General features: G+C 38.1%; 5 protein-coding genes, 1 long non-coding RNA gene and 1 other non-coding gene across 14 annotated transcripts in view; 4 read left to right on the top strand and 3 right to left on the bottom strand.

Moving 5' to 3' along the window:
* The window catches only part of LOC122058353, a 1,089-nt gene extending 844 nt beyond the window's left edge, over nt 1-245 (bottom strand). The window contains exon 1 of the long non-coding RNA XR_006133732.1: nt 55-245. This is a non-coding gene — a long non-coding RNA (uncharacterized LOC122058353). The remainder of the gene's footprint in view (nt 1-54) is intronic.
* A 5,522-nt stretch (nt 246-5,767) lies between these two features.
* On the bottom strand, nt 5,768-9,511 carry LOC122057595 (protein RESISTANCE TO PHYTOPHTHORA 1, chloroplastic). The gene is made up of 4 exons (XM_042619751.1): nt 9,157-9,511; nt 8,433-8,643; nt 6,187-6,356; nt 5,768-6,103 (listed from the first exon to the last, which is right to left on the bottom strand). Exons 1-4 carry the CDS (start codon nt 9,385-9,387, stop codon nt 6,077-6,079), a joined length of 639 nt encoding a protein of 212 aa, XP_042475685.1. The 5' UTR covers nt 9,388-9,511; the 3' UTR covers nt 5,768-6,076.
* Nucleotides 9,512-13,444: 3,933 nt separating this feature from the next.
* LOC122057712 (piezo-type mechanosensitive ion channel homolog) lies at nt 13,445-53,861 on the top strand. Of its 6 annotated transcripts, none has more exons than XM_042619926.1 (21): nt 13,469-14,076; nt 21,457-21,537; nt 23,438-23,498; nt 23,617-23,774; nt 24,293-24,449; nt 24,561-24,747; nt 28,906-29,021; nt 29,886-29,970; nt 31,879-32,094; nt 32,196-32,373; nt 34,696-34,824; nt 35,028-35,201; nt 35,373-35,609; nt 36,594-38,132; nt 38,863-41,372; nt 41,803-42,198; nt 42,379-42,537; nt 51,959-52,459; nt 52,608-52,752; nt 52,848-52,992; nt 53,191-53,861. In XM_042619926.1, exons 1-21 carry the CDS (start codon nt 14,028-14,030, stop codon nt 53,324-53,326), a joined length of 7,359 nt encoding a protein of 2,452 aa, XP_042475860.1. In that variant the 5' UTR covers nt 13,469-14,027; the 3' UTR covers nt 53,327-53,861. The 6 variants fall into 6 exon arrangements, with proteins under 6 accessions (XP_042475864.1, XP_042475860.1, XP_042475858.1 ...); XM_042619924.1 differs by having other exon boundaries at nt 23,339-23,498; XM_042619925.1 differs by lacking the exon at nt 21,457-21,537 and having other exon boundaries at nt 23,339-23,498.
* Nucleotides 53,862-56,594: 2,733 nt separating this feature from the next.
* Nucleotides 56,595-56,676, top strand: TRNAS-UGA. The gene has a single exon. It is a non-coding gene; the product is annotated as a tRNA-Ser (tRNA).
* On the top strand, nt 56,610-59,357 carry LOC122056954. 3 transcript variants are annotated; one of them, XM_042618925.1, is made up of 6 exons: nt 56,615-56,958; nt 57,068-57,188; nt 57,257-57,355; nt 57,490-57,510; nt 57,599-57,649; nt 59,223-59,352. In XM_042618925.1, exons 1-6 carry the CDS (start codon nt 56,886-56,888, stop codon nt 59,239-59,241), a joined length of 384 nt encoding a protein of 127 aa, XP_042474859.1. In that variant the 5' UTR covers nt 56,615-56,885; the 3' UTR covers nt 59,242-59,352. The 3 variants fall into 3 exon arrangements, with proteins under 3 accessions (XP_042474858.1, XP_042474859.1, XP_042474860.1); XM_042618924.1 differs by having other exon boundaries at nt 56,610-56,958; nt 57,599-59,239; XM_042618926.1 differs by lacking the exons at nt 57,490-57,510; nt 57,599-57,649 and having other exon boundaries at nt 56,622-56,958; nt 59,223-59,357.
* A 142-nt stretch (nt 59,358-59,499) lies between these two features.
* Nucleotides 59,500-64,499, top strand: LOC122056953. The gene is made up of 4 exons (XM_042618922.1): nt 59,500-62,423; nt 63,572-63,779; nt 63,863-63,992; nt 64,086-64,499. Exons 1-4 carry the CDS (start codon nt 61,546-61,548, stop codon nt 64,346-64,348), a joined length of 1,479 nt encoding a protein of 492 aa, XP_042474856.1. The 5' UTR covers nt 59,500-61,545; the 3' UTR covers nt 64,349-64,499.
* A 1,195-nt stretch (nt 64,500-65,694) lies between these two features.
* On the bottom strand, nt 65,695-67,282 carry LOC122058312 (protein FANTASTIC FOUR 1-like). Its single transcript, XM_042620939.1, has one exon. The coding sequence runs from the start codon at nt 67,197-67,199 to the stop codon at nt 66,333-66,335; it is 867 nt and encodes a 288-aa protein (XP_042476873.1). The 5' UTR covers nt 67,200-67,282; the 3' UTR covers nt 65,695-66,332.
* Between the last annotated feature and the right edge of the window lie 3,069 nt (nt 67,283-70,351).

Raw genomic sequence — 70,351 nt, 5'->3', positions numbered from 1 at the left:
CGAAAGACAACGAGCTCTAGCTAAATTAATGCGGAAAGGGAATCGATAGGTTACCGCTCAGCCTTTTCTACTACATAAAACCCAAGTTTGATCAGCAAGAAAACTCAAGAGAGAGTGGCCGCAGATCAGCTCGTCTATGATGGGGGAGCGTCCATAACGAAGCCAAGAAATAGATAATGCCACGGAGAGCAAAACAAAGCAAAGAAAAAGCAGCATTAGTTCACATTTGAAACAGGGAACACCGGTTTCCCCTTCCCCAAGACAAGGAGGCCGGTGGGGTACCACCCACCGGCCACCACCCAAAAAGGCAAGTAAAAGAAAACAAAAACGGTAGATAATTTCTTCAGTTTTTATATACCACAGTTAACTGTATACAAAAATAAGAAAGAGAAAGTCTAGTGAAAGTCAATGTTTTAAGGGTAAAAGTTTTGTAAGGGCGAGAAAGTCTTCTCTGATTACGGTGATTTGAGATAATGATTGAACTATTGGAAAATGATTTCATCAGTAATTCCCATGGCTCTTCGCTCTGTCGGCAATGGTTTGGAATATGAGAAATATACCAACTCGGGACGGATCTCAAATTTGGATCCGAGACCTCTTCAACGCCTTGGCGTCGACGTTGGAGGGTTTGAACATATGTCTCAACCTTTATCAACACGTGTCCATCTTTTTTTATTTTTGGATGAATTAGACGAGGGTTATTGGTGTTGGAGATAATATTTTCTCATCAAATTTTGTGGTTGGAAAAATTATTTATTTAGAGTAGAAAAAAGGGCAAAAAATTTGTTGCTATCTGAACTTGCAGCCAATAAAATTCATTATTCTTTCGGGTTCTCACAAATGTTTTTGTTTTATTTGAAAAGATTCTAATAATGGAATAAGTCCAAATGGTCCCGAAAGTTTGAGATTCTTTCACATACCAAGCTAGACTTCTTGGCACGCGGTTTGGTGTAGCTGCCAGAGTAATAGCGCACTAGCCTAAGTCTCAAGAAGAGGTCGCTTTTCCAACATTCCCCATTGTATTTTCCCCCTCTCTGGTCCCCTCCTCTCTCCCCTCCCCTTTCCCAAGCCACCTTTTATTGAGTTGGGATGCCACCCTGGCTGCCTTTGGATTGCAATCTTAGTTGGGCTATGGCCTTCAAAAAAAATAAGAGATATATGCATGAACTCCTTTAGGAAGATTTTGTCTTCCACTTCTTTGGCAAGTAAGCTGCTTGTTCAGATAACCCTCTACCAATCTATATAGGAAAAGGTTCTTTAAGTTGTTGGGCTCATCTATTCTAACTCTCTTCTCTTCCCATGAAACGATCCCATTGTTTTCCTAATGATGATACTATTTTGTCACATTTTATTGGTGTACTTAACTATGTTACTTGCTCAAAGAACTCTCTCCTAATTTTTATAGAAAAAGTCCTTTGAATTGTTAGGTAGGGTATGCTAGCACCTCTATATCTCTCACTCTCTTCATAAATGATGAATTTGCTGCCCTCCTATATATGTACAATACCATTTTATCACACTTCATTGGTGGATATTCACATTTTCTGCTTGTATTCTACGATTTCTGTATTCGACTTCTAATATTGTGGATTCAATAAAAGGGATGCCAAGCATATCACTTTGAACAATGAAAACAAGAAGAGTTCTTTCAACATCAACTTCTACTCTTGAACGTCTAGTTTGTTGGCAAATATGAGATAGTAAACAAGTAAGCGTTGGAAAAAGATCCTCTCCAACACCACTGACCCTCCAACGACCCATCTAAAGGTTGGGAGGGCTTGGACACACATCCCTAGGTGTTGATCCATGGTCAACAACTACGGGTCCGTTTGATAACGTTTCTGCCGTTTCTGTTTCAAGAAACGGTAGAAACATAAATTTTCGTTTCTTCAAACAGAAACGGAATTGAAGGTGTTTGATAAGTCATGTTTTTAGAAGTCGATAGTAACCAATGAAAGAATGACCACAAGTCATTTCCAGAAACGGTGAAACAAGTTGAACTTGTTTCGCCTAGGTAGTTTCTTGAACCATAAATAAGTAAAAATTTCTATTTCTATTTCTGAAAATAGGTGAAACGAAACAGTTTTATCAAACGCTTTTTACTCCTTTTCTGCTGTTTCTGGAAACAGAAAAGGCAGAAACGCGTTTCTTGAAACGTTATCAAACGGGCCTTACATCTCTTCTTCAGCAATATTAGTCTAGTCTCTACCCAAACATCTAGGCTTTGGAAAGCACTTTGAAAACTTCATATTCACGTTTGATTTGATTTTTGCAGTGGAAATCAAATTTCATTGAAACTTCAAAATAGGTGAAAAGTTTTCAATTTCAAAATTGATATTCCATTCACTCTTATTCTTCATTGAGCATATGATTAATTTGATCGCAAAGCAATAGTTTATGTTAAAAAATAAAATACCATCCATCTTCTTCTCTTTATGGTCTTTACCATCAAAATCACTTTTCTTCGCTTGATCTTAGCAATCTACAGTTAATTCCAAACTCATCCCTCCCAGGAACTCGTGTAAGAATTTTGAAATAAAGTATTCTTTTTTTTTTTTTAAAATAAAATGTTTGTTATAAGGTTTTTTCCTTATATGCACCTAATGATCAATAGGTGTGACTATAGGAAGATATGTTTGTTGAAAAAAGTTTGAATAGTCAAACATACATGTCTTGTGGAAAAGACATGGTGGTGTTTAGGCCCTTGGTGGTGTCTCATCTTTTCCTATATATAGAAAGAAGGTTAGTACATGTTTTGGTGGTAATTCCAACTTTTGTTTTCTCTTGGTTTTCCCAATTCGTTGTTTTGTTATTTCTACGAGGCTATTTTATCTTGGAGTCTAATTCGCAAGAATCCAATTTGCACCATAAAAGACATCTACAACCTTAAGAAAAGTGACTGATGGCACAACTCAACACCGATTTTCCAAGTTTCTCTATGTGTTTTTGTTGTTTTATGGTTGTCCTTGTTGGCAACTCGGCCACGTTGCGGTGATTACGTGGCCAGTTTGGGTGACGTGGATGAAAATGATGACATGACAGTGTCCAGTGTCACCGATGAGATAACAGAGCAGCTTGGTATGCATGGAGTGATTTAATACATCATTAACAGGATCGAGGGCATTTTCGGAAATGAAAATGATATTTTTGGAAGATCAGTTCTTCATGAAAAATATAGATTGTAATTTTCCTAGTCCAGTGCATTTGATTTCGTCACATTCCGATACCGTATGAAGAAGTTACGGCATTTATGGCAGTCAAGGGCAGTTTCGGCATTGAAGATGAATTTTTTAAAGGAAGCGTTCTACATGTAACAATACGAAAAAAATACAATCTTTCCAACGGTTCTGATTTCATCGCATTCCGATTCCGTATGAGAAAGATACGTCATTGGAAAGGTGTAGGGGCATTTTGGTCTTTTTACATGGATGATTCAGATGATTGAGTCTTCTGAAAAGTCGTAGAGCATCCAGTTACGATTCCAACGCACTTCGTTTCATCTCGATCGAATATCGTATGAAAAAGTTATAAGCGTTTCCGTAGAGTCGGTTCGAAAATCCAAACCGAAAATCCATCAGTTGCTCTCGGTGTTGGGTGGATTTTTCGGATTTTATTTTTGAAATTCTAAGGGCTTTTGTGTAATTTAAAGATTTTGAAGGTCTGAGTTGCAAGGGGTCTTTAAGCACTGAAACATATGGAGGCAGGGGCTTGATTGTAATAAAGAGGAGTAAAGGGAAGTAAAATGGACGGCCAAGATTCGACCACGTAGGCTTGATGCCCATCCAAAGGTTGCTGAGATTTTGGTGTGATATGGACGAGATAGATGCTTGCGCGTGGGATTTGATTGGTTAGATGCATAATTCTTGATGCTCTGGCGCTACACTATATCAAGGTATGTTATTGTGTTTCGCATGTGTATAGAAAGTATAAAAAGGATTCCGATCTTAATGATCTCATGAAATCTGATTAAAGCCATCATGGAAGATTCGGATCCAACGGTCAATATGCATTTTCACTTTTGTGAGTGGGAGACAAGCTCCCTTAAAATCCGGAAAAGCAACCAATCATAGATCGACAACACTTCTGACGATGTCAGCGCCTACGTCATGATGATGTCATCTAGATTCAAATCTAACGGTTTGGATCAGTTGTCCGTTGGTTTAATCGGACGGCTTGGATTATAAGATCTCTTATATGAGATCTACGGTCAGATTTCGCCCCTGTTACGCGCGCCGCCGGTGTAGCCTACGCCGCCCGTACGAAGATTCCATTTCAGGCTATCTCATTGCTCCAACTTCAAAAGGTCATATCTCCCTCATTTTAAGTCGGATTTGGGTGAACCAAGTTGCAGCTTCTTCGTTTTTTCAAGCCCTACACCATGGAAGCAAGAAAAATGGGTTTTGAGTGAAAGAAGGCTACGGTTTTGGTAGGAGAAGCTTCCCCCTCTTTGTTGGTCCTTGAATGAACATACATTCTTGATGATAAATGTTCTTAGGCCATTAAAGGAGGTAAAAGAGGTGGTTGAAGTGTGTTAATGGTATATTAACTCAAAGCCAAGGAAGAAGAGAAGAAAGCAAGGATGTATTTGCTTTGAAGAGCAAGAAGCCAAGGAGAGAGAAGGTGTGAGCACCAAACTTGTCAGTACAAGTTTCCAGTCATCCCAGGAAATCGGTTGTGAGATTCTCTAACCTTTGATTTTACATTACATGTATGTATGTATGTTAGGGTTAGTTGTGGATGAATGTAGACATGCTAGGTTAGTTGTGGATGAACTGTAAGCATGCTAGCTAGTTGTGGATGCATATGCTAGGCAGAGCTTGACTGTAGGGCATTGATATAAGCCCAATTTAATTGTATTATTTATTGTGTGCTTAGTGGGTGCTAAGCACCGGGAGTGGGTGCTCCCGTGTAGTGGGTGCTACACATTGTATCGGCACTACGAGTGCCATCTCAGCTTCGGCTTGAGAAAATTAGGTGTGGGTGCTCCCGACTGTGGGTGCAGTCAAAAGTAGTGTATTGAGTAGGTACGGAGCCTTTACAGGCACTACTCCGGGGATGTAGGCAAATTGCCGAACCTCGTAAAAACCCTGTGTTGTGGGTGCTTGTTGTTTGCATTTTATATTGAAGTGCGTGGAATGTGGAATGGGTGTGCACACTTGGAAGTGCCTATGAGAAGCTGAGTGTGCATACGACTGTGTGCAAACAGGAACAGGTATATCAGGTTTTTCTTGGCCAGACATCGGACAGGTTTTTAGGTATCGGAATTGAACTCACTGATTCACCCCCCCTCTCAGTGACTACCGGGTTACAACAATTCTAGGTTTACAATGTCATATATGATGTTTATCGTTGACATGATCAACTGCGTAGTATCCATTTCCCCCCATCTATCATATGGAAGATTTCCAGCACCTCGTATAGGCGTGACCAACACTGGGCAATGGTAGTTTATGATTCAACAATCTATATCTCTTTTTGTACAGAATGAGAAATTGAAACTAACAAAATATCTTACTCACTTCTCTGTACACAATGATAATTAATGGTTAGTCTCTTACTCTCCTCTGAAGGATGCTATTGAGTGGAGTTTGGCATTTCGGGTTGAAGTAGAATCACCTTGAAGGGATGGTAAAGTCGAATTTGGTTCATCTCTACTTGTTTTTTGGCAAGAGGAGTCAATAAGCAGCTTGCATGGGGGGCTGAAATTGAATTCACCAGTGTCTTCTAATCTTGGGACCGAAAAATAAAAACAAAGCAAGCTCCAATCTTTCAAATAGCACTTGATTGATGAATGCATTTGTTCAATATGATAGTTATATCAGTCTTACATTCTCCCAAGTGATTTTTCTATCAGTAATTTAGTGGCACCAAAGACCCTCTAATTGCCTATCCATCAAGAACTAAACCCATTAATAAAAGAACTCCCCCCCGCCCCCCCCTCTCTTTCCCCCAGCTGCTTCTATTTGATAGTCTTACTAGAGCATTGCTGCATAAGTGACTTCACGTTGGCCAAGCAAAGAGGAGCCAAATGATGAGACACCTTCTGACAATGAACACAACTCGCTGCATCCTGCATCTATTCTGACTTCTGCAACCAGCCAAGCTGTAAACAGATAACATATTTCAAGCCACAAGTTAGGAAAGTAATAGAAAATCAAAATGAGATTGAACTCAACAGAGTTATACCTTCCAAGCATACATCCCAAAGAAGGCTATGATATCTGCAGACCAGACGACTGAGAAGGATTTCCAAAATATTGGAATAAGAACATTGAGTAATGGGATGAGAAGAAAAAGATAGTTGAGAGCTTCTTTCTCATTCTTTGAGCAGTCTCGCGCTCGAAGGGAAGGTATTGCTGCAGAAAACACAAAGGAAAACTCAAAACAGAACTGAAATAAAACTTCACAAATCATAATACTTAGGTATCAATATAGGTGGAAAACAACTTATAAGGTTTTAGAATGCTTTGGAAATTGTGATTCTTCAAGGAAATATATGATCTAGCTACACTTATATATACTCTGGTTGCACATTCTGGTTTATCTAAAATCCTATGTAGATGTAAACCAGCAAAACAGACACAGACATGCATGCATCAAGACAGGATGTCAGCTGGGAATTTAAAACAATGTTTTCAAAGACAAAACTCCTCCTAACCAATGGATGCCAGCACAAAAACATCATCCACTTTCTCCACGAGTCCATATAGATGCAGAGGCAACTAATTATTTTCCAAGTCATCTGTTGTTTCTGACCCAAGCCCGTGCATCCAAACTCGCTTCTTTTTTTATTTTTTGGGTAAACATGCATCCAAATTCACAGATGAACATAAACATATACACAAAAAGAGATTGAAATTCTTTACCAACAAAGAGGGGTCCTAACATTACACATCAGAATCAGAAACAAACCATTTTTCTGTATGTCTTTGAAGATAAAACTATTTTGTCTCCACACCCCCTCCCCACCCCCCCCCCCCCCCCAAAAAAAAAAAAAAATAAATAAATATCAGAGTATCACAAAAATGATGCCTTATCCTCAGGTATGGCAACACATCAAAAGCTAAAAGAAAGAGTGTATAATCAACATCCATAGGTCAACACCGTCGGTAAAATGAACCTTAATACGGGAGAGTTGTTTGGCTATGGTTACTTTTCTAGTTAAAATTTTGTCCCAAGGAGATTCAAAGGTATCAGAGGAAGATAAAAGTTCAATTATGTATCACAAGGGAACACATTTTTATTTATTTATTTTATCATTTTTATTTTATTTTTTTAAAATTAAGCAGCAACTTTACTAATTGAAAGAAAAGAAAGAGCATAACCCGCAAAAGCAGGCCAAAAAAAAAAGAACAACAACAACAAAACATAAACAACCACCCAACAACCAGACCAAAACCACAATGCAAAATGCTACAGAAGGGAAAAGAATACCCCGAGCACCACCTAATTCTCACTACGCTGGCCATTACATCTGCAAAATAGTAGCCAATATTGGCTTTTATTGGAACAAGCAGTTCATGCGAGAAGCCAATAATTCTATTTGTTTATGATGTTCGCAGATCTCCAAGAGCAATCCTCAATAGATGCAATCCAAGCAATAACCATAGTTATGTCTCCTTCCACCACAATGTTAATAAAAACTTCCTTGATGGCAAAAATCATACCCCATGTGAAGGGACAGCAGCTTTGCTCTGCTAGAATCCCCCTCTCCCAATGGTATCGAGTAGATTCTTTCAATGGCACCAGAGCTCGTCCTGATAAACCTTAACCTCCGATGAGCCCGGGTGTCCCAATAAACATCAGTCAAAATTAAGCTCAACTGCATCCAAAGGAGGAGGCGTCCACCTCTCAATCTAATTCTCCCTATCTGTGAGAAAATGATATTGTCCCAATCTCTCCTGGTGATCTTCTTTCTGACTGCCTTCTCCATTGAAAATACATTGCGGAAAAATCTCACATTCCTCTGCTCCCAAAGGCACCACAAAACATGCCAGTAATGTAGCTCTCCATAAAATCTGCCTCTTTTTCCAAAAGGACCCAAAAGCCAAAAACACATGAGCCCCAAAAAATACTTGGGGAAAATCCAATTCGGATGAGACACCCACAATCAGAAATGAAACTTGCCTTTTCGGCAAATGGACACTGGAGAAACAAGTGATCAACTGTTTCCCCATTCTAAATTCCAAGAAACTATTTGGGGCTTATAAGCATTATATGAACAATCAACTTAGTCTTCACGGACTAGAAATTAAAGATACAAATGAAAATTAAGAAGTTTTCAGATGACTAGAGGTCCCAATTCCATGTAGTTCCCTTGTGAAAGTAGTAAGAGGATAGGAGTAATAAAGTGAGAGGAAAGATAATAAAACGTAGTTGGTTATCCAATTTATATGCATTCTAAAGAGGACAATCAATGAAGCATCACTTACTGAACATCCAAATAGACCACATCCCCATTAATCTCCATAGGTCAGGTTCATTTGATGGAAATATGAAATTGAAGGAAAGTGCCCCACCAACCAACATTGAGGCATAACCTTGAACTTCAAAAACAGTGTACAAAGCAGTGCCAGGTACTGCAGGATTCTTTGTTGCGGTGGAAGCCCTAGGCGCAAAAGTTGCAGCAGTCTTTTGAACAACCTGATATATAACACGAACTCACGTATATATTTATGCAGGCATTTAGAGGAAACAGAATGCAATTTGAAAGAAATCATCTCATAAGACCCAAGTCCAAATCAGGAAATGCTTAAAACCATACAGAAAACAAAAGGAAAACCAAAGCAACAAAGTAAGAAATTTAAAATTGAACTCAGTTGAATTACTCCTAAAGCATTCACAATTCACATAACCAGTGAAACTCGATCCCTGGATATTGAGAATAGTAACTTTCAGTGTACGAATAACTACTTCTAGAGTTATAAATAATGTGGGGAATGGAGATTGGATGAAAAAATGTTGCTTTCGGTTTGATGCTTTGGAACTACATCCATTCTTCCTCCGAACACACACAGACACACCCAGGATGGTGAGGGATAGCAAAAGATAACGATTAACCATAAATTATACGAACTGGGTAATGGGTATTTCTAGAAAGCAATTTAAAGTCCAGGTTAAAACGAAACAACAACAGAATTCAGGGAAAAGGCTGACCTTTTTTATGTCTTTATCGATTGCCGGAGCAGAAGATGAAGCAGTAGTCGGGGTGGAATCACTGCTACCTCCTTTGCTTGGCTCTTGGTCTCCTCCGCGTTCTTCAATGGTCTGTGTATCAAGGCCATCTGAAGTTGCCCTGATTTTGAGTTTTCTTCTGTAAGACTTTGTAGCGCCGGATTCTTTTATCTGAAAGATGACGGGAACTTTGGTTGAGACTAACGTATACATTTTCACCCTTTTTTTCCCTTAAAATTCTTTAGAAATGGTTTGCCATTAAAGCCGGTGCCGGCAAGGCACAGACAGAGAAAGAAGCTGGGACGAGATGAGAAAAGTGAGGTTGGATGTAAAGGAGATTTTTTCTTTATTTTCTTTTTAATATTTTTTTTTTTGGTGAATTTTAATCATTTGAAATAATAAATGAAAATTACAATTGGCCCTGTTCTCTTTTAACAATTAAAAGAAGCCATTTATAGCTATCGACTTCGATTTGGTTTTGTAAACTGAACACCTTATGGCTCCAATTTTGATTTGACCAACAGCATATACCCACCAGCATTTGACAGGAAAAATTAAATTATTGTTTCTGAAAGAAAGTCGGATACAATTACATATTTGATATGTTAAATGGAAAGAAGATGACATGTGGTAATTAGGTTGTAAACATTTTTTTTTTTTTGGTAAAAAATTAGGTTGTAAACTTGAGCCCTCTGTTGAATTGAAACGTTGATATTGCATATTTGTTATTTGAAAAAGGGTGGGCATGTCATTGGTTGCTCAGCCAATTTCATTGACTGGTCATGAAAGTTTGAGTCATTCGAGGGATTATATTGGGTTTAAATTTCAATAAATTTTTGTAATAGTTGAATTTTGAAATATACAAGTATCATGCGCACAGAGAGAATTGGAAAGGAGCCAAATCTTGTGTTTGCCTCTCTCCAACCTCCTAGTTAGAAATCCCCTATCTGTGGTTGTTCTGCATCTCTTGTGTTTGCTTGCCTATGACTCCATCCTTGCAGGGGCGGAGAACTTGTCACTATCTCAACTGTGCTACAAGAGGCTCTGGGGAAGTTGAAACAGGAGATCACTCATCTTGGAGTGAGCTTACTACTTAGATGGTTTCTGTAGTTATATATCTACTCGGCACTTGACTACCCAACGTTTACCTTAGACATAATAATTAATACACCAGATATGCATCCTTCTTGATCCTCTTGTACTTGAAAAAGGTCCTCTCAATACTCAAACACCTACATCCGATATGGATTCGGATCCTCTCCGTGGAGGTTGTCACCCAGAGTTCCCATAGAGGATTATTTGCTTGACATCTGGATGAAACAAATTCGATGGAAGAAAAGAAGTCCCCTTATCTTTAACCACTTCATCTCATTCGGACCCAAACCTAGCTAACATTCTTACCTCTTCTCCTCAACTGTGTTTCCATCATCCATGACTGCTTCATCTCCCAATAGCTTTCTTTCTTTCTCATTGCCATCACAATGATTTCCCACCATGAAAACGAGAAGTAATCTCATCTTTTCTTGTTCCTCTCATTCTTTTTCATCTATTGCTTCTGGTCCTATAAATGTTCTTCTTCTTTCGAATCTTAATTATTTCCCACCGGATTGAAAGCCATCACGGCCACAAAGAGTTGGAAGTCAAGTGACCCATTTTGCTTCGTTATCTGTCCAACCACAGCCATGGATGGAAATGCATTTGAGTAGAAGACAAAAAATTGTTAGTCGGGCATCTCAGGTTTGGGTCGAATGGGGTTAAGTGGTACATGGAACTTCTTCTCCTCCGTTGGATTTGTTTACTACACGTGTCTGGTAAATAAATTTGGGAAAATTACATGATTACCCACTTCTGGGTTTCTCTTTACAAAATTACCTATCAAAAGTTTCAGTTAACAAAAATACCCAAAATTAGGTTTCCCTTTATAAAATTACCCACTTAAAGTTTAAGTTGACAAAAATACATAAAATTGAGTTTGAGTTTACAAAACTATCCACTTAAAGTTTTAGTCATTAAATAATACATGATTATATGTGGAACATGAAGAATCACTATTTTTTGTAGTTTTGTAAATCCAACATTGATTTTGGATATTTTTGTTAATTAAAACTTTGGATGGGTAATTTTATAAACTCAAATATAATTTTGGGTATTTTTGTTAACTAAAATTTTTTGTGGATAATTTTATAAAGAAAAACCCAAAAATAAGTAATCATGTAATTTTTCCAATAGATTTCTATAGACACTCTATGGAGAAGATTCAGATCCATCGGATATAGACCAAACTGTCGTACGATGTTGTGAATCCAACTCACCTTAAGTTACTCAGAATGATCGGCATGCCCAACGGTCTTCTACCCTTTTTGCTTTTTTTTTTTTGTCTAAAACCGTTGTTAAATTTTCAAAAGTTTGTGGCTTTCCACCACTTTTCTTTTCTTTATTTGAACATGCACATAGAATATCTGGACTTACACATGAATGTGACAGTGGGATCTACTTGTCACTATAATTTAAGTCGACACTTAACATTGTACATATCAAATAGGATTTATCAGGGCACGAATTTCCATGCAATTTCAGTGAGCGTAACTCGCTCACCCTTATCACCACAAATGCATTTTGTTATTGCAAATATTAACAAATACGAAAATTAAAAAAAATAAATAAAAACAAACCACATAATATATAGAGATTTAACGATGTTCACACATAGATGTGGTGAGCTACGTCCTTGAACAAAAGAAGATATTTTATTATGTAGAAGAGAGATATTACATAATAATTGGTTCCATTAGGCACACATTTGGTCATTCACACTGGATGTTTAGTGGCTCTTCATTACTTTTCAGTGAAAGTTGAATAGTTCTCATTCAATCCTGGTGTGACCCGGTTCATGCTGTTGTGGGGTCAGTATGGATCATCGAAACTAGTCAGATCGAAGGCATGGATACTCGTTGTTAGTAAAAAAAAAAAAAAAAAAAAATAATAATAATAATAATTGGCAAAATAAATCTTTAATTGAATAGAGTTACTATTTTGAATAGTTTTGTAAACCCCAATTAATCAAGTAGTTTTTCCTATATTAATTGGATACACGATAACAAATACAACGAAAATTTATATATTTGAAGTAGATAATAAAATTGCTTCAGAGTAATCAATTGATTAATTTATCTAAAAAAAAATCAATTGATTTCTTCTCTTATCCCCACCTCCCCCAATTTTTTTTTCCGGCTGTCTCCTTCACAAAAAAGTGCAATAGCCCTAATGACTAAAAGCATTTAATTTCAATTGTATGTAAAATCCAATGAAGATATTTCTACTTGATTTAATATGTACAATCATAATCACAATTTATCTTCATATATAAAAAAAAAAAAAAAAAAAAAAAAAAAAAAAAGAAAAAAGAAAAAAAAAAGCACTTGCGATCAATTATCAATGCTTGACAACGCTTTATTATTATTACAAATACCATCCATTAATAACATTAAAAATATTAGATATCTTTAATTAAAGGGACTGTTATAATGATACTTCTATACATATATTTAGATAGATTATGTAATTTGTTTTGATCCCATCTGTTTTATTCTCAAAAAATCTTTAAATCATGGATAAAAAAAGGTTCAGAATAATCTGAAAGTATATTTTCCAATTAAATTACTAATAAAGTGTGTTACATATTATTAATATTTTCCTTTCTTTATCATGTGGGCCCCATGTACATAATACCATTTCTTATTTCACCATTGGTCTATTTTGAGAGATTCCCCAGTTCTCTTTATTTTATTGTTCACGATGCTTCCGTTTGGTGGTTTCATATGGATTACTCAGAAGTAGAAACTCAGCATATACTGCAATCGAGTCATCAACTCTACTCCCTTGCTGGAGAGGAGATTAAGAAGAACATGAATAAAAAACAGGGGTTTAGATGAAGAATATATGTGGGGGTAATTTAAAATAATAAAAAAAATCATGAGTATTAATGCAGATTGCATAAGCAAAAGGATTAAATGGTGTAGCAGGGCGCCTGGCTTGCATCCGATGATCATAAACATTTTTACATGGAATCTAAAGTGGTCCCACACAATTCAATCGGAGTTGGATGTGCCACAAAAACCCTGTTGCGCTATAGAAGAACCAAGTCCGAAGCAGAACCAGTTAGCTAATTATAGTCATTTCCCTTCCCATATGTCCAAGCGCAGGGAACACGCCTCTTAGGTTTTTTTTTTTCCTATATTTTAAATTCAATTTCTTTGAATTTTTTTTCCCCATTTAACAACTAATTCAACTAAAACTTGACGTGAGCAGGGGACGTTTACGTAAAGTAACCGCTAAACAGAGGTCTCTTGATGAAAACAGAAAAATTCTTAACGTAAAACACGTTTATTAGATCTTAAACTCAAAGCTTCCATTTTCTTGATTTTTGTTTGCTCAATTTTTTTTTTCCTTCAGATTAACTTGCACAGGAATCGAAAGCCTCCGTTTTCTAACCAAGTGTTTTGAAGTGGAATGGTAGTTACGACCAAGATTTGTTTGTTTTGTCGAATTGGGTTTTGACCCATCAACGAATTTCTGGTTTCTTTTTGGTTTATCGATCATTGGCGGAGGTGATGATAAGGGTGGAAAAGTTCCAGTTCCAAATTCACTTCTTTGTTCTAATTTTTGTAAATCTTCACAAATACGTGTATAATTATTGATTATTTGCTCAAAACTCTATAGTTGGTAGAATTTGATTGTTTTCTCAAATGAATTTTCCCTCATTAATTCATAAAATGGAGAACCCACAATGAATTTCTTTACTGAAAGACAACGGTGATGAAACTCAAGTGATTGTATGACAAAGAGAGCTCGCAATGAGGAATTTCCTTGGCGAGTTTGTATTGCCTCTTCTGCTTTTAACAGGTATGTCATTTTGCCTCTGCGAGTTTATTAATTCCTTCAAGATTCTGGTTAATCCCCGGGTTTTGAGAAGATATGAACAAGATAAATTCTGAGTAAATCATGTTTCACCAAAATTTTTTTTTTTTTTTTTTTTTGAGATATTCTCCAGGTTCCAATTTTTCTGGTTGTATTCATTCATTTGTTTGAATTTGATTAATCCCTGGTGTAAATGAGGTATTGAGTAGGATTAAGTAGATTAAGGTTGTAACTGTGAAGGTCTTAGTATATAGATGGGTATAAATTGAAATTTTTGATTGTCTATAAAAGTACAAGGAGTTGGATAAAGAACAATTTCTGTTGGTCTTTGAGCACTTTAGAAATAGCTTTTGTTCATCGTCAGCACAAGGAGTACATGATGAATGAAAGTTTTTATGGGAATTACTTCGATCATATGATCAGACCAAGTAAGTCTCTGATATGTGGATCTTCAAATATTTCTTGATGTGTGCCCTTTATCGTTAATTCTTGTCAACATACTTCCATTTTTCCATTCCCCCCCCCCCCCCCCCCCCGAGTGTTTAATGGTTTCTTGTTTCATGGACCTTTTTCATTGGTCAGGTTGTCCTGGGCTTTTATTTAAAGCCAAAACAATAGTATACTCACCATAACGAAATTAGTGAACTGTCTTCCTTTTTTCCAGTCGACCAAGTACCTATCTAATCTTAACTAAAGGTGTGGCTGATAAGTGATTAGATTTTAGATATAGGAGTTTAGTGTAGCAATGGTCATATGGGATCTCTTAGCTCTATTGTAGCTATGGCCTCTGGAATGATACTTTGAGCATGCAGTGAGCTAAAGGGGATGTGGTTTGACTGCTCATGTCAGAATTTGGTGAAATTTTACGGTTGACTGTTCCATCATCCTCTATTATTCCTCAAAATCTCAAGCTTTTCAGTTTTGATTTGTTTGCCAAATCTGCTAGTCAACTTGGTTGGTCTGAGAAGAAACTAAGAAACAGCCAAATTGGCTAGGATGTTTGCTGGCCAATCCAGTTTTGATGTGAGATTTTTTGGATTGTTCCTTATAAGTCTAGTTTCACATCACATTTTTTCGGAAACAGAGTTCTTTGAAAGTGTTAGAAAGTTTACAGCTCCTGGTTAGTTCTGGTTTTCTGGATTGTGTTTGTTTAATTTTCTTGGTTTATTTGCTTTTAGCTACTTGTAGACCCAGTACTTATGGGTTGAGGTTTGTTCTGTAGCTTGTTTCCTTGATGGTCTGTACATTGACCCTCTACAAGATCAATAACTGCCCTGGTTCTGAGACATAATTGCAGTTGTCAATTTTATTTTCTTCCCTATTTTTTAGAGGAGGAGGAAAAAGGGCTGTAGAGGGGCCAAAAAACAGAAAAATATGGACAGTAGAATCCCAAGAGTTTGAATGCACTAAGTTTACCTCCACTCCACACAAGAAAGGTTTTCCCATTGATCTAGTATCATAAATATTAACAAACAAAATTCTGGAGTGTGAGAAGCCACTAAATAAGGTTGTCTTTAGAGTTGGGGCGGTATAATTGTTGAAGCCCATGTCATTCCTTGCTCTCAAAAGCCGCCAAATAACAGAACCAGGGATTAACAACTACAATCTTTTACCCTTCTACTGAAACTGTTAGCTGATCCATCTTTGAAGGAGAACAAAAAGGTTCTGGAGGCGCTAATTAACCCATGTAGAGGCATTAATATCCTCAAATACTTGTACTGAAAAAGAGCAGCTATGTAGGAGATGAAACATAGTTTCATCACTCCCAACGCAAAAGAGGAAGACATGTGGAAGCACTTGTCCTCTGGAAATTGGATGATTAGCAGTGAGCATGCTGTCCCTATAATTGGTTCCTCAACAGAAAATAAAAAATAAAAAATAGAAGAACTTGACTGTGTATCCTTTCGTGTGTATGAAGTCACTTTGATTCTGGTTTCTAATCTAACAGCTAGCTAAGATTTCACTGAGAGGGTACAACTGGATTCCCATTTCCTGACTCTTTTATCAGTTTCTTCTGGATGACATGTTCATCTTCAAGGAGCTCCAGTAGAGCTGTATGTTGATCTACTTGTGAATCATTTAAGTTTCTTCTAATTGTAGGGGCCCAAGTTCTAGTGTTACCTGCCATACAATATAATTACCCACATGAGCTTGCTTGTCAGATGCAATGGCAGTTGGCAATTTCTATGGCCGACTAAGATCTGAGGACATTGACAAGAGGGTAATGTGTAAACACTGATACAGTGTTATACATGACAACTCCAAATCAGAACTGAACCATATGGCCCAAAGATGAACCAAAAGCTTGTCCAATCTTGGTCAAACCCACCCAATCCAACCAAACCAAACTGGTCCTGCGTTATACATGCATTTCTTTTGTCCGACACCCGCCCACCTTATCCTGGCTATTTTGTGGTTGGCTACATGTAATCTGTTCTCATTTTTCCTTTCCATTGAAATAACAGAATCAAGATTCCTCTGATGGTCTGGAGCCAATTTCACTTGGCAAAACCGCAGATTGACTCTGGCAGAGATGATAGCAAACATGATGAGTTCTGGTTAATGAATATTGGATGACCTCCTTCCCCTCTTCTCATGCTATCTTTGATCTCCCCAACATCTCTGATCATTCCCCCATCTCCCTCCATGTGTATCCCTACGTATCCTTTGGTCCCAAACCATTCAAATTCTTTGATATGTGGACTCTTCACCAAAGCTTCCTCCCAACTGTTCGTGAGGCTTGGTGCCTGCCTGTCCAGGCCTTCTCCTCTCCTCTTATTGCCTTTGCCAAGAAGCTCAGGAATGCCAAGACTGCACTCAAATCCTGGAATCATTCCACCTTCAGTGACATCTCCAATTGAGTTTCCTGAGCAAAGAAAATCTTCAATCCGTCCAAACCTTTCTTCAATTGGACCCTCTCAGTCATTCTCTTACAAAAGAGGAAAAGCTTGTTGCCCTTGAGCTCTTATCCCTCCTTGCCCAAGAAGAGAGTTTTCTTCGACAGAAATCTAGAATTAAATGGCTTGAGCTTGGAGACTCCAACTCCGCCTTTTTCTATCATTCCTTCAAACCTAGATCCAATTCGAACTCCATCCCTTTGCTCATCTCTAGGAGTGGTTCCACCCTCCTCAACCCCATTGAGATCAAATTAGAAGTTGTCGATTTCTTTTCTAGCCTCTTCCATCCCACTCCTTCCCCCTCCCCCCTCTCTCCTCCCCCCCATCCTCCCTTCTAACCTCCTCAACAAATTCATTCCTGATAACCTTGCCGCAAAGCTTTGCTCCATTCCCTCGGATGAGGAAATTCTCTCAGCCATCCTCTCTCACAAAGCCAATAAGACTCCTGAGCCTTATGGTTTCAGTATGGGATTCTTCTTCTCTTATTGGGAAATCATCAAACCAGACCTCATCCTTGCCACCAGAAGCTTCTTTTTCAATCCCTCCCAGATCAAAAGTGTTAACTACACCTTCCTCTGCCTCATCCCCAAGCATGAGGGAGACTCCTCCATGGCAGATTTTTGCCCTGTCTCCCTTTGCAACCTCTTGTACAAGTTCATCGCCAAAATCCTCGCCAATCGAATCCAATCGGTTATGGACTCTTTGATCAGCCCTAATTAGTCTGCTTTCATTGCTGTAGAAGCATTGCTGATAGCATCATCCTTTGCCATAAGGTGGTAAGAGGATTTGATAGAAAATCCCACTTTACCGCTGCCTCCTTAAGATTGATATCCATAAAGCCTTTGATTCCATTTATTGGGATTTTATTTCTATGGTCCTTAGCCAGATGTCCTTCCCCCCCGCCTTCGTCCATTGGATTCACTCTTGCGTCTCCACCCCTATGTTTTCTGTCCTTGTTAATGGTAGTCCAGCTAACTACTTCAACTCCTCTGTGGGTATCAGGCAAGGCTGTCCACTCTCCCCCATCCTCTTTGCCCTCGCTTTTGATGTCCTCTCCAGATCCATCCAATCAGCCACTGACCTTCACCTCATCACCCCCATCCCCAAATTCAAATCCATCGGCCTAACTCATCTTGCCTTTAATGATGATCTCATGATTTTACCCTCTCTCCATCTCCTCCATCATTTCCTCCCTCAACTTCTTTGGATTCCTCTTTGGCCTTTGCATCAACCTGACCAAGTCTGGTCTCTTTCTTGTTGGACTCTCTGACTCAGTTGAAGAATCCTCCTTCAGATCTCTGGCTTCTCCCTTAGTTCCTTGCCGGTCAAGCACCTTGGGCTTCCCCTCATATCTACCAGACCTTTTGCCCATCATTGTTCCCCCATGCTTGACCTTATGAGAAAAGGCTCCAACTATGGAAAGGAAGGCTTCTTTCCTACGCGGGCCGCCTTATCCTTGCTAGATCTATGTTTTAATCGATGTACCTCTTCTGGTCGGATGCCTTCTCTGTCTCTGTTTCTATCTCCAAAGTCATTAAATCCATCCTTTGTGCCTTCCTTTGGGAAGGCACATAATAGTCCAAATTCCTTAACCCTCCTAGATGGGCTCTGTCTGCCTCCCCAAATCTGAGGGGGGCCTTGGTCTGGGAAGAGTCAATGATAACATCAAAGTTGGCATCCTCAAGCTCATATAAAAAATTGCCTCCTAGCACAATAGTATATGGGTCAACTGGATATACTCCTCTCTCCTTCGAAAGGACTCCATTTGGATGGTCTCTCCTACATCTGATGCTTCCTGGGTTTAGAGAAACATCCTTAACCTCAGACTGCTTGCCCTCAATGTCATCTCCTCCTCCATCAGTAATGGGTCTTCTACCTACTTCTGGTTGGACAATTGGCATCCTGCTGGTGTCCTCCTCTCCATTGTTAGCCCCTGCATTGTGTACTCCTCTGGCATTCCCAGAAATGCCATGGTCGACTCCATCATCTCAAATGATGCTTGCTCCACTCTCCCCTCCACATCCCTTGTTGATATCTGGGCTGACCTCCCCCCTCCCCAATGGTGTTCACGAGGATAGGATTTATTAGAGCCCTTCTTCCAATGGCCGCTTCTCCTCTGCCTTCGCTTAAAACCTTATTCGTACCACTGCCTCTAGAGTCCCTTGGCACAATGTCACTTAGTTCAAAGGTCATATTCCCCGTCATAGCTTCACACTTGGCGAGCCTTCACGACTGCCTCCTAACCCAATCTTTCCTCATCCATCGCCACATCCAAGTCTCCCCTTCTTGTTGTCTTTGCTGGAACAATATTGAAGATACTAACCACCTCTTCTTCAATTGTCCCCTCTCCTCCACCATTTGGAAAAAAAGTCTTTACCCACTATTGGCCTTCTAGGAGACCCATTATGCCTTTTAATAGGGAATGAATCTGGATTGACATGACCTTTTATGGGCCCTCCATATGTGACACTGCGCGCAAGCTTGCTTTTTGTGCCATTTTAACCACCTTTGGATGGAGCGGAATATTCTTAGATGGATGGCCAAATCCCAGTCATGTGATCAGATTTGGAATGCCGTCTATTTTTTATGTTCACCCCAAACTCGCTTCTCTCAAGCAAAAATCTGTCAGGAACACTCCAAGGAACAGGCTCATTATTGTTGCTTAGGGTCTCTCCTCCTCTTTTTTAGCTTCCCCCCATCCCCATAATGATTTGTATCCCCCTTAATCTTTCTGTCTTTGGCTCCCCTTGAGGTGTTAGCCTTTGCTTTGCTCCCCACCTTTTCCCTCCCCTTTCTTTTGTTTTTGTTATCTTTGCCCCAGGGTTTGGTTTCCCCCCTTTCCTTTGTATATTCTTTCCCCTATTTTAATGCATTATTATTCATCCAAACGGAAAAAAAAGATCCCTCTGATAATATTTAGCTAAAATTCTGTACCCAGATGCTGGCTTAAGCCTTATACATCCAACTAAGCCTTTGTTATAAAAAAATATTGCATCAATACCACCTGATCTAGTATTGCCTTTGGGCCATAGTTATTAAGGCGTCGCCAAGGCGTGGCTAAGGTGGTATGGGAAGGCTAAGGCAGTTATGTGCTTTATGGGTTTCACGAAAGGCGACCACCTTAATGGCTAAGGCAATGCCTTACTGCGCCTTAGGACGCCTTACTGTGCCTCACGATGCCCTACTGCGCCTTATGACCAAGGCATACACCTTTTATATTTTTGTTTGTTATTTTTTTTTAAATGTATTACCATAAATTCCATATCTTTTATTGTGATTGGTAAGTCTATGGGAATCCTATACACTTGAGAACTATGGGATCAAGTTTATATAAAGTCAATAACCACATTTGTGGTTGAACAAATCACAAATCACAAATCACAAATCACAAATTGCAAATCCCAAAATCCTTTTGGCTATTTTCTTCTTTGTTTGGGAGAACTAGGCATCGGTGTTCCTTCCTCATTGATTCTAGCTCTGGCGACTCTCCTTTGGTGATTCTTCCTTAGGCCATTCTTTCTCTGGCAAGATACTCTTTTTCTTATTTTTCTTCTTCTTCTTTTTCCAGTTCTCTGTTATTGAACGAAGATCTCTTTCTCATTTATTTTTTCTTCTTCTTCCCATTCTAGCGAGGCTTCCCTTCTCTTCTTTCCTGGTTTTCTTTTCCCATTCCAGCGATACTGACCTTAGTTGCAGCCCTAATTAGACTGACGTGAGTAGAAATATAGTAGATGACCTTAGACACTCATTTTGGCATCATAGAGGCAAGCATAATAAATACTTACATATTTTAACAGCCTTTTTTTCTTCATATTGATAATGTTGTTTCATAGTTATATCATATGCTATTATGCTATGATAAAGATGAACTTAGTTTATGAATCTTTAACCTTTATCTAGCATATAAGTAGAATTATATAATTTTTAATATGCTATTTGTGCCAAATAAAATTGTTACATAAAGAAAAACAACACTAGAACGCTTTATTCGATAAGGCAACACCTTATTGCCCGGCCTATCACCAAAGCACTTCGGAAGACCCTCAAACGACTCTTCGCCTCCCTTAATAACTATGCTTTTGGCCCAATTTCGTCACTAGAGGTTCCATTCTTCTTATTTCCTTAAATCATCAAGGCAATTTATTGTAGTATCAAGTATGACCTCGAATAGAGCTGAATGGAGGGCAAGGATCCATGTAGCCAACCTCATTTAGTTGAGATAAGGCTGAGTTGTTGTATGCTCAATCTATGCAAAAGACCTGGAATCATATTCATTAACACTTTCAAGTTGCGATTTTCAACTGTCATCACTAGCATTTTCGATAGCTAACTTTTTTAATAGTTAAGGTTTGGAAAGTGGTTATGACTTTTACTGCAAAATCTGTCAGCTTTATCTCCAGAGTTTGTGTATGTGTATTTACATTCATGCTCAATTAGTTAATCTTTTCTTCTTTACTGTTTCTTGCAGCTGCTTTACTCAATTGGAGTTTGATTTCTCTAGTTGATTTGTTAGTGTTTCTTGTCATTCTATTTAGTGCTCCAAAAATAGGTACTGTGCTTGCTCTCTCTCTATTTTTCTAGCATAATATTATTTTATAAATTTTTTAAAGCTTTCCGTCCCTTTTATTGTTCCCAAACTTTCATCCTGTGCAATTTGTTGGTATGCGATTTTCTATTCCATTATTTTTCTCGGATAAGTGACGCTTTATGATAAGAAGAAAGAGTGATCTATAAGTACAGCCTTCCAAAGCTAAAACCAGCTAGAGCTATCCAAAACTGAAACAAATTTCAAAATCCTTCCATAAATCTGTGTATTACATTATAATTACAGAGGGTTAGTATTCCCATAGAATATTCTAGGATGGACCTCCCTGGGTTTTGTCGAGTCATCAACCATTGTCACTAGCACTTCTCCGCTTCCACTTGAATGGATAATTAATCTGGACACTATATGCTGTATAAGTCTGGTATAGCAAATGTGAGGCTATTGTTTCTAGGATAAGTTTCTTGTTCCTCTGCCAAAGCATGGTGAAATCATTTTCTAATTTACATCTTCACCCCCTCCTTTAAAGCCATCAATTCAGCCCTTCTAGAGTCACCTTCTCCAATTAGGTCAGAAAAAACACCAATGACTACCATGCCCCCCATACGTGATGGGGCATGAGTCCCTAAAGAACATCCATCCACATTTTATCTGAGGTATTCCCTCTGGAGGAGGTTGCTTATCGGTGTGTATTGGTGCGTATCAGTTGCGTATCGATGAGTATCGGTTTGATATAGTTCGACACAAACCAGCACACATGTAATTCAATTGTTCGGGGCTCAATTGTATGTATTGATAGTATCAGTACATATCGATGAGTATCAGAGCATATCATACCTTATCGTACAATACACTTTGATAATAAATTTTTTTTTAAATACATATCTCGTATTGGTGCCTACCAATACCGATATGTATTGGCTGATACGGTACGATATGCACCGATATTTTAAACTATGCTAGGTGACCCAAGGCGTTGGAGTGATGCCTAGACGACAAAGCGCCCAGCTAGGCATTGCCTAGGCATGCATTATATGATTATATAATATAGCAGTGATAATTTTATATAATTATGCTTATATGCAACATAGAAGCCATAACAATGCAATATGACATAATTATGCTAGTAATGACCTAAAATGAGAAAATCAACATGTAATAAAAAAGCATGGGATATAATATAAATATATTTATTGAAAAAAAAAAAAGCAAGAAACATAAATCAACGTAGATTAGCGATGTGTCAACAAGGTGTGCTGTCGCGTTGGACCCAAGAAAGAGCCTAGACGCCTAGGTGATGCCTTGAAAACTATGCATTTAGCCAACTCACTGGCTAAATGCATTATATCGCAAGTGTTATAATCCTATACATTGCGAAATAAAAAGGTTAGAAGAAGAATCTATTTTATTTAAAAAGAAAAAAGCATAAGGCACTAGGCGGTCTCCTTACCTACATTCAGTAAGGCGAGGAATCGCTTTGACACCTTGAAGGATCCTGGATGCCTAGGTGGCGCCGCCTTGACAAATATGATCTCACCATAGTTTCATCTTCCACTTGGCAATGAAGGACCCCTTTCTTATTTCAGACAAAAGATTCATTTTTTGAAGAATCAATTGGGCACTGAGTTAAAGAGCTCATATGGGCTTGGCCATTAAACGTGTGACCAATTTGGCTTTTCTGATATGATGCTTTCTTCTGTTATGGTTATATTGTTTCACCTGTATGTTGTGAATACTGTAGTTGTCAAGCTATTCTCCCCCCCCCCCACCTTTTGACGAATGGTTACACATCATCTCTATTCAACAGGATTTCATTTTTGGAGGCAATCTTGGGTGCCATGGTTTATTATTTTCTTCTCCTTACTGGCCATTCTCCCACAAGTGATATTCTATATCATTTGGGCAGTTGAGGGTGATGATTGGAGTGTAATAGATTCTTGGTGGGCGAAGTTACTCGGATATGTGAGGTAAATTTTCTGGTTAAATTTTTATCCAATTCTTTTACTCCTTGGTTTAGATTCTGTCATAAATTTTCACTTTTTTGCTTGACTCTCTTGTATTTATTGATATTGTACTCTTTTTCAGAGTCCAGCCCTCGAGATCTCCATCTGTCATTTATTACTTGGTCGTCCAGCTATTAACAGCTATTGTTGCTCTAGTTGAAATCTATGGGAGTAGGTTTTTTCTAATTCCATGGCAAGACTCCTCTTGGGGCCGTTTCTTATCATGCATGGACCATTTAGGTTAGTTGAAGAAAAGTAGATGTATTCTACAAATATTTTTTGTCTATTCTTGAGTTTTCCTAATTCCTATGTATTTTTATTCTTCATAGTACATGAATCATATGATGAGGTTTTATTCTTGAATGGGAAGATAAAGATGAGTTACTAAATGGAATTTTTAAACCAGTATAATTTATCGAAAAAAATATGAAACCATAAAATCTTCAATAAGTTGTTATTTTACCCCTTTCTTGTACAGTAGCACAAATGGAGGTTGCTATTGACTGTGCAATCAGTTTGGTAAACAATTCTGTCCAAAATATCTTGGATTTGATGTCGATTGCATTACAGCTTGCTGCTTAATTGGATAAATAATACCAAATGACTAAATTGACTAAACATCTGCAGCTATTTTATGCCACTGCATATTAAAGATTTGTCTTGTTGTCATGGTTAAGTTTATTTGCATATTATTGAAGTAATTATATTTCCATGTTTTAAATTACTTCGGATTATTTTCTTGTTTTTCGGCATGGAAGGTACCCATCTTAGAGTTGCTTGCTGCTTGCTATTGCCTGCTATTCAGCTGGTTGTGGGAATTAGTCGTCCCTCCTGGGCTTCTCTACCGTTCTTTATTTGCAGCTGCGTTGGACTTGTCGATTGGTCTCTAACAAGCAATTTTCTGGGCCTTTTCAGGTAATTGTTTGGTAATCAATTATTTCTTCCTGGGGGGCAATTTTCCTTCATATTTCAACTTTCAGTTGTTAGTCTCTTTGATGACTTACTTCTGTATATATGGGTTTGAAGGTGGTGGAGGCCTCTTCTATTGTATGCGGGCTTCAACATTGGCCTGCTTTATGTATATCAGCTCCCTATTGTGTTGCCAAAGACGTTCCAAATGGTAGCGGACTTCATTGGGTTCTATAAAATATCTTCCATCTCAGAGTGGACAGAAATCTGTTCTGGCCTTTCTCTTCTGGTCTTCTACTACATGGTAGACATTAATATCTACTTCTAATTAGTGAACCTAGTAGCTATTTATTGGAATAATTTATCTTGGGTAGTGCTGAAAATTGGTGCCTATTCTGTTGGACTGTTTAAGATTGTTGTAGAATAGAGGTCCCAAGTTTTTTTTATGAGTTGTATATATTGTTTATACATGATTTTTAACCTTTTATTGTTTCTCTGAAAATACCACTTTGTTTGTCCCTTATATTATCTTTGAGTGTGGGAGATTGTTTAGTATGTTGCATATGGAATCAAATCAAAGCTGATTGGATAAAGTGGAGATATGCTCCTGGAGTTTTATGTGCATGAGAAAAAAATTGAAGGGGAGATTTTATAGAATAGCCATAGAGGATGAGATCAGAAATTCTATATGGATTATGGGACTGAATGTTGCAAATAAACATGTCCGTAGAGTGAGTATGGTAAATGAGGATATTAGTGACAGATTAATGTAATGATTTCTTCCCTTCTTTTTGGTAAAAGAAAAATTTCTATTGCTTTGATTTTTTTTTTAAATTATATAAAAATGTGCATGTACATCTATTCTTGCAAAAATGTAAAAGATGGGACATAAAAAATTTACTCTTTGATCATCCTATAGCTTGAGCCAAAGTGATTTATGTCATTCTAATGCAGTCTTGTTCAAAAGTAGCCCTGGTTTTTGTACTATATTGATTTGGGCTTTAGTTGGGTTTTTTTTACTGTAATGGGATGAAATATTAGGCTCAAAACTTCGGTGTAAATGGGGTGCCTTAAAATTAGTGTTTAATCATAGATTCTTGGTCACCTAACTCAACTTTACTTACAACATAAGGACTAAATAGTGATGCAGTTGGGCGTGGGAATACTTGGGGGTTAATTTAGTAATATGGTTATATATTTGTTTCCTTATTGTTAAAGTAGGACATCCATCAAGTAAGTTGGGAGATTTTATATCAGTTGTTAATTTAGGTTAGTTTCCATTGTTACACTTTGATTTTCCTTTTTATAGCCATGTAAGATGGTGGAGAATACATATTTGGATTTTGAAATTGAATGTTGTTTGGTTGAAATCATGGCTTCCAAGTGGTTTGCATAGCTCTCTTCTTCTCTTTCTATTCCTCTAGTCTTCTTTCTCTTTCCCTTTTTCTTCTTCTTTTCTGGTTTGCTTCCCATCCTCTGTTTATGGCGATACTACCAGATCCAGGAAAGCTTTGCTGAAGTCTTATTCCCAACCGATTGGGCCAGAGATATGGACCAGAGGAAGCTTGGCCCATGTGACTTGTACCCTTGAGTCCTTAATCCGAAATCCATCACTGTGGTGAGGAACAAGACCTGCAACAAGTCCGATACTGTAACTATCGCCAGGTCTCACTAGCAGGGATTCTTGCCGCTCACATGCTTGATCATTGGACTGATTGTTGAGTGGAATCAAGAAGCCCTTTAGTGAAGAACCTTCGCCTGGAATTTCAGGCGTAACAAAGAAGAGCTGAAGGAGATCTCTCCTTTGCATGTTGCTGGTATTTCCACCCATTGCAAGTTGTCTAAGGAAGAAGAAGGCTGAGTTGTGGGTTTTGTTAGGATTATCTAATTTCTGGTTTAACCATATTACCCCTTCCTTTCCCTATTATTCTCTATTGTCCTAATTTTATTCCTAATCCTGAATTATCCTTTCTACTAGCATATTGGACCCATTGCGTATGACTTTAAGTTCAATCTAATTACAAGTTTGCCACTCCCTTCTAAACTTCCATTTATTTACAAAACTGCCACCCTCTTTGGAAACTTGAATTTATTTACAGATCTTCCATTTATTTGTTGAATTTGAGTTTATCAATTATTCTTGTGTGCCCTAAGCGATCCAATTTAGGGTTATAAAACCCCAAATCCACATCAAGTGGTAGCAGAGCAAATTTCCTGCAACCTAATCCAGTTATACCCCAACATGTTACTCAAAAATTTTCTAATAGAGATTGTGGAATCAAAGTTGAGGTTCTAGAGTTCAGTGGTGAAAAAGGACCCGAAGAATTTCTTGACTGACTTACCAAAGTTGAGAGGATTTTTACTTATAAATCCCTTCTGAATGAGAAGAAATGTGAACTTAACCTCTCCAAGTTTATTGGGTATGCAAGTTAATGGTGGGATGATCTACTACATTCCAGGTTTGTCAGGCGACTTGGACCCTTTACCAATTGGGAGGTCATGAAGCAAATTGAGTGAGAAATTTGTTCCTCCTAATTATGAAAAGGTGATGTTTCATTAATTGCTCAATTTCCAATAAGACAACAAGGATGTGGATACCTACACCATCGAGTTCCACAAACTATCTTCAAGATGTCAACTTCAGGAAACAAACCAGCAATGGGTGATGTTAATAGGATGAATGGGAGAATGCTTGTGTGTCTTTAACTGATCACACAAGTTCTTTATTTATAATATAGAATATAGAATCATGACAGAGTCATGATAGGAGTACACATCCGAAAATAAAAATAATACCCCCCATCCATCCACCCCACTCTAAATAGGGTCGGTGGAGGGGGGAAGCCCTAATGTGCCCCTGTGGCACACTTATTCTTATTCTAACAGGTGATGAGGTATGTCAGCAGGTTAAGTACTAAGATCTGAATAGAATTTGCTAATTCCGATTTTAAGTCTGTTGGTGTGGCAGCAGCTCATGCCAAGATAGCTGAAGAGAAATCAATTTATTGGAAGAATCTGATCAAGACTTCTTCAGTTTATAGACCTCCACCACTTATGGAGGAAAATAAGCATGAATCTCGTAGAGTGGAAGAAAAGAGGTCAGATTTGAACAAAGATATGATTAGGTGAAGAACATCAAATGCCATAATTGTGGCGAGAAGGGTCACTACGCCAACAAATGCCCCAATAAGACTCATTTTGTGAATGTAGCAGAGAAGCACCCAACAGAGAAGAATGATGATGATGATCCGGACTTATATCCTTAGCCCTTCGAATCCTAATGCTCTTGATTATGATGTTGAAGTCGAAGCTCATTATGCTAGTCTTACATCATTCTCAAATAGACTGGTTGATAAAGCTCCAGTCTTCAGGCAAAAGGGTACTCTCCTGCGTGGTTCTGATCCTACTGGTGTTCATACAATTGTTCATACCGGGGTCGAAGCAAACTTCATCTCTGTTGAATTTGTTCAAGCACACATCCTTCCACAGGGCATGCCTATAATGTACTGTGAGTCTGTGACAGCATCAGCTATTAGCGTTGCTCATAACCCAGTTCAGCATAATCGCATGAAACATGTAGAGATTGACAGGCATTTTATCAACGAGAAGCTGGAGCAGGTCTTATATGCATTCCTTTTGTAAGGTCTAGAGATCAGTTAGCAGATTTTCTTACGAAAGGTCTTAGTAGTAACATTTTTCATCCTTTTTTGTTCAAGTTGGGAATGTGTGATATACTGATATCCATGCACCAACTCTAGGGGGAGTTTTGTAATATGTGTATAAGGGTAGAATAGTCCATAGGGGCATTATTGTACTTGTACTCATATCTCAACTATTATAAATAAAGCTAGGCTGGTGTGAGTCAGACACAAGTCATTATTCGCCAAATCAATCCATATTTTGAAATTTTTATAAAGAAATTCCCATTAAAGATTTTTTTTTTGGTGAGAAATTATCTAATGGACTGGTGCCTTCAAAATCCTGTACTTGTAGAGGATTGATGATAATGTATACAATATAATACACGTTTCATCTGTCCTCTGGGTTTTTTTTTTTTTTTTTTTTTGGGGGGGGGAGGTGGGGGAGTATGTGTATAATTGCAATTTTGTTTCATTGATTTGTTGAACCTCTTTACCTATTGGTTATTATATGATACATGTTACTTTGTGTTTCTGTATAGCTTATATGATAATATGTGACAAATCTGAAATTCCAAGATATTAGAACAACATACTTATCATAAACACATATGTCCATGGAACAATATAAATGATATTTAAGTAGTAACCGAAAAGTGGGTAGTTAAATGGTAAATAACTTGAAGTATGCCTAAATAGAAGTTTTGAGATATGATTCTGACATGGTGTCATTAGGCTGTTCTTGACTTCTTGGTGTGAGCCCTTTATTTACTGGAATATGTTACTGGTATGACTGCTGCCATTTTCTATTTATTTCCAAACAGCTATCCTTTGTGAAATGCGATTTAGAGGAAATGGATGTTCTTATGTCCATGAGAGAAAGCAACTTAACTGAGCAACTTCTTCCCTCAAGACATTCTTTTTTCGTTCATGAATCGAGGTAATCTTCTCACCTGTATTTTTCATTCTACTCAAACTTCTGTAAGGATGTAGTTTAACTTAAATTTTTGAACTAAAGAAAATGCTGCCTGGTATAGGATTCTTGTAATAAAAACCAAAAATCGTTTACTTCAAATATTTCAACATTGAAACTGATAAAATGCTAGTACATAGACCATTCCAAGGATATATATATATATATTTGTCTTATTAAAAGGTTGGAGTGTTAGGCCGAATGGAACTGCTGAATGCATGTATGTGTGTGGGTGTTGGGGGGGTCTTTTTGTGAAATGAGCAGTACAACTAAAAATTTTATTGATCTAAAGAAATTGCGATAGAACCTGATGGAGGCTAGATTTTGTGAATTGGTGATCCCGATTTGGATTTGCCTATACTGACCTGCATTTCACTAGCCTGGATTGTTCAGGGTCAGCATGGAAAAGAGCAATCCAGTTTGGATTGGGTGGGGATATTCAAGTCTTGATCCTGATCCCTTGCTCCTTTGGTGGTGGGGGATAGTATTGAGACAGAATTTGATAAGGAAGTACTAACAACCTTCTATATGAGTAAAACTGCCTAGCGCAGTTGGTAGAAAGCAATGCAGTAAAGCCCATCCTACCAGGAGGTCTCGGGTTTGAGCCTCCTGGCCCTCACCTCCCCCCCCCCCCCCCCTAGGATAGGTACCAGAAAAAAAATCTTTTACTGCCTATTTCTTTTTTATTCTTAATTTACTTTCCATCCATGTTCATAACAGAAAAACACATTTTTTGGGTTTACTATATGGCTGCTCAGATTACATTGTTACTTGGTGTTCTGCTGAGTGCTGAGTGCTGACAATTGTGCTGACATGTTTGATGAATCGCAGATCTGGTGTAAGGCACACCAATGTTTTATTGAGGGGAGCTGTTTTTCGGACTTTTAGCATCAATTTTTTCACCTATGGTTTCCCGGTAGGCAGTCTATGACTAATTTCACCTCTCTTTTCAAATCTTTCATTCTTTCCTAAATTAACTATATTAATGTGTATTGTGATGAGATTAGATGTTGATCTCAACCATATTCTGCATCCTTTCTTCTGGTTAGTAGGAAATATAGATTCCAGCATTATTAATGGAGTTATGGGCAGGGGTGGAGCTTGGATTTTCTTCTTGAGGGAGCAGAACACTACCAATTGAGCAAAGCTAGGGCAGTGAAAATCGTTTTTACCGACTCTGACACCATTTTCCACAAGAATGATATTTGTTTTAAAACTGGCCAAGACATTGTACCGTTGTGGTTGGCAATCAATGCTCTGACCATCCTGCCTGCAATCCTAATGGCTTTGAGGGTTAGCATAGGTTATGCTCTGAGATTACTGTATGTACTATAAGGTCTTTCTTTTTTGGTGGGGGGAGGGGGCATGTAGAAGACCAACAGGAAAAACAATCCCTCATTAATTAGGTTGCAAAGGAAGTAACCAAAAACTTAATTACAACCACAATCCAGAAAAAAAGGAAAAACAAAATGCTCCCTCTTTATGTCAAACCTCATCCCCCACCACCTCACCTCCTCCAAACAAACCCGACAGCCAAACCAAATAACCAAGTCTGCTTTCCTGACACATTAGTCAGCATTATTCTATTCAAAACCACATCCCATATCCCCCTAACCTCCTCTCATCAAAACACTCCCATCACCTCTCCAACATCCTCCCCACCGCTCATCTCCTCCCACAAACCTTCATTGTGAGAACCCAAACTAGTGGACTCCACCCCCTTAAATTCAAGTGGTTGAGAAACTCCACCACCCCCACCAAACATTATCCTCTATTCCTCCTCTCCCCACCACTTTCTCTACTTTTTCCTCCCTTTCCTTTTTTTCTGACCCGACGAACCACAACACCAAAACCAGCCTTGTTCTGTAAAAGAAATGCCCACAATGTTGCTTGCTCGTTCTTTCAGATTTTCCTCTGGTACATTGGACCACCGGTACATTGGACATCTGCTTAAGGCGTTTGCACATAGGGTTGGAACTTGGAACTCTTGAACCTAAATCTTTTCACTGGTGTAATTCTGGTAAATTTTTATGCTCATGTCTAAATGTCCCAATGGTTCTCCAGTTGAACAATGTGAATGATTGGATTGATTGAACGATTTTTTCTGAAGATTATCATTAGTCATTTCTGGTTTCCAAATAGATCTGTTGTTGTTTGGAAATTATCACTTTGTATAATATGATAAGATACCATCCATAGTGCATGGAGGGTGCCACATGGTTCTTATATTATATTATTATGTAGTTGAGCAAAACTACTGAAAGAGGTAATTGTTCCCCTTGCCATCCCCTGTCTCTGCCTTACGAGTATGGCATTTGGCATATTTTGTCTGTTTTGACCAGTGGTTGTGAATCAAGGTGTCATTCAGATTTAGTTGACTAAAGCATTGATTTAAATCAATTTTATTGATTCCATTGAAAAAAATTCTTTTGGACTTGTGCCCTGAACTAGGTTTAGGCCTCCAATGACCTCAGGTCAGGCCACAGATCAGGTTATGAGTTGTTTAATCTGAGAGTTGAACACAGAGCAGCCCCTCCATAAGAAATTCCATGAAAGGTCAGGAGTCAAGAATATTTACCTTTTTAAATTTCACCCTGCAGGAAAATGGTGCCAAAATTACAGATCTTGTGGAAATTGAGTGATGGGATTGGTTTTCTGTTTTTAGACCCCATTGGTTTTTCCCTGTTGTAGAAATGCCCAGTTAGTACTTTATTGGTATTTTTTTTTTTTCAATCGTAGCTGTACTCTTGAAATGCAGTCTCTATTTTCAGTTGAAAAATGTTCATTGTCTTATGTGTAAAACTTTCAGTGGTGAATGTGACAGGTCTCCTTGCTAGCTCTCTCATTTTGGAGTTTCCATTTCGCAAGTTTATGCGCATTCGGATTACTTGCCTATGTTGGCTACATTCTATATGCCTTCCCTTCCCTCTTCCGCTTGCACCGGCTGCATGGGTTGGTTCTTGTCTTTATTCTTTTGTGGGCTGCCAGCACATATGTTTTCAATGTGGCATTTGTTTTCCTGAATAAGAAACTGCGCAACGTAATTCTCTGCCACATCTCTTCATAGAGTTCTCCTCAATTTAAAATTTTTAATATAAGTCTTAGAAGATTAATGAAATCCTTTCTGGAACATAATTTCAGGACATGGAGATATGGGAAACCGTTGGGTTGTGGCATTACCCTATTCCTGGATTCTTTCTGCTTGCACAATTTTTTCTTGGAATTCTTGTTGCCATGGGTAATCTTGTGAACAATTCAGTTTTTCTGTACTTATCTGAAGCGGATGGGCAATCCTTGAATGATGATCATCTTGTGGAAGGTGAGAGAAGGCATTTTCTATGATTATTATGTGAAATACTATCGTTTACTGTGACAATTTATTTCTAATGATAGCTGACCATGTTCTTTTAATTGTCGCGATTTTCTTGGATAGTGTGGCAAAGAAGTTAAAATTAATTTCTGATGTTCTTATTCTGTTTGACTCCATCAAATAATCACAGTAGCTATTTTATTGGAAAGCCTTTCTATTTTTCTTTTAGGTGCTAGGAAGGTTTCGAAAAGGTGCTACAGTAAAACTTTGATTTATCCAATAAGAACAAGTACAGATTTGTGAACGATGTCATGCTTAGGTAACTATTAGGCTATGTTACGGCTCTAGGGGCAATTCTGTCCTATAGGGCTTAGTGTTCTGCTCTGTTTATTTTATTTCTCTTTACTTGTTGTAATAACTAGGTTAGGGGTTTTTCTCCCCAAACTTACACCTCTTATTTGGACTTATATATATATATATATATATAGATGTGGAGCAGCCTGTGATAGGATACAATTCACTATCGCAGGCTGCCTCCAACACCAAGTTTGGTAGTCTCTCTTTCTCTCTCTCTTTCTCTTTGTTTTCTCTTGGTTTGATTACTTAGATTCTGGTTTGTAACAGGTTAGAATGAATGGCTATGATAACCATTTAAGGCTCTCTTTGGTTGGATTTCGATTTCACATTCAGGGGCTGATTTCAAAATTATAAGGTGTTTTTTACACCCTGTTTATGGGGAATAGAAAGTAATAGAAGTCGAAATTCTGAAATAGTTGGGGAGCTATTTGGGGTTTTCAATTTCGTTGATTTCGACTCTCTCTCTCTCTGCGGAATGCTGCTCTACCTCCTCTGCATAACCCTCTCCCCACCGCCGCTACCCCTGCTTCCTCTCCACCCCCATCCCTGCTGGGTGCACTGCTCCTTGCAAATCCACCCCAACTTCCTGCTCGCAACCCCCACCCTGACCCTACCCCTACTGCTCCCTCTCTGTCCTGTGTTGAAGAAAACACTCCTCTTCCCATGTGCAGAATTTGATTGCAGATGCCGTGGGACCTTAACAATCCGTCAAAAAATGAAATTAATTTGTGTTCTGTCCATTGAAAGCTTAAATCCTGTTCCTGGAAGGCTGGAACTAATTCAAGGGTGATGAGGCATTCCAATATTCCAATACCATGCCTTCTTTCCTAGAAAGCACATTATGCAGTTGAGGTCCTGAGGGAGAGTTGCAAGAGAGTTTTATGCCGGTGTGTCATTGGCCGTGATAGGGGGAGTGTTCCTATCGTGGTATATGTTAAGTCATAGAGTGTTATGTTGACTCTTAGAGTTGTTATTTTCTTTTGTTTCTTTTTTTACTTGTAATTAGATATCTACTCTTAGTAGGTTTCCTACTAAGAGCCTATTTTTTTTCTATTGTAAATAAATGGTAGACCACAATAGAATACATACTGAATCTCTATCGTGGTTCAGATTTCTCTCCTTCTCCCATCATTCTTTCTCTCTTCTCTTCTCTCCTACCCCGCAGCTACTTGTTTCACTACAAGTGAAAAACACACAATATGCTACTTCATGCTCAAGTCAGTTCTTGGATTTATATTTCGATTACAGGTAATTTATATATGATTGTTGTGAAGAAAGTTGTTCTTGATGGTTAGAGAAATTTTATTGAGTGGGAGGTCGAGAGAGTGGTGGAGCTTTTGCAGGTTCTGGAGAGCGAAAGAATTGTAGAAGACAGGGATGTGAGGCTGTGAGAGTATGGGGTGGTAGTAGCAATGTAATCGTTTCAGTGAAGTCGTTTTTCAAGAAGTTTCACGATGGCAGAAATGCCTTCCCAGATAGGGCTGAATGGTTTCAATGGGTGCAGCCTTGTGTTCTCTTTTTGTGGACAGCGGCCTTGAAGAATATTCTCACATTGGTAAGTTTGGTGAGGAGGCGATGTACCTTAAGAAACTTGTGTAAGTTGTGTGGAGAAGTATAAGAAGAGGCAGATCAATTTGTATTTGGGCTGCAGATTTTCCTGTTACATTTGTGTATGGTGGGAGTGGGTGGAAGGTGTCACACTGTCATGACTATGAAGGTCTGTTGGAGCTTACCCTAAATCCCATTTTAGATATGTTGATTGAGTGGATTTGAATCCTTGTTTTCTCCAGACACTAGGAAATAATAACTTGCATTTTTTCTTTTATATCTCTCTTTTTTTTTGTACTTATATTTATTGCTATTTTTATTAATTATTACTATTTATTATCATCATGCTTCAGAGGCTTAAGTGGCTTCAGTTTCTGATGTACTTCAGAATCACGTTACTGTAATTGATCGTATCTTAAATTGCAGAGAAGGAAGAGACGAAAGTATTGATCGTTGCTACAATAGCATGGGGTCTGCGCAAAAGCTCTCGAGCTATTACATTGGCACTGATATTTCTTCTTGCCACGAAACCTGGCTTCATCCATGCCATATATAGTATGCTTGATATTTGCTCTCTCCATCTTATGCTTAATTAAATTTGTTCCTCTTTTGCATTAATTGTGTATCTAAAATTTTCTCGATATGTATTAGTTGAATGGTTAGCCTCCAATTAGCCATTCAACTTATGAGGCTTGAGTGTATGTGGCATGATTCGAAGGAGTTTACTGATTGGTGCCAAATTCTGTTCTATCCTTCAGTGGTATTCTTTTTGGTGTACCTATTGAATCATACTGTGAGCCGAGAGGTACGTCAATCCCTGATTCTTCTATGTGAGGCGCACTTTGCACTGTTGTACATCCTTCAGCTTAATCTGATTTCCAATGCTTTGGAGCAAAAGGGTTCTTTCACCATGGAAGTCCTGTCACAGTTAGGTACAAATGAGCATTGGGTTGGTTCCCTTAAAGCCATGATCATGGGTTTTTTTTTGCTTTATCAGTTTTTGTTTTATTTTATTTATTTAGAAAACTTATAAATGTCATTTCTAAGACATGTTTTGCTTTTTATTTCTATTGATAATTTCTGTAACTAATGAATTGATGCAGGTCTCATGGACCATGCTACTTCCTGGGATTTCTTGGAAATAGCTGTACTTGCATGTTTCTGTGCAGTTCATAACCATGGGTTTGAAATGCTGGTTTCATTCTCTGCAATTGTGCAGCATACTCCCTGCCCCCCGTTCGGATTTAGCATCTTGAGTGCCGGTTTGAACAAATCAGTTCTACTGTCAGTTTATGCTTCCTCAGTTGCTGGAGAGTGCCAGTCCAATAACCCTTCTTATGGTATAACTGCTCCCAAGATTGACTGTATCTTAGAATGATTACTCAACCCTTTTCTGTTTCTCTTTTGATTAAAAAAAAAAAAAATGGAAAAAAACTGTGCTGGATTAAATTCACAATCTTCTGTAGTGACGTAGTCTATAGTGGCTTTCCTCAACCTATGCAATCTCTCTGAGTAAAATATCATAAGTGAAAAGCATGTATCGTAATATTTTGCACTAGTTCTTCCAAACCTGACTATATCTAGAGAGGTTTTAAGTAGTTGGCAGATCACTCTATAGTCTATATGTCAGAGGTTGGAGCAGTCTTCATCTTTCTTTGATTATATAATTATTCTTGTCTGATCCCTTTGTATTGGATTACGCTTTTTTCTGGTAATTTTTTTAAAGGAACTGTAGAAAGTTGGGTCTTAATTATTAAGAATAAATCATTTTAGAAATAATTGTAAACCAATTGGACTTACAGAAATGGTTTTCAATGTAATGAGACTCTCGCCAAGGAATTCTCCTAATTGATCCAGTTAGATGATTATTCTGACTTGATTTAGTGGTAAGGTTGCTCCATTGCGACCTAGTGGTCACGGGTTAGAGTCGGGAAATAGCCTCTCCATGAAGCAGGCGTAAGGCTGCGTACATTATGACCCTCCCGAGGCCATGCAGTGGCTGGAGCCTCGTGCACTGGGTATGCTCTTTTTTTTTTCTTTTTTATTTACTAGCAGTCTTAGATTGGATTTCAAAAAGTTTGAAAAATGGCCTTTGAGAACCTAGTGATTGAATGTTTGTGGTGATGATCTGATTGACTTCTCCCTTGAGACATTTAATGGTGGTTGGTTGGCTGAAACTTCTCTTGACATTCCATGGTAGATGGAAAATACCGTACAAGGCTTCTTTATTTGGAAAATTATTTTTAAATATGGTATCAGCCCAAATTTTATTTTATTTTATTTCTTTTTTGTAGCTTTACCCATATTTGTGTCTTTGCTTTCAGAGAGAAGAATAGCAACATATCTCAGTGCAATTGGGCAGAAGTTTCTGTCTGCATACCGGTCATGTGGAACCTACATAGCATTCCTTACCATTCTCATTGCAGTTTATCTAGTGACACCTAATTATATATCTTTTGGGTACCTTTTCTTCCTTCTACTTTGGATTGTTGGGAGACAACTTGTGGAAGAGACAAGAAAGCGCCTATGGTTTCCCCTTAAAGTGTATTCGCTTATAGTGTTTATCTTCATCTATAGCTTGAGCATTTTCTCCAGCTTCGAGACATGGTTGTCTGGGATAATGAATCTTTATCCTGACTTGGGCTATAACCCGGATGCCTCATTATTGGAGAATGTTTGGGAATCCCTGGCTGTTTTAATTGTCATGGAACTTTATAGCTATGAAAGGAGACAGAGCAGGCACAATGGATTAGATGATTCCCATCAATTGGAACATGGAACCCTTAATTTCTTCAGAAGATTGTTAATTTGGCACAGTGACAAGATCTTGTATCTATCCTTGTTCTATGCATTGTTATCTCCTATCAGTGCATTTGGGTTTCTGTATCTTCTTGGCCTGGTCATCTGTTCAACTTTACCTAAAGGATCTAGGGTTCCATCCAAGTTGTTTTTAGTTTATGCGGGACTCTTGGTAATAACTGAGTATCTTTTCCAGATGTGGGGTAAACTGGCTGAGATGTTTCCTGGTCAAAGGCACTCTGCTTTGTCCTTTTTTCTGGGTTTTCAGCTGTTTAAGCCTGGCTTTTGGGGTCTAGAATCTGGATTGAGGGGGGAAGTTCTTGTGATAGTTGCTTGTACCCTTCAGTATAATGTCTTCCATTGGTTGGAAAGGATGCCAAGTGCTTTTGTTAATGCAGGGAAATGGGAAGAGCCTTGCCCACTTTTTGTCTCAAAAGAAGATGAGCCAATCGGCACTTCTGTATATGTGGAGGAAAGTAAACCATCATCACGTACCAGCTTACCATCTCTGAAACAAAGGGTTACAACGAGCAACTCATGGCCATCTTTCAGCTCTGGTATGCATCACGGGCCTGCTCCTGAAACAGAACCACAAGGTAGTGGCATCAGAAAATATTCCTTTGAGTATATCTGGGGATGCTCTAGAGAAAGTAATAAGTGGAATAAGAAGCGGATTCTTTCCCTGAGAAGGGAGAGGTTTGACATGCAGAAGGCAACCCTAAAAATATATTTGAAGTTTTGGACAGAGAATTTATTCAACCTCCTTGGCCTTGAGATTAACATGATTGCTTTACTTCTTGCGAGCTTTGCTGTACTGAATGCCATCTCTGTATTATATATTGCATCCCTTGCTGCTTGTGTCCTTTTAGACCGTCGCGTTATCCGTAAATTATGGCCCATGTTTGTCTTTTCATCTGCTACTGTTTTGACTCTTGAGTACTTGGCTATGTGGAAGAATTTGGTGTCTTGGAATGAACATGTTCCCAGTGAGACAAAAGTGCATTGTCATGACTGCTGGAGTAGCTCGAATCTTCATTTCAACTACTGCAAAGACTGTTGGCTAGGTATTTCTCTGTGTCATAGAGTCATCCTAATATGCAATATGTAATTTCATTTTCACGTGCAGTTGACTAAGAAAATCAAATTTCTAATGTCAACCTTTTTTTTTTTTTGGATAAGTAATGTCAACCTTAATTTGGCATGGATCCTCAAATGGCAGAAAATATTTGGATTTAAAAAAGGGACTATCTAACTAACACATCATTGCCCCTTGTCTTATTCCTGAAAGTTCTTTAAGTTAGGGGTAAAAAAGGGTTTTCAAAAAATAATTTGAAAGTAATTTATTATTATGTCATTTTCTTGCACATTTTTTGAGCATACATGTGAAATGACATAATTTATCCTCACTGAAAAAAGTGCTATACTAAAAGGGCAAAAAATAAGGTTACAAATTATTTGACACCTTAAGGGGTGTCAATACGTTAAAAAAAAAACTTAGAGGCAATCATCTATTTGGGTATACTTTTCCTTGACTTACGGATCGAGTGAATGTTTGGTTTGATGAGAGTTGGAGCTATTTTAGAGCTATTCAGCGGATTCATAGTACCATGCTTAATACTTGTTCGATCAGAAGAATCAGTCTGACAGATCTGAGTCTTCAATATTGATTTAGGGCGTACTGCACTTCCCCCCTTCTGATCACATTGTGAAGATCTCACACCCCAACTCCCCCACCCCCCCCCAAAAAAAAAAAAAAAAAAAATTCTAACATAAGCTGTTGTGCTGATTTTGTAGGGTTTGTTGTTGATGATCCTCGAATGCTCATCAGCTATTATGTGGTTTTCATGCTTGCATGTTTCAAACTCCGTTCTGATCACTTATCTGGTTACTCGGGTTCACAGTCATACCATCAAATGATATCTCAACGTAGTAATGCATCAGTTTGGAGGGATCTCTCATTCGAAACTAAAAGCCTGTGGACAATTCTAGACTATCTGAGGCTTTACTGCTATTGTCATTTATTGGATCTTGTTCTTGCTCTAATCCTAATAACTGGAACTCTTCAGTATGACATTTTGCATCTTGGTTACCTTGGTTTTGCTCTTTTATTTTTCCGATTGAGACTTGAAATACTGAAGAAGAAGAATAAAATCTTCAAGTTCTTGCGAATGTACAATTTTTCTCTTATTGTTCTTTCCTTGGCCTACCAATCTCCATTTCTGGGGGATTTCAGTGCTGGGAAATGCGAAACACTTGATTACATATATGAGGTCATTGGATTTTACAAATATGACTATGGCTTTCGGATAACTTCAAGATCTGCACTGGTTGAGATTATTATATTTATGCTGGTAACGCTGCAATCATACATGTTTTCTTCCCTGGAATTTGATTATGTTTCAAGATACCTTGAAGCTGAGCAGATTGGAGCCTTAGTCCACGAACAGGAGAAGAAAGCAGCATGGAAGACAGCACAGTTGCAGCATATTCGTAAGTGTGAGGAACAAAAATGTCAGCGCAACTTGCAAGTGGAGAAGATGAAGTCTGAGATGCTCAACCTACAAATCCAGCTTCACACCATGAACTCCACTGCAAACTATGAGAACGCATGTTCTGAAAGTGAAGGCCTCAGAAGAAGGAGAACTACTTCTCTAAGCTCAAATAGAGGAAGTGCAACCCCAGATAAAGATGAAAGTATTAGGAGGCAGGATCTGGATAACAGTACAGACTCGTTATTCCATGTTGAAATGCATGATTCTTCCAGAAGTATAAAAACTGAAAGTCCTTCAGCAGCTGAGTTTGCTCATAATTCAATGGATTCTCCTCCTTGTGAAATCACTGAACTTGAAGAAAAGAGTGCTAGGACTGCATTTTTGAATTCAGGTGGAAGAGAGAAGGGGAAAGGCCCAGAAAAGGACAACCCATTAAAATCTGCAGTACAACTCATTGGTGATGGTGTTTCTCAAGTACAATCATTGGGAAATCAGGCAGTGACCAACCTCGTGAGCTTCTTGAACATAGACCAAGAAGATTTGGATTCTAATGATCACTATTCCTCTGCAGAAGATAGTCTCTATGATGAGATAGAGAGCCAGAATGTGAGGTATGAGCGTTTGGATCGAATAACTTCTGTACAATCCGGATTTGAGAAGACCATGCCTGAAGCTGCAAGCCTGCAAATAGGAAGAATCTTCCGTTACATATGGTCCCAGATTCATTCTAATAATGATCTTGTGTGTTATTGTTGCTTTATTGTTGTCTTCCTATGGAACTTCAGTTTTCTTTCAATGGTCTACCTTGCAGCTCTTTTCTTATATGCACTATGTATAAGTACTGGCCCAAGTTACATTTTTTGGGTTATTATGCTGATCTACACAGAAGTCTATATCTTGCTTCAGTACCTGTATCAAATTATTATCCAACATTGTGGGTTGACCATCCAGTGGAACCTACTGCAGGAATTAGGATTTCCAGTTAAAAAAAATACATCATCTTTTGTTGTCAGCACCTTGCCTCTGTTTTTGGTGTACTTATTTACCCTTCTACAGAGCTCAATAACTGCAAAAGACAGTGAATGGGTGTCAGTTACAGAACTGAAATCTCTTAAGTGGAGAATTCTTCACCAGGAAGAGGTTCTTGTGAGTTCTGGTTGGAAGGGTAGAGTTCAACGGTTGCTCTTACCAGTAAAAAATGTCATGAGAATGGTCATAAGAAGTTTATGTAGATATTGGAAATCACTGACTCAAGGAACAGAATCTCCTCCTTATTTCGTGCAGCTTTCAATGGAAGTTAAATTGTGGCCAGAGGATGGCATTCAGCCAGAGAGTGTTGAATCAGGAATAAACAAGTTGCTGAAGAATGTTCATGACGAGAGATGTGAGGAAAAGAATCCTGATACTTGCCATTCTGCAAGCAGGGTTCGTGTTCAAAGCATTGAAAGAAGTCAAGAAAATCCAAACATCGCCCTGGCTGTTTTCGAGGTGGTATATGCTTCCCCTTTGACAGAGTGCCATCCAAAGGAGTGGTATAAGTCTCTAACTCCTGCATCCGATGTAGCAAAGGAAATTATTACAGCTCAACGTCAAGGGCTTGTTGAGGGTATAGGATTTCCTTACCCTATACTCTCCGTGATTGGGGGTGGAAAAAGAGAAATCGATCTCTATGCCTACATATTTGGTGCAGATTTGGCAGTCTTCTTTTTGGTTGCCATATTCTATCAATCTGTCATAAAAAATAACAGCCAATTTCTTGAGGTGTATCAGCTTGAGGATCAATTCCCAAAAGAGTTTGTATTTATCTTGATGGTAAGCCTCTTTTTTTTTTTGTATCCATCAAAGTTTTCTAGACCATATTATTTTTGAATTGGGTGTGAGTCTTCTGACATTAATATAATTGCTAATGTGCTATAGTTTGATACCCGGGAATGCAACAAATTAATCATATTTCTGCTTAGTCAAACTTTTCTTCTGGGCCTTAACAGTGTTTGAACACTAGGTTACTTATTGGGCTAAGCTAAAAGGACCAAGATTCTGTGAACTTCTCCCAAGCGGTTGCATGGTTCATTTACTGTTGTGTAAATATTTTACATTTGTGAACATTTCGTGATTTAACCATCACCTATTTCTATTAATCAGTTGAAGTTGGAACAGTTGTGTGAGTTGGTTCTCTGCATGGATCATAACTACTACTACTGATGTAGGTTCCTTAATGGGATAAATTGGTTTCTTTTTGCAGATTCTATTTTTCTTGATTGTGCTTGATCGCATTATTTACCTCTGTTCATTTGCAACGGGAAAAGTTTTATTCTATCTTTCCAACCTCATCCTATTTACATACTCGGTCACAGAATATGCTTGGTACATGGAGCCTTCACACCGACGTGCTGGAGGATTAGCACTTCGTGCTATCTATTTCACAAAGGCAGTTTCTCTGGCACTACAGGCCATACAAATCCGATATGGAATTGCTCATAAAAGCACTTTATATCGGCAGTTCTTGACAAGTAAAGTTTCACAGGTTTACTACTTGGGCTTTCGACTTTACCGTGCGCTGCCTTTCCTATATGAGTTGCGATGTGTACTTGATTGGTCATGCACAACCACATCTCTGACAATGTATGACTGGTTGAAGGTAATTTTTTTTTTTTTCTTTGGTTGAAGCTGAACGTGAACTCATTACACTCTTTCTTTCTATATATTCATCTAATTGAAATCTTGGTTGTCCAATTGATTATTTTATCGTAATGAAATGGTTGTTTCAGTAGTTTGCATATTTATTTCAAAACCTGATGTCTATTTATTTTTTCCTTAGTTGGAGGATATTCATTCAAGCCTGTATCTTGTCAAATGTGATGCGGATTTGAATAGAGCTAAACATCAGCAAGGACAGAAGCAAACAAAAATGACTAAATTTTGCAATGGGATATGTCTGTTCTTGATATTAATCTGTGTTATCTGGGCACCTATGCTGGTAAGGAACTTTTGAGCTTAATTCTCTGATGCAATTCGTCATAAATGTAATTTAATAAATATCATAAGAGACTTATGTTCAGGAACCAGTAATATCACCAAAAGTCTGTTAGAACTGTACAAAAGAAAGTGACAGCAAGAATATTGAAAATGTGACCTTTTGCATTAGCCAGAATCCACAGTTCAAAGTCCAAAGCTTTTCAAGTTGGTCATGATTATGTGGTGATAATTGATGCTTGTTGGATCATGAACTGTAATGTTAAAAATACTTTCTACCAAAAAAAAGTAATGTTACAAATACTTTTTAAAAACCTTTTATAAAGTTGTTGTTCCATGTCTTCCTATTAAGTTTGCAGTTACATTTATTTGTTAAACAGTGATCTCCTAGCAGACGAGTATCGTAGTTTTTGACTTTTGGACAAATTCTGAATTAAGTATTCAGAATACATTGCGAGAAAAGACGTGCCGAAGAACCTTGAAAGTGCATAATTACAGCTGTGTAATGTTAGAGGAAGCAAAATTTGTCTCGTCTTTTGAAAATCTCTAGTACCCAAAAAGAACGACGGAAAACTGTCCATTGGATGGGTTTGAGAACCTGAGGAGAAATGGTGCCCCCCCCCCCCATCTAGATTGAAACTATGTTGTTAAAAGTTGTACCAGGGGGTACTATTGTCCTTCCCCTGCAGTACAATATTCTTGTTATAATTAACCACGAAGTCTTAGTGTTAGAGTTTTACTTTTGTTTTATTTACTTTCCTAGTTAGACTAGATTACGATTTAGACTTTTGTTCTATCACAAGGACTGAGGAAGTCTCTAGTCATTGCCTTTTGTAACTGCTGTATTATATATATATATATATATATACACGATGGAGGGGGACTGCTTATCTATCAACTGTTGGTCTCTTTGGCAGTCTCCCCTCTTCTTCTCTCTTCTTCTTCTTGGTTGTTATTACTGGTTTCTGTTTCTGATAACCTCACATGGTATCAGAGCATTCTTTTTAGTAATTACATTTTTTTTTCCAGCTCAGTTGTGTGTGTGTAGACGTAGTGGCAGCAGTACTTTGGATTCTGTGATGCTTTGGCATCAACGTTTAGGCCATCCCTCTTTTGTTGTTATGAGGAAAGAGTTATCTCATTTGTTTTCTTCTTTTTCTTCTTCCTATGTTTTTAAATGTGAGCTATGTATGTTTGCAAACATTGTCATTTTTCTTATCCCCATCATGGTAATAGATCTAAACCAATAATGGCGTCATCCATCAGCTAGGTTGTGTTGACAGACCCCAAGAAAATGAAGTAGCTGGGAGGAAAAACATCATTTGTTGGAAGTCACTAAGAGTCTTCTATTTGGCATGCATGTCCCTCAAATTTTTTTGATTTGATGCCCTTTTTACTGCTGCATTCCTAATCAACAGCATGCCCACAAAACTCCTTAGTTCCAAAACTCCTTTGAAAACCTTGTTTTCTTAGGTTTCTGCTTTCTCTTTTCCCCCCAAGGTGTTTAGGTGTGTTTGTTATGTCCATGTTCATGAATCTACTCGGACAAAATCTGACCCAAGGTTCTTAAATGCCTTTTTCTTGGGTATTCCCCCTCTACCAAAGGCTAGAAGTGCTGCCATCATTCTTCCCGAAAGGCGACTTCTTTCCAAAGATGTCACATTCTTTGAATCTGTACCTTTCTTTGCTTCTCATTAGCATCCTCTTCAGGGGAGAATAGTGGGAGTGAAAAGGTTGCTAATGTCACCCCTTTTCTTCTACCCTTGCATATTCCTCCGTTTATGCTTGATATTGAGAAAAAAAAGGGAAATGAATGTTGTTGATATTGGTGATCATTCAAATGGTTGTTCTGTAAATGAGGAGTTACTTGTGTAAAAAACAAGGAGAAAGAAGACCTGCCAAGAGTCCTCTTTGGATCCCCATCCTGAGATCCGTCCTCCTCAGTTAGGTAACATTCTTTCTCTTCCTTCTGAGTTAGACTTTCCTATTTCTATTCGAAAGGAAAAGGGAGTTTGCACTAATCCTATAGCTCAGTTTATTTCTTATGATATTCTCTCCTACAGTTGTTGCTTTTACTGTCACCTTTCCTATTTCCATTCCCAAGAATGTCACTGAAGCCATGTTTGACCCAAAGTGGAAGCAAGCCATGTCTGAGAAAATGATGGCACTTGAGAAGAACTGTAATTGAAAATTGATTGATCTACCCAAGGGGAGAGTTCTAGTTGGATGCAAATGGGTCTACAGACTACACATTCAAGTGTGATGGTGTTGTTGAGAGGGTATAAGGCCAAGTTAGTGGCCAAAAGTTACAATCAGGTATATGGGATTAACTATTAAGAGACATTTGCTCGTGGCTAAGCATAATTCGATAAGAGTTCCCTTATCATTGGTAGCAAATAGAGATTGGCCATTGTATCAATTGGATATAAAGAATCCTTTTGCACCTATTTGTATCTATTTATGATCAGTCTGCTAGTTTCTTTGATCCTACTCGGTGTTCCTTTTCCATTTGCTTCCAATATTTCTCCCTATCCAAAAAAATTGTCAGCTCACGAATGTGATTACGATCCTTCCGGTGATGCCTGAAGTCTTTTCAATGTACAATTTTATTTGGGTTTTCTATTTTATTTATTATCCCTGATTTAGAAGTAACCTTTTCCTTTCCTTGGTCAATTTCCTCTATGGTGACTTATAAGAGGAAGTGTACATGTAGACTCCACTTGCTTCAAATCCCTTCAGATGATGGGAAAGTGTCTCCTAAAAAAGGCACTATATGGTCTCACATAGTTCCGAAGGCTTGGTTTGAGAGGTTTATACAAGCTATTCTAAAGAATGGGTATTTCCAATTATGCTGGCCACACCTATTTACCCGGCAAGGTAATAGTACCATCACAACCAACGTTTAAAGTATTGGTATCGTGTATCATATCGGTTGGTTGATTTTGATAAATGTATTGTATTGTATTGTATCGTATCTGATGCAGGAGCATTTTCAAATGGGCCAACAACCCAGTCCAAAAAGCCCACAAGCCCAAGCTAAAGGATAGAAGTTGGAAATAAAAGTTACAGTCTAAGATTTTGGGGTAACTTCACGGCAACACCTATATCAACTTAGAAGGAACTAGAAGTCGTGCCATATATGGATGGAAAGATCCAAAAGTCTATTTTCAAACCGAAAAAAAAAATGATGCATCATTTGCTATTTTTTAGAAGTTATGGCCATTTTGGTTTGAGCTGACTACAAACACTTAGAATTCCAGAATTCATCTTTTTAGTCCAACTTCCATTCAAATTTGGTTCTATAACTTCTTGGGCACTTCAACCATTATATTTTTAGACTCTTCAAGATGTGGAAATGCCTTTCAAGGTTCCCAAGTTCCTTTCCCATTGGATAGTTGTTCGTCTTCCCTATGTTTGCTTTTTCAATTATTCTTAATTTCATTCTCGGAATTTGCCTATGCTTGGAATGTTGTTCCATGCTCATCTATATAAGCTTATATCAGTGAATGGAATGCAATACTTGGAGTTTATTCATAATTTGAGCCTTTGGCCTATAAGAAGAAGTAGTTCTTCTTGAGTTCTCTTATCCCTTAGGTGGATTTCCTTTGGGTGACGAGTTCTTTTTCTCTTTTGAAGCAGTCACTTGTTTTACCTCCTACTCCTCTACAATTTTCCGGCATCAAGTTGGTATCAGAGCGTTGGTTCAATGGCAGGTCGTCAAAGATGTGGACCAAACGTTGAATCACCAACAACTCGAGAAAGAGACTTAAGAGACGTGGAGATGGATGACTTAAGGAGACAAGTGTAGCAATTGCAAGAGCATTTGCAATGCTTCGAATCTCTAGAACATGATTATTTGCATGATTCGGAGCATGATTCTTCTAATGAAGAGGATGTTAACCCCTTTGGTCATGCTCGAAGTAAAGCCTCATACGGAGGTGGTTTCCCTCGACGTTGTTATCAAGAACCTCTCAAGTACGATGAGTACCCGGATGAGGAAGTCAACGAAGATAAAAGTTCTGAAACACTTGAACGAGAATTTGTTTCAGAATATGTACTTGTCATTGACGATGCTTATGAAATTGTGAAGAACGACGATATTTTCAACATGGTGTGTGAGAACAATGATGCTGGAATTTTCTCACATAATCATAGCACACTAGAATCAGAGATAATCATATCCAATAAAAAAGTGGGAGCGACAACAAATAAATACCATGAATTATTTCTTGTGTCTAATGATTCTTTTTCAGATTCCCAGATGGAGGCAATGGCGACGACAAAGTTCATCATGATTGATATGACAAAGAGTTCATTAGATCCTCAAGTTGAGTATGTTGATCCATTTTTGAAGATGTCTACGCCTTCACTTAGAGTTAAGTTTGTTTGTGTCATGAGCAACATCAATAAACCAAATATGGATATGTTATATGATCAAATTGAAAATGACATATATGAACCAATTTTGTTCATGTATATCAAAATGGAGATGATCAAATAACTTGTGACCAAATTGCATGGCCAGTTTTGTGCATTCAACAAATCAAATGGAGATGTGATCTTGTTCCCATTTGATCCTGGTGGCGCACAAGGACGTCATGACCTTTCTCCCTATCATGAAGAAGAAAATCTAGAAAACTTAGAGATGAGTTTATTCATAGCAGAAGCGTATGATGTAGGAGCATTTTAAAATTGCCAACAACCCAGTCCAATAAGCCCACAAGCCCAAGCCAAAGCCAAAGGTAGAAGCTGGAAATAAAAGTTACAGTCCAGGATTTTGGGGTAACTTCACGGCAACATCTGTATCAACTTAGAAGGAACTAGAAGTCGTGCCATATATGCATGGAAAGATCTAGAAGCCTATTTTTTAACCAAAAAAAAAAAAACAATGCATCATTTGCTATTTTCTAGAAGAAGTTGTGACCATTTTGGTAAAGTGTGTTGTTAAGGATTTTAAAATGTAACCGTAAGCGTACGGATCAGTGTAGCTACAGGTCGAACACAGGGAGAGCAGCCACTATTTTTTTTTTTGCTTCTTTTAATAATACGAAAGTGAACCGATTAATGGTTGTAATCTAATTCTAATTACCGTCCTAAACATATGTATCTAAAATAACGTCCTAACCATTCGTCATCTGAGAATTTAAATACGCAAGCCACACAATTAAAATTAAATAAATAAATAACTGAAAATAAACAACCCACGCAATTAAAAATCAATGAAGGAAAAAAAAATTACTGAAATAAAAATAAAGTAAAAGAAAGGGGATAAAGCTAGAGAGAGGCTCACAAGTAGGTTTCTCTACTTAGCCCGAGGGATGCATCATAATATGAGCTTCCCTACTTGACCAGAGAGTCACTCTTACAAGGGTTACTCTACTTGGCTTTAGGGAAAGAGAGACAATTAAAATAAAAACAATAAAATGATGGTTTTATGGCTAGGAGGGGCAAAGCCAAGACATACACTAGCCATGAACCTTGGGAGAAAAGGCAAGCAATAATATAACAACTGAAATTAAAATCCTAAATTAAGAAATAAAGGGTAGTCAGAAGAGGGAATGAGGGGGGGAGAGAAGACTATTGAAGAAGCCTACCTACCTGAATCAATGCTTGAACTTGAAAGCTTGGGTGATTTGAGATACTGCCAACCCTAAAAACCAGATCTGAAATGAACCAAATCTAAAATTTCTGGGCCTGGAGAAAACAAATCTTGAAAAAAAAAAACTGAACTTGAAAAAAAAAAGATGCTCCACGGCTTGTGATCTTGTCACCTGGATCTAAGCCTAGAACTATAACTTTAAAAATTACAACTCAATTGCATAAATCACAAACATAAAAGGCTGAATAAAAAAAAAAAGAGTGCTGGCATTAATTGACATAAAAAGCTATTACAAAAGTGATTAAAGCAAAAATAAAGAAGAACTAAAACTAAAGAGAGTGAGAGAGGGAGAGAGAGAAGAGAACTAAGCATAAACTAGAAAATAAACTAAGGGGAATAATAATAAATAGGAGGGGGGAGGAAGGGGCTTTTATAGGGCTTTGGTCTTGCTTGCTTCCTTTTACAAGTCTTCTTTAAAAAAAGAAAGAAAATAAAATTAAATCTTGGTAAAAATCCTCATTCTCTGAGATATTGTGTGAGTAAAGATAGAATCTGTTTCTAAAATTAACAAATTCTATTCCTTCCTTGCAATATTAACCAATATCTTGCAATCTTGATTAAATCAGAAAGGAATCTCTGCATAGCATCTTCAAGATCTTGTGAGGCGGCAAGGAGAGAGAATAATCTTCAGGATTTTGTAGGAGAGAGGATGTGGTACCAATGAGTGGGTCCCACCTTTGGACAAGTTAGTTCAAGCTTGGATCGGTTCTTGATTCGTTTTAAGCACTTTCTCTTGTAGACTTGGAAACTAAAAAAAGATAAGAAAAATAGAAGTAGTACTATCCAAAGTGGGGCAAAATGTATACTTATATCCCTAAGATTTCACACATTATTGTGCTCATCATGTGTCTGGGCTAACTGCAGACACTTAGAATTCCAGAATTCATCTTTTTAGTCCAACTTCCATTCAAATTCGGTTCTAGAACTTCTTGGGCACTTCAACCATTATATTTTTAGACTCTTCAAGATGTGGAAAATGTCTTTCAAGGTTCCCAAGGTCCCTTCCCATTGGATAGTTGTTCGTCTTCCCAATGTTTGTTTTTCCAATTAGTCTTAATTTCATTCTTGGAAATTGCCTATGCTTGGAACATTGTTCCATGCTCATCTATATAAGCTTATACCAGTGAATGGAGTGCAATACTTGGAGTTTGTTCATAATTTGAGCCTTTGGCCTCTAAGAAGAAGAGTTCTTCTTGAGTTCGTTTTCTTATCCCTTAGGTGGATTTCCCCACCTTTGTGTGGTGAGTTCTTTTTCTCTTTTGAAGCAGTCACTTGCGTTACCTCCTACTCCTCTACAATTTTTAGGCATTAGTGTTGCATCAAAGTTACAAAGGATACGCACAGAAATGCTTAAGATACACATAAAAATAAACTTTTAGAGCAAAAATAATATAAAAATAAGCAATATATAACATGTAACATGCATAAACACTAAAATAGAGAACATTATATGATGAGATAAGTGCATTCAATTGAAATTGTTATAAATGATGAGGTTTCTTACATGTATTAATAGTCTAATGCCATAAAGAGTGTCGGGATGGTTCAAACTCATAGCTGGAAGGGTATTCAAGAATAGGAGCAACTAGGATGATGTTGTGCACCTGCCGAATATAGGCACAATATTGACTCCAGTCGAAATAGTTATGGTTATTTCTTAGAAAATGAAAAAAAAAAAAGAATAATGTAAGAAAAGTTGACAAAATCTCGAGAATGAATCCACATAGGGGTCTTAAGAGAAGTATCGATGGTATTGCATTGTATCGCACCATATTAGCCAATACGGTGCGATACAGAAACCCTTTAAAAAAGAGTTACGTATCTCACCGTATTGTATCGATACCCACCGATACCGATGGTATCGCATCGTATTGGCGATACAGTGGGATATAGTAAACATTTAAAAAAGGAGATGTGTATCTCACTGTATCATATCAACACCCACAAATACCGATACGTATCGGCCGATACGATATATTGTGATACTCTAAACTTTGATCACAATCCTTATTGTCTATGTTGATGACATTGTCATGACTGGAGATGATAGGGCTAACATAGCTAGGTTGTAGATCTACTTGGCCCAATGGTTTGAGATTGAGATCTGGGGCCCTTAAAGTATTTCTTGGGGATTGAAGTGTCAAGGTCTAAGATAATACATATTGTTAAATAAATTTTGTGATGGACTTGTTGAAAGAAACAAGGATGTTGGGTTGCAAACCAACAAACTCTCCTATTGGGCAGAATCATAAGAGTGGGCAAACCAGAAAAATCTCTTGGGAGAAGATTGTCGTCCTTCCCTTGATGATGCAAGGAAATACCAGAGGCTAGTGGGGAAATTGATTTATTTTTCTTTGACTCAGCCAAATATCACTTATATAGTTGGGGTGGTGAGTTAGTTTACGTATGCTCCTAGGAGTGGGCACTTAGATGTTGTATACCGCATCCTCAGGTACTTGAAGTCCACCCTAGGAAAAGGACTACTATATGCCAAGTGCAACCTTTTGGGGATAGAAGTTTACACCGATGCTGATTGGGCTAGTTCAGTTTTTTAGAAACGATATACATCTGGCTATTGCACATTTATGGGTGGTAACTTGGTCACATGGAGGAGTAAAATGTGGCTAGATCAAGTATAGAGGTAGAATTTAGGGCTATGGATTATGGAGTATATGAGCTCCTATGGTTGAGAAGGCTGGTCCAAGAATTGGGGTTTGCAACTGAGGCACCTATATGCTTCTATTGTGATAACAAGGTTGCCATAAGTATAACCCACAATCCTAAGCAACATGACCGGACAAATCATATTGAGGTGGACTGACACTTAATCAAAGAGAATATTGATTCTGACTACATATGCATTCCTTTTGTGAGGACATCAGTCAGTTGGAAAATATCTTCACAAAAGGGCTCACCATCATCAACTCAGTTCCTTCTATGCGAGTTGGGAATGTATGACAATTATTCTCTAGCTTGAGGAGTGTCAGAGTTCATGTAATTTAGGTATTGGGATATATTATGTTGTACTATTTACCTTTTCTACCTATCTTAGCTTCTTATATTAGCATGGAGGGGTAGGTATGTGATTTTTTTATATTAATGGCTAAGTCAATCAATATAGGTGATAGTAGTCCAATACTCGCACACTATTCTACCACCATTTTCTCTCCTTCTCTTCTCCTTCAATTTTCTACTCTCATCTCCCTCCTTGCTCTCTTGTTCTCTTGCAATCTTGACATTCTAACTTGAATACGATGAGAGATCATTTTCTGATTATGCTATTGCCAATACCCTGATATATCTCAGTAGACTTATAGTTTCCTTTCTGCTTCAAGGTGACAACTGTATCAATTGTAGATTTGAAATGCTAGTGTGCTTTTGCCCTTGTATGGTTATTCTGGAAAGGAGAAATAAACCAGTATATGGATAATGAACTTGTCCTTTTAGTATTAAAATATCATATCTGTTTATGGGAGTAACATATTGATCTCTTTTTTCAAAAATAAAAATAAAAAACTGGAACCCATTTAAAAATCATCATCATATTGTCAGTCATGACTAACCATCTGACAAGGATTAACTAAAGCTCTTGCTAATGTTTGACACTACAATTTTTTGTGTCTAAGATCTTGAAGGCGTGATATCTTTCTATTATATGCACATAAATGGGATAATAGGTACATTTTAATAAAGTAATATAATATATTCATTTCCTTCTGTGGTATATTTGAGTGTGGTATAAAAACTGTTGCTATTTTACTTGCAGATGTACAGCAGTGGTAACCCAACAAATATTGCAAACCCTATTAAAGATGCAAGTGTTCAGATTGACATTAAGACAGCTGGTGGAAGATTGACCTTGTACCAAACAACCCTTTGTGAAAGACTCCCATGGGACAACCTACATGTTGATGTTAATCTAGATCCTCAAGGTTATTTGGATTCGTACGACGTGAATGACATCCAACTGATATGCTGCCAAGATGATGCAAGTACCTTGTGGCTTGTTCCCTCTGTGGTTCAGGCCAAATTTGTTCAGTCTCTCGACTTGTACATGGATATTACATTTTCCTGGGTATTTACGAGGGATAGACCAAAAGGGAAGGAAGTTGTGAAGCATGAATTTAGTGTTCCAAAAGAGGATCTCCCAAACCCATCGGAAATTAAGGAAGTACTCAACGGTATCACTGACAGTTTTAGGATATCTAATGTTTATCCAAAATATCTTCGGGTGACTGGTTCTGCCGAAGTACGGAATTTAGAACAGGTTATTCCTTGAAAAATACCTCAGTTTCCTTGTATAGATACATCTACCATAGCTTTGGTCATCTACGTTTCCTGGCTATCTAATATGCTTCCTACAATATTATGATTCTGTTGTGATGCAAACACCACTAACTATTAGAATCATACAGATCAATGAATCGGTCAGTGGAGATCTTTTCGTGAATAGTGGGAGTCCCAAATGGTGGTCTTTCCATGATATTGATGCATCAGAGTTGAATGGATGTGGAGGATTGCGAGGACCCATGGCAGTCATTGTTTCTGAGGAAATACCACGTAAGTTTGTAAGCACCTCAGTTTCTATTTCTAAAGGCTGACATAATTTCAGCTCGTCTCTGTTTTGGTTTTGCATTCATTTTTTCCTTTTGCAGAGGGTATTCTCGGCGAAACTCTTAGCAAGTTCAGTATATGGGGTCTCTACATTACCTTCGTGCTGGCAGTTGGTCGGTTCATCAGGATTCAATGCTCTAACCTGCGAATGAGAATACCTTTTGAGAACCTCCCTTCCTGTGAGAGGTACAGTACCTTTATGATCTTACTAGTGCATTTCATTATATACACTCAAAATATGACAGATCTAACTTAAAATTTTGAATTTATAATTCACCTTCCTCCCCCCCAACAACAAGAAATTTTTGGGGAAAAGCTTGAGAATGCATTCTTGTGTCTGCATCTTCTTGATTTCTAAAAATTGCTTTTGTTTGCCACACGTAGATTGCTAGCAATCTGTGAGGATATCTATGCTGCAAGAGCAGAGGGCGAACTTGAGGTTGAGGAGGTTCTTTACTGGACACTTGTGAAGATATACAGGTCACCACATATGCTTCTTGAGTACACCAAGCCTGATTAGATTCTGAATACAATGGATCTCCAGATGCAACTTATTGGGCTCTGATGCTGACAATAGTTTGATTAACATCCACGAAATAGAATGGTGACATACAGGGAAATCCATCACGAGGAGACCCAAGAAGTCCTGATTGAAGGTTTAAGGATTAATGTGATTGTCACACACCCAAGGTGGCGAAGCCTGCCTTGATGTGCGAAAAAAGGGCATACCACCAGTGCACGAGGCTCCCGCCACTGCAGGGTCTGGTGAGGATCATACTGGATCCAATGCATGAGGCTCATGCCTCAACATGTATAATTAACAAAAGGTCTTCCATGTTTAGATGATTGCAGGCTTTCATCTGAGGATGTCCTGCCCAGCTCTGCAATTTTCTTACGAGTAAATGGAAATGATTTGTTTCATATTAAATTTATTTATTTTTCCTCCTTTGAAGCAATATGGTGGGCTGTTGATAATCCAGGCTTCATTTGAGGATGTCCTGGCCGACTTTGTAATTATCTTGCTAGTTAATGAAAATAATTTCTTCATAATGAAATGCATGATTGGTAACATGGTTTGAGGTATTACATGATTCTCAACTCTTTACTGCATGTCCTTGATATTGAATTATTTTATTATATTGTCACATTATTTTCCATTTTTTATAGGCTCTCTGTGGGTGTAGACTGTAGAATGCACTTGATTTTTCTTATGGGAAGTGGCTTTTTTGGCCAATGGCACATAACTATAGTCTGACTTGTCATATGAAGATCAGATGAACCAGATGACCAGGGACATTAATTAGGAAGCTCAGGATCTTTTCTGAATCTTAAACATGTCCAGAAAAGCTTTAGCTTAAGTGCCTTTTTATTATTTCTCTCTCCTTAGGTTCCTTTTGTTTCCCATTGAAAATTAAGGCTACGTTTGGTATACATTTTTGTGATGCATTCTAAGGTAATAAAAACAATGAAAAGTATCAACTCATATTCCAAGAATACATGTTGTGTTTGTCCCCATGTAAAAGAGGATGAAAAGGAGAGGAGAAAAAAAAAAAAAAAAAAGATTGCCTTTTCTTTTAATGTGAAAAAACGAGTTTCGTAAAAGAAAATTACAAAAAAAGATATTGAGAAACAGGTGAATTTTACATGGAAAATTTTAACCTAAATGCTATGTTTGGTTGCAAGGGGTATTTAAAGGGAAGGAAGTGAAATGTTCATACTTAAAAAAGAAACTTTTATAATCATTACTTGATGTGATTTGTATAGATTACTTCATATTTTAACCATACATTTTACATGTAATTTTTATTTTATATATTATAGCAAAGGTTTTGGATGCAAAGTTAAATGAAATTTAATAACCAATTATGGAATGATTTTAAGTTAATGATATAGTCACATAGGGTAATGATTATAAACGTTTCTTTTATAGTATGAAAATTTCAATCCTCTTCCCTTTAGTTCCCCTTGCAACCAAACGGAGCCTATGACTGTATGTTTTCATGTAAAATACTACAAGTAGAACTTTCATTTGAAATTTTTTTTTACTTGTTGACATTTTTTTTTAGTGTAGGTTTGTAGGAGGTGAAATATGGTGTCAAATGTTATTGTGAGATATTCTGATCTTGTTTGCTATTTATTTTATGGGGACAAAAATGCAACCTTGGTTGTGAGGCGATGTGTAGGGGTATCCACCAAGGGGTGTTTTATCTGGTACTAGGGGTTATATCTGGTACTAGGGGCTACATGACCAAACAACATTCTTTTTCCCCTATTTTATATGGTAATCTTGTTTAGATGGTCAGTTCGTAGAACTCCAATATGGATTTGTTTAAATTGGTCAATACCATTGTTTTTTTTTTTTGGTAAAGGTCAATACCATTATTAGGGTGCAGAGTTGCCAATTCAAACTAGAGACGGGAATCTTCATGAGGTTAAGCCTTCAAAGGATCTATAAGGTATGTTTAATGGTGTAGTGAGTTGCGTAAGAATTGCTTGAGAGCGGGGGGAGGGGAGGAGCATAGTAAATTCCAATCACAACTGGATTACATAAACATCAACTATAAACCTAAATTTGTTTGCACAAATCATAAATGAATTGACTAAAAGACATTTAAGAACAAATCATTTTTTATTTTTTATTATTATTATTTTTTAATAAAGATCAAATCAATTGGGGGATGTGCTTTTTTTACTAATGATATTGTTTTGATGGATAAAACATAATAATGTATATATGCCAAGTTATAATTACAGAGAACAACCTTACAATTTAACTGTTTTAAAATAAATAGAACAAAAACAGGGATATATATATGATGGGTAACTTTAATAACAATAGAACTAAAAGCAAGAGGTGAAGATTGATAATAGGAGATGGCACAAAATGAAAATTAAAGGCACCTAGGTTCAATCATAAATAAAAAAAAAAAAGAAAAAAAAAATATAGAAGATGTTGCGCACATAATTAGAATATGGCAGAAGAAGTGGAGAAATGCATCTAGACTATTATGTGATACATTTATTCTTTTAAAACTTAAAATGAAAATTTTATAAGACAATTATACGACCAACAATGATGTATGGAGTTTTTTTTATTGGTAAAATGCATGGAGTTGAATGTTGGGTAGTAAAGAAACAACATATATACAAACTTAATGTAATTAAAATGAGGATGTTCAGATGGACAAGTGATAAGAAAAAAAATGATAAGTTATAAGAAAGTCATTTGAGGTGGCATAGACATGTGCAACAAAGGTCTCTAAATACTCTAATATGGAGTGATGATTTGACTTAATTTGAAAGAGTTAAAAGAGCCAAGGGTGGGCAAAAAATGACGATAAGAAAAATGGTGAGAAAATATATGTATAGTTTTAGGGCTATTAACAAATACAACTTTGTGAAAACTGATCGGAGAAAAAAGATCCATGTAATCCCATTTAGTTAGAATAAGCTTGAATTGAATTGAATTGAGTTGAATTGTACCAAACCAGAATTGTTTCATTTTAATTCAATTATAATAAGATTGGAGTGGAGTCTCTTGCATTATGACTCTTGATTATATTTGCATAAGTCAACAAACACTCCTTAAGGATTAAAACGTTTATTACATGACCAAATGAAGAAATATCCTTCCATACCATGGTGATAAGCTCTTTAGCTTTAGATGTTAGTTCATTCTTGGATTAGGAACAAAAAAGGTACAAAAGGGACATCCTGAGCCAATATCGGTTAGTGGCTTAACTCCACTATTAAGTATTACTAATTACTTTAAACCTTATCAACAGCTGGTCGATATGTCCGAGTGGTCAAGGAGACAGACTTGAAATCTGTTGGGCTTCGCCCGCGCAGGTTCGAACCCTGCTGTCGACGCATTTTGTTTTTTTTTCCTGGGCGACCGACCGACCAGCCACCACCATCTTCTAGGAACGGAGGAAAGCTGAGAGGTTGCGAAGATCGGGCAGAGATGGCGGCGAGGTGGGAGAGCAGGGTGTTGGGAACGATGGCTCGGATCGCGACGGCTTTCGGGGTATCGGAACTGATACTGGTGGGCCGCCGCGACTTCAACGCCTTCGGGAGTCATGGCTCCACTTCTCATCTCCGATTCCGTCATTTCCATTCTCTCTCCAACGCCCAAGTTTACCTTAAGATCTGGTATGTCCTCTTCTTCCTTCTCTTTTTCGTCATTTTCATTATTTCAATGCTCGTTTCATTTCCGTTTCTATGCATTTCGTAACCCTAATTGGATCCAATTGTTGAATAGACTATTTGGAACCTCAGGAGAAAGATTGTGATATTTGTGGTGTAGAAATTACTGATGGAGCTGTTTCTGTGAATCAACATCCTTTCAGAAAAAAAGTACTGCTTTCCTGCTTGGCAATGAGGTACTTAGTACTTACATTGAGAGTTGTTCCTTCTTGAAAAGCAATTTATTTGATTTTACTTCTTGCAGGGGACTGGCCTTTTCTAAGGAATGTAAGATATGTGATTTCTTTGTTTACATCCATCAACGTCACTGTAGCAGCTTCCATTCTCCTTCACTTTTTTGGAGGTAACCTTGACAAACTCTGATGCCATAATACCTCAATAAGCTCTCTGAAGTCTGGATGCTATTTTTCGGTATGAAGACTCTTATGCACATTTTTTGGAGGCTTATTTCTAAACCCTTTTAATCGTTTGTGTCAGAGAGAACCTAGAATTTCATCTATGTCGATGACCATCTTTATATCCTGAGAATAGACATTCTACTCTTTCTGCATATCTTGTTCTAAGTGAGAACAGCATTTAAGAATTGGTGTTGGTGTCGGGATAATCTGACTGCTGGCCTCGACTATTGCAAGATCATGTTATTATTCAGTATGTTCATTCTGGAATTGTCATTAATGGGGGAAAAAAATGCACTAGATCCTTGAATTCTGTTTTAGTTCATCTGCAAAATATGTTAAATTCAATCTTGTGATTTGTGAGAGCCATTTTCATAAAATGACGTGCTTCTGTTCTTCGGAATATTCTTTTGATGTTCCTGTTGAGGGTTGATGTCTTGTATTCTGTGTACGGGGTTTGTGGGCTGCCTCCGGAGGGTTATTAAAAGCTTAGGGTTTAGATAGGATTCAGAAAATTTGTACCTTTATAAATTGTTGCAATGGGAGGTCATTAGAGTTATTGGGAATTCTTTGTAAACACAGAAAGGCTTGAGGAAGAGAACGTGTAATCCTTTCTCCATTGTTAGTGAAAACTGCTCCTATCTCTCCCGTGGATGTAGGCACCTAGCCGACCACGTAAATCCTTGTGTTTTGCGGTTGTGTGTGATTTTCTTCTTTTTGTTTATTGTGTTTTCTGGATTGTGAATAGGTTTCAGTTTCTGCAGTTCTGCTATTTCTTGTAGATTTGTAGATTATTGTGCTTAAAAATTAGGTGATTTGAAAGGGAAAAAAATATTTAGTGGCTTTATCAAGTATTATTAGGTTCATTTGACCCAATGTGGTTGACTTGGTCTATGAGAAAAACCTTTTGTTTTGATCTACTTAAGTTCCCTGATTGCAGAAGAGGGAATCCTAAAAGTTTTGTTCCTTGTATTCTGAAATTTGGAGGTTAGCCTTTGATTTTCTGTGATTATCATTTAATACTTGCATGATCTTCCCTTGATGCAATTAGAGTATAACTGAAATAGTTGATTACCTCTCCAGATGTAGTGTGTATCGATCTTCCTCATCTAAAGAGGAATTTTTTTCCTTCCAAATTTGGCGCCTTCTTTGTCTTCAATAAAGTTTTAAAATATTAGGAATGGAATTACAAAATGAAAATAAACTCACATCTCTCCTGTGGGTGCCTTTCTTCCTTGGATTTGTTTCTTGATTCAATAGTTCTCGTAGCAAATGCTCTGATGGGTAGTCTTTACCCTTATGAATCTTACTTGGGTAGTGAAGATCTTCAATAAAGGACATTGTTTCTACATTTTATGAAACTTCAATTGCATACACTCTTTTTAAAATAAAAAAAAAAAAAATAATTTCCCTACAGTTGAACTTTATAGTTGAGGTTACAACTTTGATCCACCAATGGTGTACTTCTACTGCATTCATTCTAAAAATACTTTCCCAATTTAGCAGATGAGTTGGCTAGATGGGGGTGGGAGTTCAGAGGGATTCTCCTTATGACAGCCCTTGGCTTTGGTCTGTTGTTATACTTTGTCTTTGAACTCTAGCATTTACCTATCAAAAAGGAAGAAGTCAAAATTGTGAAGAGTTCCTCTTGAATAAAAGATTCATGTTTATAAGTGCTACATCATATTTACTGAAAAAGTTTATGCTCATTGGAGAATCTGCATGCTTTACATGTAAATGGAACTCAGCATGAATTCTGCATTTTTTAAAGTATTTATGGAAGTCCGTCCTTAATCTTACATTATGTGTATTCAGTTCGGGCAGGCTTCCCTGAGAGAGAACATGATGGTAACAAGTTTGTCGTCGCTGATAAGCCTGTGAAACAGGTGAGAAGAAACTACTGCTCAGAAACAGATGAGTCTATTATTGAGGAGCGAAAAACTAGAAGGGAAAATACTTCTGTTGGTTTCTTTGATTCAAGTGGAACTGATGGTTCAACATCAAATCTTTTAGTTACTTTGTTTGGTAGTTATGAAGGAAAAGCATTGATCACCTCTACACATAAGACCAGAGTATCATAATTGAGGGCAAGCAGCAGCTCAGAAGGTGGTTGTCAGCTCAGAGGTCCAAGTTATCAATCCACCAGCGCTACCGGAATGAGATGTTTCCAAGGGAATTTGTGAGGTTCTATTTGTTATTAACCTTGAAACCATTTCGAACAATTTTTTTTTTTGGGTGCAGACCTTTTGTGATCTTCGACACTGGATAACTTTTCATAGAAATTTTCTTCTATAACATTCCAGATGGGGATTACCATGAGGAACCCTAGTTATTTCTGTTCTCCACCTGAAAAGCTGGGTTAGTTGAAAGCTTGTACAATTTCAATTCAGCCCTTTATGAAAACTAGTATTGTGTTGGGCCGTAGATGAAATAGTGAAAGCTTTCAACCTGAGTGAACTTTAAACTCCAGAACCAAAGTTTTCGAGGCAAATCCCAAAATATCGTCTTGCATTGTGAAAGACAAAATCACCTTTCCAAGGTTCGCAGACACAGTAAGGAATAGGAGAGGTGATTGAAAACCCAGAAGCCATACTCCATCATCTGCAGAAACAGAGGAGCTAAAGAGCTCCAGTGGGTAAAAGATCTAAGCAGTAGTTGCAGACCTTGAAACAGCTGGTGTGGGACCTTCTGTTCATCAACTGGGATTTGGGTTTGATGGGTGGGACTAGTGTTCCACAGCCATCACTGGAAGACAAAGTGAAAAGGGCTTATTGATTGGTGGTGGGAGCTTCCAAATCAATAATGGAGATTCCTGAAGCCCAAAAATTAAATTAAGAGCAGCTTTTGGTGGTCAATCACACTGGATCAATCTCCTCCTAGAAGTCAACCTTGTTTCTTCTGTGATCTCTCAAAGCTTCCATATTTCTGTAGTTCAATAATTCAGATATTTCTAATATTTCAGAGCTGTACGATTCCTAATCCTTTTCTTTAGCTTTAATTATGATTTGACTACAATTGATGAAAATAGGAAGGAACCAACAAGAAGAAGCATCCAAAGGGAATAACAAGTGAGAAACGCTAGCCTTTTGCTGAGATCTCAACGGCCCTATAACCAAATTTGTATTTGTCATCTCCTTTTGTAAAGCAAGTCCAGCTCAAACCTACACTAAACAGAAAAATAAACAAATCAAAAGCAGCCACTTTTGTATTACTTAATTTACATTTCCAACGAAACCACCATGGAATATGGATATAGCCAAAACTACATTCGTCAATCTTGACGTTTGCTATCAAAATTTTATTATTATTGTCTTCATTATTGTCTAATCAGAGAGACTCATTCAATTATTCCAAATTGAAATCACAGACCCTCCATGGACTCTTGAAATGGGTAGTTGGGTACTGGTCAGAGATCAAGCTTCCTTTAGGAGATCTATATAGAAATGTAATAGCTTTAACTTCGGGAGAATCTTTATGAAGTAAAGGGATTCGTGGAAGTCATGTCGAAAACTTTAGAAAGCTTTAAAGGGATTAATTATATGCCGAGGGAGAGAAAGCAGAAAAGCACAAAGAACCCAGATCAAGTAATATTCTGGGTTGAAGGTCCACTTGGGTGCTTGCATTCAGGAGTTTGGTACGCCGGGTTTTGGGTGGCGTGGCTTTCCAAACAAGAATTTGAGTTGCATGGATTGATATTGGAGTTGTTAAGGTCTCCTTGGAGCAGTTGGGATCTCTTTGCTTCTCTCTCTCTCTCTCTCTCTCTCTCTCTCTCTCTCTTCTCTCTCTCTCTCTCTTCTCTCTCTCCTCTCTCTTTCTCTGACTCCTTTTCTATCTCCACCACTTCTCAGAAAAACCCACCAGCCCTTTTGAACCCTTCTTTGTCTGCCAAATAACGACCAACCTTATTTCTCAGAAGGCTCCGTCCTCTCCTCTCCACTCCCCTCTTTTCCTTTCCAGCCATGATCGTTAAAACTAAGCTAATCAGTCTAATCTTACTTTCACATTTAATTCATGTCTGAGTACTACAGAAACAAAGACATTATTGGAAAAAAAACAACCAATCTTCCTCTTTTTTATGTAATCAAGATTCAAGAGGGACTACTCTTAATTGATTTCCTGCAATTCCCAGTTTTCTCAAATGCTAAGCATCCTCAGCCATAAACTCCGGCGACTCTGCTCCAGACTATACTGGCCAATACGGCGGCGTTCGAAGATCAAAATCGTCATCAGGAGGTTTGGGAAATGCAACCTAAGATCTTCTAAGAAGAAAGATGAACCCATCCACCAAAATGGTCAACTGGGCAATTCTACTAAATTGGAGAGGCCAATTCGACTTGCGACTTTCAATGCGGCCTTGTTCTCCATGGCTCCTGCTATCCCACAGTCTGAGAAATCTGTTATCTTTGATTATGGGGAAGAAGATTATCTCAAGGTCAGGCGTTCTATGGAGATTGATATCCGATCCAAGTCTGTAAATGATCGTCCCAAGAGCATACTCAAGCAATCTCCCCTGCATCCCAACTCCATGAACAGTCCTGACCATGCTACCAAGCAACAGAGGTTCGCCAAATCAAAATTGAGGGTCTCCATCAATCTCCCAGACAATGAAATCTCATTAGTGCGCAGTAGACAATCGAGTTTTGCAGAAGAGAAAGGTGAGGGACCTTCTTCGTCGAGCACGATTACAAGCAGGAACCAGAAAGGCAAAGCTCCTCTGAGATCCAGTGTGAGCTTCTCCACCAATATGATTATCACTGATAGAGTTTCTGAGAGCCTGAGAAGCCGTAGATCCATTCTGGAAGTCCTGAGGGAAGTGGATGCAGATATATTAGCTCTTCAAGATGTGAAAGCAGAGGAAGAGAAAGGCATGAAACCTCTATCAGACTTGGCTACTGCCTTGGGTATGACATATGCATTCGCAGAGAGCTGGGCTCCTGAGTATGGAAATGCTATCCTGTCCAAATGGCCAATTAAGAAATGGCAAGTTCGGAAAATTTTCGACGATACAGACTTCAGGTGCACATCCTTTTCCTTCTCCAGAAATAGTCCTTCTTCCATTCATGTCCTCTGTTTTGGTTACTTTCCTCTGTTTAATTATCTGTTTGACCCAAAATTAAATAAATGAACAAGGGAAACTAAAAGGGAAAGAAGGACGCTAACTCCAAGTTAGCAGATTAGGAGTTCTGTTTGCTCAATTTAACTTCCATGGTTTCCCCTACATAACCTACCCTTTCACCAATTTTATAAAATTGAAGAGGAAAGAGAAGGAAGAAAAGAGTTGCAGAGCTACTCAACCACCAAGTTACAGCTCTGTTTTCACTCTTGTTTCTTGCATCCTATCCCTTATTTGGGTTGTTAGTATTTTTCTTTAGCAAACCAACACGACAAGCGGAAAATAAGAAAGATTCAGCCTCAACTAGAGTCTGTTAGAGCTTCCTGTCATCTCAGATGTCTATTTTGCCATGGTTAGGAACACACAGCTCTATTAGCTCACCTAAGGCCAGGAAGTTGGTAATCAACCTGGGAAAAGGGTGACACCTATTTCACTTTAGCTTGTGATAGACCACCAGAACTTCAATTCTGATCAGCTAATTATGCAAAATTTGAGGACCTGGATCTGGTGGATGATTTAGGCAAGAAATTACATAAAAAATCCATATAGTTGAGAGATGAGTAGTGGTCTTTTACTTCAGCGTAAAGTCTTTTCCCCCTTATCTTTTAGCCCCATTTTAGTAACTGCGTCTCTTTTGCATAACCTGAAATAATTTTTTCTTGTTTTGGTTGATTTTCTATGAATATCTGATCTGAAAAGCTCGCATACTTTGAGAATCTTCTCACTGAAGTACAACAGCACCATCACTAATGATCATTAAGCCTTCACCCAACTACAATGGCAGTAGCTGATGAAGCTGCTTCTGCTTTCGTCTTCTTTTCTATCCCCTCCCTTATTCTTTTTCCATCTGTTATATGAAACATGATCCATTTCTCCACAAATATACAAGCACCACACCAAACTGAGGAATTGTGGTCAGTAACTGCATATGGCATCCATTTTTACAGTCTCAGAACTATTTCTATTACAAACAAATTTCATACTTCTATGATTCTTGAAATTCTAGATGACACTCTTTAAGCTCCATTTTGGTGTGTTAAAATTGATACAGGAATGTGCTAAAGGCGACAATTGATGTGCCCCAGGCTGGCGAAATTAACTTCTATTGCACTCATCTTGATCATTTGGATGAGAACTGGAGGATGAAGCAGATAAATACAATTATCCAATCAAATGATCAGCATCATATCTTAGCCGGAGGCCTCAACTCCCTGGATGAAACAGACTACTCTGTAGAGAGATGGTCAGATATTAAGAAGGTAGAAATTCATTCAAATTTTGGTTTTGTTACCAATTTATCACTACTAGATTAATACTTAATTAGACATTCATTATATTGTAGTACTATGAGGAGATTGGAAAGCCGACACCAAAGGTTGATGTGATGAAGTTCTTGAAGAGGAAGCAATATGTAGATTCCAAGGACTTTTCAGGCGAATGCGAATCAGTTGTTATAATTGCCAAAGGCCAAAGTAAGACTCCCTGGGTTAACTAAGTTTAGTCATATGGGTTTAGAACATACCCCTCATTAAATGTTTGTAGTAATATGACTTCCACCATCGCAGATGTGCAAGGGACATGCAAGTATGGGACAAGAGTGGATTATATATTGGCATCACCAGGCTCACTATACAAGTTTGTTCCTGGATCTTACTCTGTTATGTCATCCAAAGGGACATCTGATCATCACATAGTGAAGGTTGATGTGGTAAGGGTAGATAACAGCACAGAAGAAAAGGTTGCCTCACGGCGTAAAAGAAAACCTAAACAGAAGGTTGTAAAGATAACAAACCCTTCATCAAGGGGAATATGGAAAACAAATACTTGAGGGTGTCATACTTGAAGGTTGGGAAGGGGGGAGTTGCAGGTTTGGAAATGGGTCAAGGGAAGGGGGAGTTGCAGCAAGAGGGGGAGGGGTGTAGAGATTGAAACCTTTAATGCATAACACAAACGAAACAAATGAAAGAGCAGTCAAACAACCACAACACAAAGATATATGTGATTTGGCAAGGTGCTTACATCCAAGATGAGATGAGAGCGTCTTCACTAGCAATGGAGAATATGATTAATTGCTTTCTTCTTCATTGTTCTCTCTGTGGACAAAGAATTCCTTGGAAACCTAATAACACCCATCACTATCAATTTAAAGATTTAAAAAACAAGCTAGATACCATTTTTGAAAATATCCCCATATAATCCCTAAAAATTAACAATCCTTTTGAAGGTAAGTCCACCAGTTCTCAACAGAAGAGACAAGTGATCAACTTTTTCCTTTTTTATGTAATTTTTATTTTAAAAAAATACAGATTCCTTGGTCGATCCACTACTAATCCAAGCATTCTCAATCACTCGTGCATCCCTTTCAGTCTACATAGCATTCCTCTTTGCAAACTCATAACCATGAGCTCCTTTTATGAGAGTTTTAATTCTCCCAGGGAGAAAAATTCACTAAGGAATCTAAGGTCATCATTACTCTTCCTATTAGTCGAAGGTCTAAATTACCCCATTGCCCTAATGATACTAATCCAATCAAAGCAGAGAGGCAAGGTGCTCAATTGACCCATAACCAAAAAAAAAAAAAAAAAAAGTTGCTCGATTGACTTTCTCAGCTTCACTGTAATCAACATATGCAAAGAAACGATCATCCGAAGAAACATTCTTCTAACTCACCCCTATTAATACTATCGATGAAGGAATTTCTCCTTAGTTGTTGCTTGACTGCTTGAGGAAAACTTGAACCCTTCTTTTATACCTAAAAATCATTGGATGGTAAACATGTCTAAACTAAGAGGCTTCTAAAAAAAAGAAAAAAAATGGAGTTCTCACCAAACACCCCACCATATTCGGAACAATTTCAACATTGCAATTTTATTTTTATTTTTTGGATATGCAGTCTTCTTTTCAAATTTCTAGGAATCCCGTAAGTATAAGGGATCAATGTTTTAAAAATCAGGATAAGATCACTAACCGATCAATGTATTAGGGTTAATACTTATTCGGATTGGTTGTGATTGAATCCTTCACCAGTTCTAATTGATTCATATCCAATCCAAATTGAAATCGTTCATGATTGATCTACATCTCAATTCAAGTTTTTAATCCTTGTAGGAGATGAAACTTATTACTTTTAAGATTTAATTATTTTTTACGATAATATTTTCAACATAATACCTAGAGTGTAAATATTATATATTATTTTCATTTATGATATATAATACCATTTTTGCCTCCTACAGTACAAAAACCTACTCTATAACGTAAACAATGTTTCATTTTTTTTTGGTGAAGAGCAATGTTTCATTCTCAGTGTAGCACAAAATGGGCCTAGGCAACAACTGCAATGCTTGCAACCCATGTTTCGGGACCCAGCTTTCTGACTTGTCACTCCCAAAAGAGTACATTGGGAATTTGGAATTAGGAACTGATGGGGTTTCTAGGGGTTCTCAATCATATGAAGTCATTGACTCATGAGTAGCTAATGATGTGTAGCCAATGAGCACTCTTCAACTGTAAACTCCTTCTACGCTATGCCCACTTTCCTTTTCTTGCAGAACTGTGAGCTTCCAAAGAGAAGAGAGCCCCGTGGTTATCTTTCTTATCTCAAATATAGGCAACTCAAATCCATCATTGACACACCTGCCATCATTGGTGGGATTTGGGTAAAACTCATCCTTAAAAACTAATAGGACTTGACTAACTTTTAAGGATGAGTTCTATTAAGTCCCTTAAGAGTCTTTACAAGAGCAGGGGAGAGAAGCTGTCCCACTCTCTTTTCCAAAGTTGGTTGATCAGATGGAGATCTTCAGTGAGTGTTACACAATAGTGGCACCATATAGGAGGTGGTGGTGAGGCCTGTGATTATTCATTTCCTGACACCGCCACCTGATTCCCTCCAAGTTCCACTGCCTCAGTCTCCTCCCTTCTTCTTCTTCTTCCTCTTCACTGATTTCATCTTCGCCTTGTTTTCCAATAATTTCTTCTTCCTTTTCTTGCTGATGATGATGATGATGATGAGGAGGAGGAGGAGGAGGAGGAGGAGGAGAAGAAAGTGGCAATGGCTCTTGTTCCTCCAATTGGTCACAGTCCTGATATGGTGGAGAGGGATGCTGTGGTTCTGATTTGACGAGTTGCAACCTCAATCTACCATCCTGACGGGAGGCCTTGAAGATATCAGGACGTTCGATCCTAACCTCAGTGAGTTCCAGCCTCCCGTTCCTCCGCAGCGGCTTGAGATAGAAGCTGGGCTGGCCGTTCTGGTTTAAAGAAGGCAGGGGAGGAGGGAAATTGGTTTCCTGCGTCCTAATCTTCTCCACGGTCGTCTTCCACCTGGATCGTACAGACGTTGATTTAGACCACCACAATTCCTCTTCCTTCAACGACTCCTCCATTAAATAATCAGAGCTCTCGAACCCTAAGCTCTCTGTGCACGATCCATTGCTGACAAAAGTGGTTGAATCTTTCTTGCAGGCGACAGGGGTGGAAGTGGGCTTAATTGTGGCCGACTCTAGTACAACTACATTGGGGTTTTTTGGGGTGTCTCCGGCAATCAAACAAAAGCAACCAGAGATGGAAGGAATATGCCGGCAATGGTGGTGGTGGTGGGATGGGTAATCGCTTGTGCTTGTGGATTGAGAGAGAGAGAGTAATGAGTGTACCGTCTTCTTACAGAAACTCATCATTTATCCTTAATAAGGATAGCTTTTCTAAGCTTCCTTGAACCAAGAGGCAGAGAAGAGGAGAATTATATAGGAGAGATAGGGAGAAAGTGAAGAAGAGGAAAGAAGAAAATGTGGACAACAAAGAAGACAAAAAAGCGGGGTTGGGTTTGGCTTAGGCTGCCTTGAGTTTGGGGGAAGAAATATTATCCTCACACCAAAGATAGGGATGAGGCCAGAGAAGGGTTGGAGGAGTTAATGGTAAAAAAGATGTAATGAGATGGCAAGACAGAAGAGAACCAACCTGGTTTTGGGCTTTAAAAATTTGTTAAATATGGTCTTGGTGAGCTGGTATTGAAGAAGAAAGGAAGACTGCCAGCAATATTACATGTTTACTACAACAACCATCCTTAACAGTTTCACCCTCCTTCCCCTTCTTTTCCCCACTTTATAGCAAATGGGTTGAGCTGGATTGATAGAATAGCCCAGTAAATTGTGGGTCACTTTGGCTGCCAACTAAACTTTTACCCCTTTACAGGAATGGGCCAAAAAGGCCATTCCATGTCATACTCAGACATCTCTCTCTCTCTCTCTCTCTCTCTCTCTCTCTCTCTCTCTCTCTCTCTCTGTAAATTTGGCAGTTTGGCATCCACATTAATTCAGGCATAACAACAACCACCTTAATCTGTGTGGATATTGGAGCTCCCATTCCCTTCCAAAAATAGAGAAATTTTTTGGGAGAGATTTGTAAAAGTAATGACAAGATGGCAGCTTCTGATTTTAGTCTTCATTATCCTTCCCTTTGTTTGCTACCTTATCCTTTCTATACTATAATCCTTATCCTTTTATAGTTTTTACTAAGAAGGGCAGTGACTTAATTTTATAGAATTTGACCATGAAATCTTGGCAACTGGCTATAGTCCAAGTTGTAAACTATCTATCCAACGGTATTACCTAGGAACACATATTAAACCTTAAACACATCAACCACCTAACTTCAAGGAAAAAAAAAAAACAACCTAACCCCTCCAAGTAATATAGGAGAGTCGATCATGACCCCAACAACTTTTTGGTAGGGGAACTACCAACTATGATGGCAGAGACATCGGATATGGTGGGATTCTCAAACTCAAACAAAAGCTTCAAAATGAAAACAAAGAACAACTTGTTCAGTTTACCTGTGGTATCTGGAATTCTGCTCAAAAAAATTATAGTACTATCAAAAAGGAAGTTTTGCCTATTGTCCTTTGCATACAAAAATTTCAAAATGTATTATTAAATAAACAATTTTTAGTACATGTTGATTGCAGCATTGTTAAATTTGTTTTACAAAATGATGTTTCAAACCTTGCATCTAAACAAATTTTTGCTCGATGGCAAACCTTGCTTTCAATCTTTGAATTTCAAATTAAGTATATTAAAGGAGAATCCAACTCTGTCCCTGATTTTTTTACCCGTGAATTCTTACAGGGCCAAACTCCACAAATCAACTTTCTCAAAATGGCTCCTCCAAAAGAATCCACCTCAAACTCCTTGGTTAGATCCAAATCTAGCTACAGCACTACTGCCGCCTCTTCAAACTAAATTGTCACCGACCAATCACAGTTGGCTTCTACGAATCGATCATAATCCCATGCCGTAGTTCTTTCCTTGGCAGTTGAACTCGTCTAAACCACAAACAAGGCTAGCTCTAGCCTTCAAACAACCCAGGCCAAACCTCTCCAAACAGCCCAAGGATAAAAAATCAAAAGCCAATACCATGAGAAACCACTCAAAGAAGACCTCTTCACCATTGAAGATGTCCTTGAGAACTATATAGACACTCCCTCAAACATAGCTCAAAAAATCTTCTTTCAGGGATGGCACTACTATTCCCCAATAGCAGCAAAAACTCAAGAATTTTATGAATATATACTTGTCGACACTGACTCTGTCAGGTTCAAACTTAATTTCGACAAGAATGATTCATCATTGGTCACACATACAACTGTGACCATCTACAAAATTCTTAGCCTCAAAGAATGGAACAACCATCCCCTTACCTGTAGAAACTTTTCAAATACCTACTCCTCTACCGAGCACCATTACTATGACTATCAGGAGGCCTGGTACAAAGCATTTTTATTTCAAAATAGGAATAACCGACATTCTTGGTTCTTCTGTTTCGACTACAAATTCAATAATCAAATCCCTCTTTGGTTTTCTCGATGGTGGGATCAATACGGCCCCATGGTCAGCATCCTTCCACAACAAATACAGGAATCTTTTCAAATGTTTTGCAAACACACCCAACAACAACCGCATCAGCCTGATCTCCTCCAGTTCTTCCTCCACTGCTGCCTGGCATGGATCCTTTTTTGGGACTATGAGATTAGTGACTTCCAAACCCAGGACTGGATTGCTCCTGTCCTCTCATATGTTTACCACATCAAATGGTGGGACAACTGTGATGTCTCCAAATGCGAAAAGTCGGCTCTCATCCAAAGCCTTACAAGTCTCAAACCAGTTCTGGCCCTTCTGGCCTCATCAAAATCCAACATCAAAAGTGAGAAGGAAGCCCTTCTTGCTTGCCTCGCTGAGCTCGGTTTCAACTCAGACGAAGAAGATTCAAGTGACGGTGCCTACAGTCTTGGGTCCATCAAAGGCTCCATGTTGGCCCACTGTCATAGCCAGCAAATGGCTCAAAACCCTTACGAAGATGATGAACCAGACGAAGAGCCCTCCAGTTCTAAGGCATCATCCTTAAGAAAATTCAAGGCAGTCACCTCTTGCAAATCCTGCCAGGCTACCACAAAATTAAAGTCTTCGACCAAACGCTGATTTGGTTCTTAACGTCTGCTAGAACGGTTATAAACTAGCCGATCAGTGAAGTCGATAACTCACCTTGTCAGCTAACCACGGACAACCTCATAGATGAAAGGTGGTACTGCTACTGTCCCAGGTTAAAGGACAGTCAGGCCAATACCAGGCTCAATCAAATATGGTACAAACTCCTTGATCAAACCAATGCGAAAAATAGTGTCGTAAGACACATAGAATGCCGTGGTGTGATCATTGAATATTCCAAATCAAAGATCAAGACTAAAGATTCTATTTCAACGGCTAAGATAGAAGATTCCAAATCAAAGGACGAAATCTATCTCAACTTTCGGCACCAACAATGCCCTCAAATAGTA

Source organism: Macadamia integrifolia, chromosome 12 (assembly GCF_013358625.1).
Source record: "Macadamia integrifolia cultivar HAES 741 chromosome 12, SCU_Mint_v3, whole genome shotgun sequence".
Taxonomy (NCBI): domain Eukaryota; kingdom Viridiplantae; phylum Streptophyta; class Magnoliopsida; order Proteales; family Proteaceae; genus Macadamia; species Macadamia integrifolia.
Note: the sequence above shows the minus strand (reverse complement) of the source record. Positions and strands in the feature narration are given on the sequence as shown.

Excerpts from the sequence above, each read along its gene's own strand:
- LOC122056954 (XM_042618924.1), top strand. The coding sequence starts at position 56,886 with ATGGCTCCACTTCTCATCTCCGATTCCGTCATTTCCATTCTCTCTCCA. Across the intron at positions 57,189-57,256 it reads CTTTCCTGCTTGGCAATGAG|GGGACTGGCCTTTTCTAAGG; the intron begins GTACTTAGTACT and ends TACTTCTTGCAG. Across the intron at positions 57,356-57,489 it reads TCTCCTTCACTTTTTTGGAG|AGAGAACCTAGAATTTCATC; the intron begins GTAACCTTGACA and ends CGTTTGTGTCAG.
- LOC122058312 (XM_042620939.1), bottom strand. The coding sequence starts at position 67,199 with ATGATGAGTTTCTGTAAGAAGACGGTACACTCATTACTCTCTCTCTCT.
- LOC122057595 (XM_042619751.1), bottom strand. The coding sequence starts at position 9,387 with ATGTATACGTTAGTCTCAACCAAAGTTCCCGTCATCTTTCAGATAAAA. Across the intron at positions 8,644-9,156 it reads TCGATAAAGACATAAAAAAG|GTTGTTCAAAAGACTGCTGC; the intron begins GTCAGCCTTTTC and ends GTTATATATCAG. Across the intron at positions 6,357-8,432 it reads GTGGTCTATTTGGATGTTCA|CAATACCTTCCCTTCGAGCG; the intron begins GTAAGTGATGCT and ends TGTTTTCTGCAG.
- LOC122057712 (XM_042619924.1), top strand. The coding sequence starts at position 14,028 with ATGAGGAATTTCCTTGGCGAGTTTGTATTGCCTCTTCTGCTTTTAACA. Across the intron at positions 23,775-24,292 it reads ATCATGCATGGACCATTTAG|GTACCCATCTTAGAGTTGCT; the intron begins GTTAGTTGAAGA and ends TCGGCATGGAAG. Across the intron at positions 24,450-24,560 it reads AATTTTCTGGGCCTTTTCAG|GTGGTGGAGGCCTCTTCTAT; the intron begins GTAATTGTTTGG and ends ATGGGTTTGAAG.
- LOC122056953 (XM_042618922.1), top strand. The coding sequence starts at position 61,546 with ATGCTAAGCATCCTCAGCCATAAACTCCGGCGACTCTGCTCCAGACTA. Across the intron at positions 62,424-63,571 it reads TTCGACGATACAGACTTCAG|GAATGTGCTAAAGGCGACAA; the intron begins GTGCACATCCTT and ends AAATTGATACAG. Across the intron at positions 63,780-63,862 it reads GATGGTCAGATATTAAGAAG|TACTATGAGGAGATTGGAAA; the intron begins GTAGAAATTCAT and ends ATTATATTGTAG.